The following is a 72,089-nucleotide window of genomic DNA, read 5'->3' on the forward strand; positions in this document are numbered from 1 at the left end:
TAGCTTATCTAACATTGGCACATAATTCATAGAAAAGTGGTGTCCTTATATCTTCTTCTTCTTTTGGCATTTAGGGGTCATCATAGTGGATCTTCCGTCTCCATTTATCCCTGTCATATTGTAAGTCTCTACAGATGATAAGGTCAGATGGCCAGGAGGACAGAAAAAAGAATCCAGTTAAGCAAAATCTGCAGGGGTTCCAAGGCCAAAAAGACTTCCCAGCCTGCACTGAGCTTTCTGCATAACAAATATATTCTCAAGTCATTCCTCGTTGTTTTCAAACTTCATCTAAGAGGATTTGATGCATTCGTTATCATGGACAGCTGGGGCACACACCTTCGTTCCAGCAAGTTGCTGCCCAGTGCTTTGCACTGCTTATTTGACTTCAGAGGTAACAGCATCTCTGTTCATTTTCCCAAAATCAGTTAGCTGATCCAAGTCAGGATCCTTTGGGAGGCTAACCTGCAGCCATGCAGCCAAGCCAAAGGATTTTAGCAATGAACAAGCTCCCCAGAGATGTGTGCAGGTATGTGCTCCCGTGTCTGCATTTCCCTTTCCACCCTTTGCACTAGAATACATTTTCACCCCGCTCTTGCACATTGAAAAAAAGATTTTAAATGAGATGAAAATATATATGTGTCACTTGTAATGTTAAGAAACAGCAATGGAGTGGTGTGAGTGACAATCTGAATGCAGTTCTACAGAGATACCACTATCAAACAGGATGAGATCAAAAGTCTCACACATTCAAAGAAAAACTCAAGATTAAACGCAAAATTTTACAAAATAAGCTTCCTAAGATTCATTATTAGCTGTGTGCAGTTATTTGTGATTGTTTTTGTAAAAAATGTGTAATTTATAGCTGAAAGCATATTAAAAAAGTAAGCAAGTCCAAAATAAATATAATTTCTTTAAAATATTTTGGTTATTATTAGTGAGCTAACCCTGCTGAGTTTGCAGCCCCAGGAGTTTGGCAAAACCACATAAATGTTCAGAAACTTCGACGAACTCTGCAAAATGCATTGAACTCAATGGGGAAAGAGGAACTGAAGTACTTTTGAGAGGCCTATAATAGCATGATGGTCTTTTATGTGTCCCCAAGTGCTAGAAAAGTAAGTCTGCCAATGGTGTTGGGACTGATTATTGTGGCCAAAAATGTGACGTGAGCTGTGAGACAGCAGTTCTAACCACTGTGCCTCAAACACAAGACACAAATGGAATGTTAACCACAAACAAAATACAACAAATGGCCACAAACTAGAAATAAAAAAAAAAATATATACATTAAATATACTGTATACCATTGTGCTCACAGAGTTCCAATCTTGGGGCACATGTAAGCCATGAGACTGGCTCATTCCATTATAAGTCACGGCACTGGTTGCAAGTGCTCATCTTTTTTGTTTCCGATATCTGTGCAGATGCTTTGCTCTTTTTTATGCAATGCAGAAGACATAAACACCTTGTAAACAGTAATAATTATTTTTCATTAATATTTTGATTTCACAGGATTGTATGTGTTTTGTTTGTCGTGGGAGGGAAAAGGGGAGGGCTCTTTAAAGGCTAATTTTGAGATCATAGCTGGTCGCATGGCTGATTATCCATGCAAAGGCGACCCTTAGCCAGTCACAGGGTGAATTTCCAGGAAAATATTCTGTGAAAAAGGACAGAAGATTTGCCCTTCATTACTGGGAGGCAAACATACAAGCTACTGTATAAGTGTCCAGATTTTTATACAGTAGCTTGTATGTTTGCCTCCCAGTAATGAAGGGCAAATCTTCTGTCCTTTTTCACAGAATACTGAAAAAAACAGATGAACACATGCCAGCTTGGTCTGCAATAGAAAAGAAATCTTGTAGTATCTCTTTATATTCCTTGCTTTGTACAGCAGTAAATACAAGGTATTGTCAATATACTAACAACCCAATTGTCCTTCATTCACTCAGAATATGGGACCAATGTAGGAAGCACTTCAAGTTAGAGAATATTCTGTCTGTGGCACCTCTACATGATAACCACCTTTTCCAACCCTCTCAAACTTCCACTCTCTAAACACAGTTTTGAATGTATGGAAAATGTATGGGATTAAATAAAATAGAGATTTCTATATAAATAAAGCCTTTGCATTCTATGAACACTTACACTCTAAATTTAGTTTCCCATCAACACATTTTTCCACTCTCTCCAAATTAGACTTCGTTAAACAAATTTTCCTCACCTCCCACCTATTTCTGTTACAGAAGAGATATTGATCAGTCTTGAAGACTCACACAGCATTTCTATAATATATAAAAACATTTTAAAGTCCCTTCCTTTTAAAGATCCCAGAGTACAATGGGAAAAAAATTCTTACTTAACATTTCAGAAAAGGAGTGGAAGGCAGCCATGCAGAGAATTGACTCGAGCTCCATATGCGCAAAGCAGTCAATTATTCAACTTAAAAATTTTTATCGAGCACATCTGTCTCAAAAAGTTTCCAGGGCAAGATCCAACCTGTGAACGCCGCAATCAAGCTCCAGCCACACTGGGTCACATGTTTTGGGCCTGCGCCAAATTAACATCATTTTGGAACAAAATCTTCAAATGCCTTTATGACTTTAAATGACTTTGTGACTTGGATGTCACAATCCCTCCTAATCCATTAACTGCTGTGTTTTGTGGACTCCCAGATTGGCTTAAAGTGGAGAAGGACAAACAAACTATAATTGCCTTTACTACATTACTGGCATGTAGACTTATCTTGGTCAACTGGAAGAATCCTAGCCCACCTTTTAAGTCAGTGGGTAACTGATGTTATATACTATTTGAAATTGGAAAAAATCAAATTCTCTCTTAGAGGATCTGTGCAGAACTTTTTTAAAACCTGGCAGGATTTAATCAATAACATTGTACTGTAGATTAAGCATTTGTATTGGGAAGAAAGACACCTTTTCCTCAAAACTACTCTCAAAGGTTTTACTCTGGCTGTTGGTCTTTCTCTCTTTCTCGTGAGTGGGGGTTGAATTGAATTTAGTTTTGTTAAGTTTGACTTGATTGTATGGTATGTTAAAAATGCTTTAAATAAATTCAATTAAAAAAAGACAAAAAAAGAAAAAAGGACAGCATATTAGCTGTTAAAAAACACTTTAACAAACTTCACCAGTCAACACTACTTATTATTTACAAATTTTAATTTATTTAACTTATTTTTTATAATATATTTCATTAATACAGTAGTAATAGTCTTGCATACAATAATTTAATTGTAGACCCACTTGCACTTTGTTTTGTATGAACTGGGTATTCTCGTGTGAATGGCTTGATTAATTGAACCAACCTTGGTCCCAATTAGTTTAAACAACCGAGGTTCTCCATAGCTTCTTTACAAAAATGTGGGTATATGAAAAAGGTGTGTTAAATCTCTTTAATAGCCATCTTATTAATCACAATTAAGTAAAATTGTCGTTGTTATAAAGACTTGGTCTAGGACAGGGGTCCTCAATCACGGTCCTGGAGAGCCGCAGTGGCTGCAGGTTTTTGCTCCAACCCAGTTGCTTAATAAAAAGCACTTATTGCTAAAGTAACAGTTCTGCTTCAGTTTAGTGATTTTGAGCCCTTATTGCTTAATTTTGTCTTAAACAGCTATTTTAATTGCTCCTTATTATCAATAACATGCAAATGACAAGAGAGAGCAGCATTTCTCCATTTATCTTATTTACATTTACACCTGTGTGTATTTATCTGCACTATTGGGTTTAATTAAATACTTGGAAGAAAAATGAAGAGAAAAAAGTGAAGGACTGAGAATTACTCGTCCATTTTAGCCTTCAAATCATTTGCATGATAGAAAGGAAAAGAAAATCTAGGATATGAGAATGACCGGACATAGCAGAGTTAATTTAATTTCATAGCTTGTTAGTGCTTTATTGGCAAGAATTGCTTTCTAATTAAGCAACCAGGTCAGAACAAAAACCTGCAGCCACTGCGGTTCTCCAGGACTGGGATTGAGGACCCCTGAGCTAGGATGATTTTGAAACACTGTTCCATTTTGACTCTCATTATAAATACTCCTCACTGCAACCGTGTAACAGAATGGAGCAGGATGTCTGAGGCACAGCTGGATATTTGGAAATGCACAATTCCAGTCTCAATAATACTAGTAGTAGGTGTTGAGTTTGCATGTTGTGCTTCGCTCACATGTCTTCTCACATTATCTTGAGCATAGACATTAGAAAAAACATTTATGAAAGAGTTTATAAAGCAAAAGGGAGATTGAAAGGTCATTTGTTAGAATGTGAATTTGCAAGTGAAAAAGCACAGGTAAACAGCCTTATTAGACTGTATTAATTGAAAGGGAAAATGTCTTATTAGGGTTTGTTTTGATAACTAATGTTATTAAAACCGATTCTGTTCAATTGTCACGTGCATTACCGTTATTTGAACAGAAATTGGGGGCATTTTTAGAGCCAATAATCATATATATATTTTTCCTCTATTTACATTAATGGTTATTATGCAGTCACATTAGGAAAAGGAGTTTTCAGGAATGGATTTACTTCACAAACCAGGGACAACCTGGATATACAGAGTCACACATGAGTGTCAGGCTCATCTAAGATATGTACAATCATCCCGGGTCAAAAGGGGATGCTGGTGCTAACCTTATCCAATTCTTTTCCCTCCACAGTTCCGAGAAGACACCCAGAGTGGGCAACTCTTCTGGTTCCTCTGCTGCATATCCCATGGTTCCTGGAAGGAGACCTCATTTGTTATGAGAACACACCACAGGACAGAGCTCCTTCTCAAATACAATACAATTTATTTTTGTATAGCCCAAAATCACACAAGAAATGCCGCAATGGGCTTTAACAGGCCCTACCTCTTGACAGCCCCCCCAGCCTTGACTCTCTAAGAAGACAAAAAACTCCCAAAAAAAAAACCCTTGTAGGGAAAAAATGGAAGAAACCTTGTGAAAGGCAGTTCAAAGAGAGACCCCTTTCCAGGTAGGTTGGGTGTGCAGTGGGTACCAAAAAGAAGGGGGCCAATACAATACAATACACAGAACAAATCCTCAATACAGTATAAAATTAAAAATTTTAGAAGTACGGAGTAGAATTTAACAGTAGATGATATCACATAATATGATTTGGATATTTTTAGAGTCCTGGCGACCTCATCCATCAAGTTGCCATTTGGCCATTCCACAGCTGAAACAGCGCTGGCCCAGCCAATCCGATGAAAGAACCCCTCTACCCCATGATTCCTGCGATCCTCCATTTAGGCAGGCAAAACAACTTGGCAGGTGGGCCGTGGCACCGAGTGCCACATTTGAGTACCAAGAAGAGAGGCAGAATAGGTGAGGGTTGGTAACAAATTATAACTATCATGTTACTTTATAACTATCATGTTACTTATGTTTTAGTGCTAATGACTAACAACAGAGATGCAGTCTATACAGTTAATCAGCAGCTCTAGTCAGGATATGCTAAACTGAAGTAGTGAGCCTTCAGCCGGGATTTAAAGGCTGGGACCGAAGGGGCATCTCTTATAGAAGCAGGAAGACCATTCCACAGTTTAGGGGCCCTGTAACTAAAAGCTCGACCTCCCACTGTTATTTTATTAATCCTTGGAATCATAAGCAGACCGGTACCTTTAGATCTTAATGTGCGCTCTGGTTTGTAAGTCATGATTAGTTCAGAGGGGCATCACGGTAGCACAGTGGGTAGCGCTGCTGCCTCGCAGTTAGGAGACCTGGGATCGCTTCCTGGGTCCTCCCTGCGTGGAGTTTGCATTTTCTCCCTGTGTCTTCGTGGGTCTCTTCCGGGTGCTCCGGTTTCCTCCCACAGTCCAAAGACATGCAGGTTAGGTGCATTGGCGATCCTAAATTGTCCCTAGTGTGTGCCCTTCAGTGGGCTGGCACCCTGCCCGGGATTTGTTTCCTGCCTTGCACCCTGTGTTGGTTGGGATTGGCTCCAGCAGACCCCCCCATGACCCTGTAGTTAGGATATAGTGGGTTGGATAATGGATGGATTAGTTCAGACAAGTAAGCCAGACCTTGGCCATTTAATGCTTTATATGTTAAAAGGAGGATTTTGAAATCTGCTCTATACTTAACCGGGAGCCAGTGTAAGGATTTAAGAACTGGAGTTATGTGTTTGTATTTTCTTGTTCTTGTAATAATTTTTGTAGCAGCATTTTGGATTAACTAGAGGCTGTATAAAAAAACAATTTGAACACCCAGTGAACACAGCATTGCAGTAGTCAATCCTACTAGAAATAAATGTATGAATTCTCAAAGTGACTACAGCAGGCTTGGTAGCCAAGAAAGGGTCCTGAGACAAGGACCCTTATTTTTGTTTGTTTTGATGACATTGAGCACACTTTTTGTTTATTCCTTTGACGGGGACAACTGGATTGTCATCCCAACATTTCAGCTTGATGGTACATTCAGAAAACTATAAAAGACAACAGTGGCACCCAAAGGTGCTGTCCATTTGCGACCTGAATTTAAGACTTGAAGAAGCTCATGAGTGAGGCTAAGGAAGTGCAGAGAACTCTATAATGGATGACTTACTTAACAGCATGTTTTGTGCTGTGCCCTTTTACATCCAGTTGTCAATATTAAAACAGGGATTACTGGGTTGGTACCCCATTCTGGCAGTTCTAAACTGGTTCCTTACTACTGGGCACAGGATGTGTTTAACTAAGTAGAAGTGGCAGTCGACTCATGCTTTGTCCATGTTACTTTGAAGAAGAAAAGGTGGTTTCAGAAAATGAAATCCATTCTTTAAGAACTGCAGTCTATGCTGTTTGTACATTCTCCACTCGTCAAAGTCAGCATTCCACAGTAATCTCTTTTTTCCATCCACATCAAGTGACTGGGCCCTGTGATGGACTACACGTTTATGGTTAATTCTTGCAAAGGGCCCAATATTGATGGCTGGCCAACATGCTACAAATGGAAAAATGCCTAAATGAAGACAAATATTGATTAATGTACAGGGTGGGACATTGTGATCTGTAACAAGAGTAGGGAGCAGGTTGAGGAGACCCTGGAGAGGTGGAGATATGCTCTAGAGAGGAGAGGAATGATGGTCAGTAGGAACAAGACAGAATACATGTGTGTAAATGAGAGGGAGGTCAGTGGAATGGTGAGGATGAAGGGAGTAGAGTTGGCGAAGGTGGATGAGTTTAAATACTTGGGATCAACAGTACAGAGTAATGGGGATTGTGGAAGAGAGGTGAAAAAGAGAGTGCAGGCAGGGTGGAATGGGTGGAGAAGAGTGTCAATAATGATTTGTGACAGACGGGTATCAGCAATAGTGAAAGGGAAGGTCTACAGGACGGTACCAGCTATATTATATGGGTTGCAGACGGTGACACTGACCAGAAAGAAGGAGGCAGAGCTGGAGCCGGAAGAGTTAAAGATGCTAAGATTTGCATTGAATGTGACGAGGATAGACAGGATTAGGAGTGAGTATATGAGAGGGTCAGCTCAGGTTGGATGGTTGGGAGACAAAGTCAGAGAGGTGAGATTGCGTTGGTTTGGACATGTGCAGAGTATATTGGGAGAAGGATGTTAACGATAGAGCTGCCAGGGAAGAGGGAAAAAGGAAGGCCTAAGAGAAGGTTTATGGATATGGCGAGAGAGGACATGCAGGTGACGGGTGTAACAGATAAAGATGCAGAGGACAGAAAAATATGGAAAAAGATGATCAGCTGTGGCAACCCCTAATGGGTGCAGCCGAAACAAGAAGATTCATTAATGTACAGGGTGGGTGGCAGGATTGGCACTCCAGCCACCATAACAAACCTCACACTGTCCCAGTGTGGTTCTGAGGTATAACACTCTGCACTCAGATCCCAAACCAGGTGGTTCGTCGTGTGGTGGAAGCAGCAATGCACTACCACCGCAACCTGTGGTACATCTTTTAACTATAAAATCTACACATTATATGCAAGGGACCCTTTTTTCTTCAGCACCAACAGTTTTTCTCCCTTAAGCTCTGTGCTTGTGATGTGAGCACTTAATTAAGTGGCCATTAAGGAATAATAAGCCTGCAAACCAGTCAACCTGTCAGACAGGCAGCACAAACATTATTTCTTATGTTTAATTCCTGCAATTTATTTACTGTGTAGCAAAATAAAATTAGATTGATATAAGCAAAATAATATAAACAGGTAAAATTTCAAATTTTTTTTTTCTTTAAATGTTTAGAATTCTTTTAAATTCTTTTGTATTTTTAAACATGGCCAGCTTTTTTTTTTTTATTGGCCCCAATACATCAATGTTTAAGTGGTACTTATTATTACACTAACAATGTTTCCTGTCTTTGCTTGACACTTTTTTCCCCAACCTCATTGTGAATTTTACTTTACACTCCTCTGAACAAGCAGCATAAAGTTAGTTGCCCACAAGAGAAGCAGAGGTGTCTGGCTGCAAAACAGAAACTTTCTGGGAACTGCAGCTATTGGCAAAGGAACGGGTTAATTTGATGGAATTAGAGAAACTTGGGGTATAAATACACCCCATTTATCATATTCCAATCAGATCATGGTCACTTATTCTGCCCCTATGCCCCTACTGTCATCAACGAATCATCTTTAACTTTAGCTTTTGACATAAAAGAAAGGGATTCAATGTTCAAAAAAGAACAATAGAAACTTAAGAGACATCAGATTCATTAAGCTCTCCCCACCACAGCATCACACATTTTTTATTCTAAGTTGGGCTGCTCCTCTGTTATCCTTCTATTTTCAAGACAATATGTCCAGCTGTTTTTGAATAATGCCAGACTAAACATACACCGGATACAAAGTGCCATCAACTCAGGTTTATTTATGTAGATATAGATGTGTTTCCTAACTTTTACTGGATATTATTTCAAAACTCCAACTTTTAGTGTTTAGACATTGGGCCCTTAAACTATAATTGCATCAGGGACACTGTAGAAATAGTTGACCCTGTATTCTGACCTCACGCTTCTTTGTGTGTCTCTAGAGAGTAAACTGGGGTGTGTGAAAAATGACAAATTCCTAATGCAAGAAATTGAATATGCCAAATAAAGTGAATTATCATTTGATTATCATTCAGTGATCTCAATTTGTTGATGCAGCTATGGGGTTATGGCTACTTGTTACCAGAGTACAGTTTAAAACATGACTGAAAGACAGTGCCATAACAGTATGTTTTCAGCCACAAACTGCAATAATAACTCCAAAGACAATATGGCCCAACCAAGTATACTGAGAATGCTTGATTAAGTGACAAGTTTCATTATAATCTGCAGAAATCAAACTCTGAAGCAATGCTTAAAGGACAAGTACACTTAACATCACAATACAGGGGTGGACAAATTGTAAATGCATGTGGTGGTCTGCTTTGCAAACCTGACAGTCCAGGTAAGCTTTCTGGTTGCCCATCTTTATATATGGTGTAGGTAGTTACCTGCAACTTTACACAGCAATGTTTATTTGTAAACTTTTTTTGCACACAAGTGTATAGCATTCCTCTACCACAGTATAAACACAATCAGCATCTCAGAAGGGAATATTTTTGTAAATAGATCATTTTAAAAGGATTATGTCATGCTGATGCATTTTCCTTTGCATACAAAAATACTTCATCGAAAATGAACTGAAATATTGCGTTAATTGTGTATTCTCAAATTTTGTTTTCAGACCTAATTTAGACCCCAAAAATGTGTTTCACAGTTTGAACTTCATAGATATTCTAAGGTGCAATATGTGCTTTACAGTGTCAGATATCTTTAGTTGAATACAGCCAGTGATCTAAAGTGGGTATAGAAAAGAATTCCCCCCTTCAAAATATTCCCATTGTTTTGCTTTACAGCCTTAAATGAAAACACACACAGAAAATATGTATTTCCAGCTTTACTTACTCAATTCAATCAATAACATCCAAGTGAAAGATATCACAGCTACAGTTCAGAAATGATTCTTTTCTATACCCACTGTATGTATACTGCTGCATTAAATTTTTTTATTGTCATGCTTGGACCATGAATTATGAAAGATTATTTGTGCTAAAATTAAATGTAATCCAATGCATAAATTAAGTTGAAATGCAATACATTCATAAGTTCATTTTGGCACAGTTTCATTGTGACATAATTAAAAACATATAGATCAAACAACCGATTGCTTTTAACCATGGGCTACAATTCACATGTCAGTTTAAAATGCAATACAATAGCACATTGCAATTTAATTCACAGATCGAGTGTCATAACTGAAAGCAAAGCAGATGTATTGGATTTCACTAAGCGGCAGTTTTGTGTTTATTGCATTTTGATTCAAACACACAAAAAACACTATGGTACCAATCTTCTACATGTTTACAACAATCTGTATGAACAAAATACAAAACAGTTTATTTAATTTAACTGATTTTATAAGCCAGACTTTTATGATATAATACTATATTTTCTTATTTTGGAATTACTCCACTGTCCAAAGATCAAGAAAAGGAAAATAATAAACAACAATGAATTTCATAACTTTACATGTAGAAGTTAGTTTGCAAAGGATATCATTTTTGGTTAACATTGACCAACACCAATACGTTTTTTAGAACTGATTGGCTTCATTTTGCAGGAAGAAAAGAAGATTGGGTATATTTAATAAATATGAACATACTATTTAAAACAGCATGGAATCTCATCATTGAACATAAGGGTAGAAAAATGACTTATCTGCATCACAATTATAAGTCAAGCTCATTCCATAACAAGTTCCTGAAGGAATGAATGAGCTTACACTGCTTCAGTTTAATATAGCCATACATTAGAAATTAAAGCAACAGTAACTGGAATTTATACAAGAACTTCATAATGTTGGCCTAACCTAGACTGTCATTTATTATTATAACCCAATTTTTCCTTTATAAAGTCATGGAGAGTTTTAGCATCTCCTGGCAGTGTCAGGTGCAAAGCAAATAACAACAATGGATGGGGACAACCTCATGTAGTTGGGAACAAAGCAATATCATCAACTAAACTCATATTAAAGTGTCATAATATGTGAGAAACCCAGGGAAATCTGTAGTGGAAGAACATGCAAGGAGAAAGACAGCAATTAAACCCAAATGACTGAAGCTATGAGGAAGTCGCACAAACCCACAATACCACCCAGCAACATAAAACAGCTAATCCAGGACCCCAAAGTGGAATAAGAAAATATGGAGAGACTAGCAAAATCAGAATACTCAATATCCTACCAAACCACTGCACATGATTCAAAATTCAGCAGTATGTCTTTTCATGTCACTACACTGGCCCCTGTTGCAGAATACATTAAATTCAATTTCTTGATGCTTGCCTACAGAGTAGCCATTGGTTTAGCACCTATGTACATGGAGGCACAACTATGCTCCTTCTTGTCCACTCACATCTGCCAGTAAACTCCTGCCATCAAATCTTAGCCTGTGTGGCTTTGAGTCAGTGGAATGAGCTGCCCACCTCAATCATTCTGTTTAAGAAGTGTTTATAGACTCTTGTTACATGAATATATCTATAATTGATAATGGTTTCATGCTAGTTTTTTAGAGTACTAGTCTGTTTTTTTTCTCTGTGGTTTGGAGCTCTTGTGATAGTCAATTCTGCAAGCTTGTTTTTTGACCACTTGCTGCAAAACAGTCCCCAGACTGACGTTTACTCAGTTATACTGACTTCTTTTGTAAGCCGCTTTGAATAAATGTATCTTCCAAGTAAATAAATGTAAATGTCAATATAGCAGTCTGTGATATAATACAAATCAACACTGATGTCCAGTTTTACATCTGACTTTTTAAAATGTAAATCACATTCTCTGTAAAAGTAAATATTGTAAAAAATACAAAAATTAGGCTAAGGACCATGCGTTTTCCAACATATTATACTTGCAAAACAGAAAAAGTACAACTTGGCTAATAATTAAGTATACTTGTGAATCAGGAGCAGAAATTAAAAGGCAGAGGATTTCAAAAGTTTACTACACCATTCAAAGTTTGTGAAGGTACATTGTTCTGCTTGCTCTCTTTTTGAAATTACAGCAAACCACTTGAGAAGTGGTGTTCCACACTACTGCATCATAAAAAGTTCTCTACAAATTCAAACAACCATTATGAAAATATACTCTCTTTTTTACATGAATTATAGTATTATTAATTTAATATTACAACCAAAAATCATAATTACTATATAAAACCTTGAACTTGAACCATTGGTGTATTTTGTATGCCTTCTTTTCATTGAACCTTACCTTTATTTATATACAAATCTTGAATTTATAGTGTGTGCACAAAACACAGAAAACATGATATTCTTTCTTGGCACAAAGGCAACACTTTTGCTACACAAAGCATATTCCAGTTACCAATTCAAGCAGAAGCAAAATACAAATAAGCAAAATATTTGCTCAGATTTGAACTTGGTTTTCAGTAAATCAAGTATTACTTGTTGAGTATAATTTTAAAACTGTCCAATATACACTTGAACTGCGCTATTCACATCCTACAAGTGTTTCTATAATAAAATTGGCCAACAAAAATCTTCACAGAACAGGTGTTTCAAAAGTACTTTTTCATGCTGATTTCTAAAATGTACTCAGAATATTTCTGTCATCAACACTGTTAAGTTCTTTATGGACAGTGTACTTAGTATATAAGCCCTTATTAAGGTGCACAGGTTTTTAAAGCTAAATTCAAAATTAGCATGTTTTTATTGCCATTTCTGAACATGTTTCCATGTTCTTTTCAACTAGAGTGTGCAGCCTGTAACACATTTGGACATGTGGAGAGAGTTCCATGACAATAGGTAATCAGATGTCAAAGTGTAAACATCTAAGTGTTTACATCTTAAAAAATAATTTATTGGATTCTCTTCATGAGCTTTCCCCAGGAAATCTCACAATGGAAAGGGATGAGCACGGTGAACGGTTTCATCAGAACATTTCTGAAATGGAACAGCAATTCCAAAGCAACTGGAGTCCTAATACGCTTGCTGACTACTGCTGGGTCCTTAAGAGGGATATTCCTGAAGCCAGGTACAGTAGAAAATTTTACCATTTTAGGCAACACTTTCAGCATGTATAGATTGTATAAATATATGTTGATGTAAATTATAAGCATATGTCACTTAAAATCTTTGTGATAAAGAAAGTCTGATTAGATCCATATTTATTGATTCATGTGATAAAAAACTCTATTTTGTTACCCAGTGTAGAAGTAGTAGTAATAATAATAACAACAACAGCTTGAACCTGGATTCCTATTATTTATAAAGTGTGAATTATGTCGCACTGAATCACTTTTTCTCTGACTTTAAAAGAACAATTTGAGAAATTTATAAATTATAAGGAGACTTTAAATGAACTGCTTTTTATCATTGACAGAAATATTTACCAATATAACCTATTGTTTGTATAAAACGGACTGGTTAAGAATGAATGTCGGCTATATAAATATACTGCCTGTTACCAATATGAATACAGGTTTACGATGTGATCAAATATTATGAGCACATAACAGAAAATTATATTTACTTAACATTTACTTGACATTTAAACTTAATTGCAGACATATGCATTCCTCAAGATATGCTTAAGTTTTTCAATCACCATTTTCATTTTGGTAATTTCCTAACAGTCACAAAGATACTTTATGCTCATTGACATTGTCATTGTTAATGCATACTACATAGCACATCTTATACACATTTTCTTTTCTATCATGAGGTTTTAAATTATTGTACTTGTGTTAAACAAAACTCCATAAGTCAGTTATTTAAAACCAGTTACTTGCAAATCCAAAATGGTTTTCTTCATCCCATTATTCAAGAATAGTATTAATATTTATTTATTTTTATGCGCTTTGGAATTTTCAGATTTATGGTCCCAATGTGTATTGAGTTCATCTATCTGTTTACTCTGTCTAACACAGAGATGAGGACCCTTTCCTTGGAGAGCTGAAGGGAATCTATATGAGCCTCCAATGTGGTCCCACAGTGTGAAATATTGGCCATAATTATAGTCAAAGAAGAGGTGGTGGTCAGTGTGGTGTGCTGAACCATTTATAATGGACTGGAGAAATTTAGGAACACGATAATCTCCATCATGGATAGACACTGTCCATACATTGACAAATACGTACAAACCAAGGTAAACCACTTTGTGCAAGGGAAACAAGAAGGGATAGATGTGATATGGTAAGCCCTGCAGGAAGCCATCCACTGGATGAAAAGCATGGCTGGCAAAGGGTGTAGGAATCTTCCAGACATGGTGTGGTTTGTGGAAATACTGAAAATACAAAAAAGAAATAAGTAAAATTGGGTAGAAGATTCCGGAATATTTCAAACTGTTTATGTTAAATAAATTAAATCATTTGTGGAAACTACTTTCAAGTTTACCTGAAAATGACTGCAAATATTAACCAAATAAAAACAACGATTCCATCATTTTAATATTTAGGTGTAAAAACAAATGGGGAAAAAAAACATTTAAGATGCAATTTAATTGAAAACGTAAGAAAGGAAAAAAAACAACATTAGCATAGGAAACAACTTAATATTTTAATTTACTTTTTGCTACTTTTTCCCCCCACAGCATTTTTGATTTGTCGACGTTTTTATTTTGAAACACTTATTAAATCAGATTCTCACATCAGAATACTTTCCCCACTGAAAATTAACAAACATGTCATCTATTATTTATAGCAGAAGAGTGAATGAATTGTTGATTCTTAAGACTATGCTTATTTAAATCTTTTTTTTTTTTTTTTAAACATTCTTAGATCTTATCAGTGACACCAACACTAAATCCACAACATAGTAAGAGGTCTATAAATACCTCCTGGTTATCTTATTGCCCTTTTAAAGTAATAACTCTGGCTGTAGGCTGTTTAACCAAAGGTCTGTTATTCTGAAACATTCACAAGAGGTTGTAAAAGTTACCTTATAGATGAGCTTATGATGAAGAAAACGGTGAATCCAGTAGATACACATGTCAGTAAAGAGCAGGAAAGACAACATACTTAGAAAAACGCCAAACCAGCCTGGCAATAAAAAAGTAAATGAAAGAAATTACTCCATCTGGCAAACTTCTGGTTAAGTTAAAAAAGCAAGTATATTAAAAATAAAGAATACAAACACAACAGTGATATATCATGTAATATACAGAATATTACATTGTAAATTGGTTCATGAAATACATATGGTACAATATAAGGTTTAACAACTGAGTGGCCATTTCCAGTCTCCAGAAATAACTGAAGTACTGCATGATATATTTTTAAAAGAATAAGCCATCCTGAGACCTTTGCCTTTCTGTTAAAACAAGAAATGCTAAAAACAATTAATGTTTTCACCCAACACAAAGCAAAAGAGTATATATTATTTTCAAAGGCAGAAAATATGAAACCTATGACAAATTGCTCTTATAAAGATCACATAAATGTTACAATATCTACACATAACTACAGTTATGTAACATAAAAAACACATTTTCAAGTAAGAGTACAACATATGCTTATCATTTTTTGAGAATCAGGAGATAAAAAAAAAAAACTGGATGTCAGAATTGGAAAATAATTTATCAGACGATAAACCTGAATCAAAAATGTTTAATGGAGCATACAATAAGACTGCTGGTTAATGATTATAGCTTTTATTCATTATCATAATATTCCCTGTGATGGAGTAAGATCTCAATTTGCTCCAATTGCTGCAATCATTTCTGTTGACACTTTTGTGAGCACAGCACTAAAATATTGGTATAAGAAATCACTGATGGATGACAGGATTGAAATTTATGTTTGAAAAGGAAAAAAGCATCTTTATTAAACAGGTAGAAACATTAAGTCATTAAGATGACTGCACGGTTAGATAAGTATAATTTTAGGTACCTAACCTGTTGATTTGGAAGAAAGGCAACAATGTTAAACAAGGAAAACAATTTTCCATTTTTTAAATACTTAAGCTGCTTCCATTAGAAAGGCTCCCAAGTTGCCAGAATTGCAACAAAACTGTTAGTGCCTATTGCTTTTGTGGTATTTTCTTAGTTTTAACTTTTCTTCCACTGACTATAAACCATAAAATGGCAATAAAGTGATCTGCAATTTGTTAAAAAATAAAACAGGATTAGGCTGCTGACTGCAATAGCTTTAGTCTTCCTGAATGCGTTATGCAATCCATTTCTAAGCAGTCTTTAACTCCACTGCTTCCTAACTCTTTTTTTAATAAAACTAGTAAAAACTTGGTTAACCGAATATACAATTTAAAGAGATTGTTATTTTCATGGGAATTGTTACAAATTCATTATTTTCACTTTTACTTTAAAACAGTAAAAACAATATTTGGAATTAATCAAGGTCGCATTGAATTTTGATTCTGTGTTTGGACTTACATCGTGACAACACAGTGTTTAACTGCCCATGAGTTAATATTGTTTCTTTCTCTCTAATAAATAAACCGACTTTTTCAAATGTTTGTTCCTGAGATTTGTTAATTGTCATAGCAAAAGCTATTCTCGCGGGAAACCATAAACGTTTTAATACGAATGGCATATCAAGATCTCCTTTTGTGTCTAATGTTATTTGTGGCATATGTGCTACATTACCTTTCTTGTCGCCTGTTAAAATGAAGTTCTACTTTGTCTTTTATTTCTGACCCTGATTGAACCGGAGAGGTTTTTAATTCCACTTGGTCCTGGCTGATTATTACTCTCCATATTTTCAGAATTTGCACATTTGCATTCTTTTCTCTCCAATGCTTTTGGGTCTCTTTTCTACATGCTGCTCTTTCTTCTTCTCTTAGTCATTGACGTGTCATCCAGTGTATAAAATTAGTGTCCTGATAAAATGTATAAGAGCTGAGAGTGCAGGAAGTGTGTCTGACAAAAGTATTCACAAGACTGAGAGGTTAGACGAACGTGGTCTTGTTTGAAAATGGTTGTAAGTAGGTTGTGACTTGAAAGAATCTAATGGCAAAAGTCACCGTCTTGCGGGACTTGCTTCCAAAAGTAGTAAGCATGATGTGACTTCAAAGAATCTCATGTTAAAAGTCTCCATCTCGCGGGACTTTATTCCAAAAAGTCCCTTCAAAATGTCATGTTTCGTCCCAAGATTTTTTATTTTATTATAATAGAGAGATATTAATCAGTTCTATTTCTTTGTTTTTATGCTGGATTACTGTTAACTAAAAGGATCTGAACAATGAATATTCTCGCAATATTTCTAGCTCTTATATGTGCAAGCTGCAAACCCATTTGTGATTTCATATGCCACCTCTATTCTTATTGATCACAATTTGTTTTTTCTTCTTTCAACTCATTCTGCAGTGCAGTATAATATACCTAATTTAATACTGTATTTCCATTTTTTCTAAACAGATAACCATTGATGGTATATCTACTTAGGATGTAATGCTTTACAAGTCCATTAGAATTGTGTACATTGTTCACTCTGCAACTGTAGAAAGTCAAATTAATCAAAAATTAAGGTACGAATATTCATATTAAAAATAATTATATATTCAAACACATTCAAGCATAACTTAAATTTTGGTGCTATATGTACTTTGTATTTCATGTGCTTTTTTTAATATTTATAGTGCTACTAATATTTTAGTTTCCTTTTTGTGGTTTATTTCTACAGTATGAAGTGCTGATGACTTGTGAAATGTTGCTTAAAATATTCACATGAAAACTCAAATGAATGTGCCACTTGAAAATATAGCTTTTCACAAACACAGGACACCCCCAAATGTGAAAGAAGAACTAATGCAAATTTCACATTGCTTATACTGTACACAAGATACTCAAGAGAAAAACACTCATGATTGCTTAAATGTGTCCAGCTATGCATCTTTTAGCTCCTAAAAGAAGCATCCATCTCCTATCTAAATTGAAGCACAGTAAATCTGTACATGTTTCTCAAATGAAATGACTAAATGTACTGAATGTTGCATTATAATGGCCTTTAAGCACCTCCTCCACAAATATAATTATTTATGTAGGAAATCTGTATTCACAGTTCTTAATCATTTTGAGTGTTTACCACAAAATGATTATGTTAACAATCAATAAACAGCAAAATTTTAAAGCGAAGTGCAATAAAGCAGTGGATAGGGTGTGCAAGATCCATCTTTATTCTTTGCAGCATAGCACACCAATTGAGTGTTATAGCAGGAGAAGGCATTTAAGGAATTGCATATGGGATTAAACTAAAACTAAGTGTGTTAACAGCTGCAGGAAGAATGTGACACAAGCAATCTGATTTTTTTAATTAGGTCTCGTTGTTTTAGCTGTGTCAATTCAATAAAGAACTAATATGCAGACAATGTGCTATGTAAATTAGGTAGAAGGCATTGTTGACACTGAAAAGGTTTTTTAAAATAATGATTTTAAAGGCACTGTTATGACAGTCAGACAGATAAATATATAGATTGTGTCTCAAAAGGAAATTTACCTTTTAGAGGAGCTCAAGAAATATATAAATATTATGGCAAACAACAACCCCTCTCACCACGTACACAATCATTACAAAAAAAAAAAAAAACAAGGGAAAAAATCCAACAACTTCTGATTTGGCTAATCATGAAAGAACAGTCATAGTGAAGCATTCTAATGCCATACTGCCCTAGAGAAGAAGGAATCCAGTAGTGTTTCTTGGCGCACTTCTGCTGAATATTAATTAATTAAAAGAACATAATGACAATATATCAGAAAGAGGATGTGCAGTATTGTTTATGATGGCTCCAGTTTTGTCCTTATTTTCTCCTCTGCTACTACTTCCAGCAGGTCAAGTGTGTGTACCATAACTGAATCAGAAACAGGACAATTTTTTTCCATTGTCAGAAATTATAAAATAAGCCACGTTTTGCTTGCTGCGATGGATGCATAACAGGTGTAGCATAAAACAACAAGTCAGGAATCTCAGACTTAAGCATAGCATGCTACAGAAAAATTAAGGGGAAAAAATTGTTAAAAAATGAATGCATTATGATATGTTTATGAAATAGAAGGCTGTCCTTGTTACTAAATTTCAAGTGAACCAATCAGAATGATAGAAAAGTGGATTGTAGAAATGGTGTGCAAAAACAAATCTGTATAATTGCATAGGATGTCTGGAGTAAAAATATGCTGAAATTAGCGCAAGGTAAAACATAACGATTCTTTACATTTAAATGTCAGATTCTGCCTTTGGAAAAAGTCCTTCTATACTGTATATAAATATATTAGGACAGTTACATTTAATCCAACATCCTTAATAAAGATATATAGGTTTAAAAGTATTGAATGTTTACCTTGGTACAAAGAGCTGGCCATTCAACAGTTTCTTCTACACAGTACAGATAATATTGGGATAATGGCTGTTTTAAGAGCATTAATTCCACAGACAGTGGGCAAGAGGAATATGCTTTTGGATGCCATGTGTCATGGGGAAAAGGAATCATTTAATCTGCATTGTTTAAAAATCATACTGCCACGAAAGTAAAAGTAATTTTTTTTATAATTAATCCAAGTTTCTTATTAGCACAACCTGTCAATGTCAACAGCACTCATTAGTACCTCAATATTTATGCAAATGTATTATTGTGGAAATATAGCATATGTATACAATTTTAATTATGAGGGGGAGTCAAGCTAAAGTTAGAAAATGGGATTTATTAGAAAATGGAACTAACCTTAACAGAAGTGATAATGTCATTTCTCAATGTAGTCTCCACTCTTCTCAGTGCACTGGTGCCACCTGCTCGGAGGTGCCTGAATTCCAGCAGAATAAAAGGTTTTGTCTTGTCCTCGCAACCACTTGTGCACCCGAGTTATTGTCAAACACTACATGCTGAGGGGTACTACAGTCAGTAATGCAAGTTAATGTGACTTGCCGGAGACCAATGTGAAGACTGCTATTTGATCCAAGTGGTGGGGACTGCTGTCTCAAGGAGTCCTTTTGCTGTAAGACAATGCTCCAATGCCCACATACTGCTAAGAACACCAAGGCTTGTCTGGAGAAACTGGAGTTTGAGGTATTGCCACATCCTCCTTATTCGCCAGATTTGGCACCATGTGATTTCTACTATTTTGGACCAGTAAAACAACATCTTGTTGATTAAAGACAGATAACAACATGAAGAAAGAGGTGCACGAGTTGTTGCAAGGACAAGACCAAACCTTTTATTCTGCAGGAATCCAGGCACTTTTAGGCAATTGGTGCAAATGCATTGAGAAGGGTTGTGAATACACTGAGAAATGACATTATCAGTTTTGTTAAGATTCATTCCATTTTCTGGTAAATCCAATTTTCTAACTTTAGCTTGACTGCCCTCTTATTTCATATATGACTTTAACTTATTATAGCTGGTTCTTCACTTGAGCCTAATTTGTATAAATTCACTTGCATGATGCATGCATTTGTTGTTTCTCTGACGCATGTAAAGAAAGATGTAGTAGAAACTCAATCTGAAAACCAGCCGTTGCCAAAGATAGACAAAGAGAGGCAGAAACACATAATGGCAAATAAAAATACTTTACATTAGTTTTACAATCATGAGTATAAATATACTTTACAAAATGTCCACACTTGTCCCATAAGTAATAATTTCAGGTAAATGAATGGGCTAAATATATCATCTAACCTACTTGGCATAATCATGCATACTAATACAGAATTTTCTTTACTTCGTACAAGATATAACTGTGATCACACACTAACAATAAGGTTTAAACCCAGTGAACATCTTTGACAAAAAATGATAGCCACACCACCAACACTTTGGGTCTGCATTAAACTCTACTGGTAGCATTTCAATTTAACAGGCACATATATATATATATATATATATATATATATATATATATATATATATATATATATATATATATATATATATATATATATATATAGACTAGCTGTGCTCACTTATTTGTGTATTTGTTTTTGTCAAAACAGAACATCACATACAATTATGCATTTTTATTTAGTTAAGGATGTATCTCCGGATCAAATGATAAAAACTTTCTAAGACTATGATCAAAATCCCTTACCATAAGGTGAGTCTTCAATATTGTCATACAGCTTGCTATACCCTCTGACCTCTGCAAAAAACAAGGCTACTGTGGGAAGGCTAATCCACGGCACTGACCACAAGGCATACTTTATTTCCCGTTTGACTTGATTCTAAAGAAAAGACATGAAGTTAAAAATTATATACATTTTGTGCTTAGGCAGTTGTCCAACCTAAGTAGGTTCTACAGGTGCCGGTCATAAAATTAGAATATCATGACAAAGTAGATTTATTTCCGTAATTCCATTTAAAAAGTGAAAATTGTATATTAGATTCATTCATTACACACAGACTGATGTATTTCAAATGTTTATTTCTTTTAATTTTGATGATTATAACTGACAACTAATGAAAGTCCCAAATTCAGTATCTCGAAAAATTAAAATATCAATTAAGACCAATGCAAAAAAAGGATTTTTAGAAATGTTGGCCAACTGAAAGGTATGAACATGAAAGGTATGAGCATGTACAGCACTCAATATTTAGTTGGGGCTCCTTTGGCCTGGATTACTGCAGCAATTCGGCGTGGCATGGAGTCGATCAGTCTGTGGCACTGCTCAGGTGTTATGAGTGCCCATGTTGCTCTGATAGTGACCTTCAGCTCTTCTGAATTGTTGGGTCTGGTGTATTGCATCTTCCTCTTCACAATACCCCATAGATTTTCTATGAGGTTAAGGTCAGGCGAGTTTGCTGGCCAATCAAGAACAGGGATACCATAGTCCTTAAACCAGGTACTGCTAGCTTTGGCACTGTGTGCAGGTGCCAAGTCCTGTTGGAAAATGAAATCTGCATCTCCATAAAGTTTGTTAGCAGCAGGAAGCATGAAGTGCTCTAAAACTTCCTGGTAGACGGCTGAGTTGACCTTGGACCTCAGAAAACACAATGGACCAACACCAGCAGATGACATGGCACCCCAAACCATCACTGACTGTGGAAACTTTACACTGGACCTCAAGCAACATGGATTTTGTGCCTCTCCTCTCTTCCTCCAGACTCTGGGACCTTGATTTCCAAAGGAAATGCAAAATTTACTTTCATCAGAGAACATAACTTTGGACCACTCAGCAGCAGTTTTGTCTTTAGCCCAGGCGAGACGCTTCTGATGCTGTCTCTTGTTCAAGAGTGGCTTGACACAAGGAATGCGACAGCTGAAACCCATGTCTTGCATACGTCTGTGCGTGGTGGTTCTTGAAGCACTGACTCCAGCTGCAGTCCACTCTTTGTGAATCTCCCCCACAGTTTTCAATGGGTTTTGTTTCACAATCCTCTCCAGGGTGCGATTATCCCTATTGCTTGTACACTTTTTTCTACCACATCTTGTCTTTCCCTTTGCATCTCTATTAATGTGCTTGGACACAGAGCTCCGTGAACAGCCAGCCTCTTTAGCAATGACCTTTTGTGTCTTGCCTTCCTTGTGCAAGGTGTCAATGGTCGTCTTTTGGACAACTGTCAAGTCAGCAGTCTTCCCCATGATTGTGTAGCCTACAGAACTAGACTGAGAGACCATTTAAAGGCTTTTGCAGGTGTTTTGAGTTCATTAGCTGATTAGAGTGTGGCACCAGGTGTCTTCAATATTGAACCTTTTCACAATATTCTAATTTTCTGAGATACTGAATTTGGAACTTTCATTAGTTGTCAGTTATAATCATCAAAATTAAAAGAAATAAACATTTGAAATACATCAGTCTGTGTGAAATGAATGAATCTAATATACAAGCTTCACTTTTTGAATGGAATTACTAAAATAAATCAACTTTGCCATGATATTCTAATTTTATGACCGGCACCTGTATATATACATAAAGGGCATATCATTTAACTTTCCTGGATTTTGAACTTTACAAAAAAAGGAATAAGATGCATTTTAGGTAACAAAACAATCAAAATCTATAGTTAAGGACTGTGTTTTTATAGATATACAGTTATAGCCCTGATGGCAAGTGTTTAGCTCTTAGTCACACAGTGGTGGAATTCAAGTCTGATTCAGCAATGGTCATTAGGTTACATCACTGCATTCTAATATGCTTCTCCAGAGTAACCTTTAAAGACAATATTCTGTACAAATAATACACAGGCAAGCAAGTCACCCGTTTTTGACTAATAAAGACAATTTTCTATTTAATGATACTTCATACATGTCATAAAATTTATTCTACATCAAAATCACATACTCAAAAAAGTGCAGAACACCTACCCTATATTCAAAGCATATCATTAAACATTTTGGAAAACTTAAATATAGATCAAATGCATAACTAATGTTGGAATCGTAAAGTGCTTACAATATAAATTCAAACACAGCATGTACCAAAATTGGAAAAAAGATAAGTATGTCACAGAATTTTTTCATAAATGAAAAACTCCACACAACAGATTGTTTAATTGATTAGAACTACAAATGACCTTCTGAATACTATCATTAAAAAAAATGACCAAAATTTCAGATAGACTAAACAGTTGAAAACATAAAATCATAGTTTAAAAAATGCACTATGTGACAATAGTGACCAGTGGAACTTCCTTCACAAGACCTAGCACTGATCAGGGTTAAAAAGAAATCTGTTTTGCAGCCTTCAAGTTTTGTGTGGCATAGGAAATAAAACTTAATTAAATATAAATTCAGTACTTAAAACTAACCTCCAGAAACTGAGGGTGCTTCATAAGAGAGTGATCAAAAATGAAATAGTAACTAACAGATCCAAGCATAAGATAGAGCATCACAGCTGCTAAGTTGGTAATAAACAGCAGGCTGATGATCTGACGAAAGGCACCATTCTCTGGCCAGGTAGATGGATAGACATATGGTGTGAGAATATAATAGTCAGCGATATTCAGTATGAGATCCATCTCTACACAATGAAAAAATAAAAAGGTAAGTTTTTTTTGTGATCACATTTTTATTCAAAAATGAACACAGTAAAATACACATTTCCCAATGTGCAGAACTGCACAAGTCCAATTTAAAGTCACCACATTTCTGGCACATGCAAGCCACTCAAACATGTGAACAGCAATATTTACATTACATTGTCAGACGGAGTGTTATTCATAGAAGGTCAATGCATCTATTTATTTTCCCTAAAGTATTACCTTTTTAAAAAAAAAAAAAAGTAGTTCATGAATGTCTTGATAAGCCACACGATTTGCTAATAATGGATCTAACCATGCTTGTAATGATAATGTTACTTATATCAATAACTTTTTGATATTTGTTTCTGAATTTCGGCTTGAACTTTGACACCTTAAGCTTAGTTTATGATAGCGTATAATTCTCCTATCATGATTTATTATGAAGTGTGTGCTAATATCGTTCCAAAGACGGCGTGATATACAAGATAATTTCTCGAATTCGTTTATTTCAGGAAGACGAGCTTATTCAAGCAGCAATCAAGTCGTTATTCTATCTAAAGCACAGCTGAATCAAAACAAATGTAATCAATTTCGAGAGGAAGCGTCTGCAGCCCAAAATCAGATTCACTGCATTTTACAGTGTAAATGCTCAGGTTAGTAGTATTTTTTGTCAAACGTAACGTTGTTCTCTATTATCACTACGTTTTACATTTTCTATTATTAAACATTGCACTAACGCGTTTTACCAACTCACCCCTTTTTACTAAGGTCTTAAAGACAGTTGTTAAATCTGCATGTTTCCCTTCAACGACCGACAGTAAACGTCAAAGTGCCCGAAACCTTTCACGCACTGAATACCTGCGGGTTACTGTACCTGTACCTGCAGAACGTCTGTTCAACACTGTCAAAACATGATCAGGAAACAGTAACCAATAGGCACTTTGGGCCAGATCACAATGTTCAGGAAACCAGGTATTTCACATCCAATTAAAACGCAGTTCACAATCAGCGATATACACGAGCCAATAAGAAACAAAATAGTGATCTATTGAAGTTTAACTCTCCCGCCCACAAGCGACTACGTCAAGTCAGCCGCTCACACCTGATTGGCCCCATCTCTGGTCTGACTGCTGATGTAAAGTAGTTTCAGCACGGAGCGAGAGGGCTGTCATTTAAAGACGTAGCTCATTTGTGTTTGAGTATTTAGGAAAGAATGTATATATATTTACATTTTATAACGCTATTATTTCCATTTTAATGTGGTATAAAAAACCCTTGTTTAGAAAGCGGACGATTAGGTACCTTTACACTATTTTAAGATTAAGCACCTACTCTAAATTTTTAAGATTAGGGACCCTGGTGTACCTGGCCTTCCCCCCACGAACCTTAAGTTTAGGGTTTGTAGTAGGGGTAGGGCAGTCTAAAACAAACAAGAAAGGAGATGGCGTCCGTTTTTTGAACAAGACCCCCAAAAATATAGATTGACTTTGTTATCACTAAAGAATCGTGCACAAGGCAGGCGCAGGCCATTCACAGGATGCATACATATACACACACACACACACACACACACACACACGAGTCAATTCACCTATAACTTAGCATGTTTTTGGACTGTTTGAGGAAACCGAGGCACCCACAAGGAACCAAGGCGCACACATGGAAAATATAAAAAGTTCATACAGAAAGCACTCGGGGCATAAACCCATGTGGTGAGACTGTAGCACAACAATAAATAAATAATGATGCTGTTCATGCATGTGCAATTTTCATATGCAATAAATAGATTGTCGATAAGTTATTTTAATATAAAATATTCTAAACGCTTTAAGATTTGGCTTGCTTATGTAAGATGAATGAGTGAATGACGACGGCTGAGCACTATTTATGTGTTACGTTTTTGACTCTTACTTATCCCAGCGTGTTTTTGTAAAGGAAATGGACCTCATTTTATACATATGTTACGTTGTCCTACGGTGATATGATTTGAAGCGCAAAGCTATACATAATAATATTTATTACCATTGCGTCTTTCTCAAAACAAGGGTTGCTTCACATAGCATAATAGGAAAACAATGAAAACCTAGTAACTAAAAATGAAACTACAGTACAATAACAGAATCAAAGAAACAAAAAATATAAAAAAGAGAAAGCGCAAGATAACTGCACAGAACGCACAAGACCAAACAAAACAAAAAAGAGCTACAGATTCTTAGAATTAAGAGACAGGAAAAACACTGGTAGAAACGTTTTCAGTTCAATTTTGGAGATCCAAGAACGGTTTGTATTGCGCTAAAGCTCCAGAGTTGGGGGTTCTTGACATAGAATGACCTGAGGGACCATAAGCATCCCACTGCCAGATGACCTGAGTGCACGTGTTGGACTGAAACTGATGAGGAGAAGACAGACCATACAGGATACTAAAGGTGGTAAGCTGAGGTTCATGTTTTATAAAACAGTAGGTCCCAAGTTTGCCTTATTGCATCCCTGTGTTGATATAACTAAATACGCAATCCATCGACACAAAATAAAAAAAAATGAGGCACAATAATCAGCAAAAGAGGTACTTAGCAAAAAGTACACACATAACACACACACACACAGCAAAAGTCACATATTTCCAATTTTAAAAGATCGTTCAGATATCAATAGTAGACTACTAGTGAGGCTGCGCGTCTCAAACTTCAATCACGTGACAGGGTCTCCTCGGCGACGGCTGTGTTGACGCTACCATGGAAACGAGCGCGCGAAGGGGTGACTGGAGGCCGCTACACGCGCTGAGACTCTCATAACTTTATTATTGCGCAGATTTACAAGAGACAACTCGACTTTAAATCTGTCGTCTTCGGTTGCTCGAAGGTAAGTGTAAAGGAATAGAAAACACCTTTATATGTGAAAGTTGATTTTTTTTCTTACAACACTATTGTAAAGGGTTTGCATTTTTTAACTCCCTATAAGCTTAAAGAATAATGATGTTTTCCACTATCATTTGACACTATCTTTCTCTCTATATATATCTATATATATGCTTAGAGGAAATTCACACTGTATATACTTTTAATAATACATTTGTCTGTATATCACATATTTTTAATATTATTTAGATTAGTGACATTTCTGCAGTTCTAAATAAAGCAGGTCCTCACTGTTAATTTTTGATAGTGTTTGTAATAGAAACCAAAATACACCTTTAAACTATTAAGTACGTGTATATCAAGTAAACTGTATGTAAGCATTAAACACATTAGGACATTTAAGGGGGCGTCAGTGCATTTCTAATTAGAGACAAAATTATAACTTCCTGAGACTTTTTTTTATATAAAGCATAATAAAACACCTGGATGCAGAAACTACAGGATAAGCATTTCAAGTTTAATGTCCAGACATATGCTAGTTATAAAATGAAACTAATACGCTAACAAAAATAATAATTCATAAATATTTAGCACAGTGATTAGCACCTGGTTATGGTCTGTGTGGAATTTGCACACTCCACCTTTCACTGCATGGATTTTTCTCTCACATCCCATGGATATTCAGATCAAATTAAGATGCACCCCTAAATTTACCTTATGTGAGTGTACCCTCCAATAGACTAACATGTCTCCCACATCTTCTTAGAGTTAGGGTAATGGGTTGATAAATGTCTATATCTTTTTATGCTACACTCTTTAAAATACTGGTTCTTTATTTCACCAGTTTTATGATCTTTTCATGGTTATTTACTGTATGGAACCTGTCACAGGGCTGAAAAATAAATGTTCTTTCTGGAAACTTAATGTGGATGGGTCTTTTGGGAACCAACAATCTCTCCCCAATCTTACGAATCACTCTGGCACCTTTATTTTTAAGAACTTCGAGTAGTTAATTATCCTAATGTGTGGTTTGCTTTTGGGATATGAAAGGAAATTGTATGGAAGGAATACTTGCAGAAATCTATTACAAACAGCTGGAAAAAATGCAGTAACTAAGCTGTGAATCAAATCCAGGATTGTGGAGCTCCAGCAATCCCAGTCACTGTACCATTATGCCAGTTTGCATATATTTAGCTATCACTGTTATCCTATTTGATTTACAGATTATATTGATATAATTCAGTTAGTTGTTCAGGGTGACACAGTGAGTTATTGGTGTCAATGTAACCTCCAGACACTGCAGTCCAGAGTTTTAGACACTAGAGCACATTTAAAAATAGGCATCAACACATAATATGAATGGACAGTTTATTATACAGAAATACCTAATGAAGTGCTGGGTCCCTCATTTGCCCTCAGAACAGCCTGAATTCATTAGGACACAAAACAGACTCCGGGGGTGCTGGCCATTATCATGTACAACTTGTCCCACAGTTGCTGGAAATTGCCTGATCAATGTCTAGAATAGCTCTTTCTATTGCATCCCTTGAATGCTCAACAGGGTTGTGATCTGGTGTCTAGGTAGGTCACAGCATTATCACAATTTCATTTGCAATTCTTTTGCAACCAGGGCAAAACTCTCCTAGCCTGAAAAATCTTATTTACAGATTGATGCACTTTTTCCATGAAGAGAGATACATGATGAACAAAAACGCTTTAAAATATCACATTATTCATAGTAAGGTACCTAATATGTGACACAAATACCCTTCAGAGCATGACTGTACATTGCCACTACCAGCCTGAATTGTATGGTAGATCTAAGGAATTATTTTGCTATTTCCTGGTCCTGCTATTTACATAAATCTGCAGGACTTGGATTTGAACAGACCAGGTTATGTTTTTCCGGTATTTCAGTGACTTGTGTTGATGTCCCCAGAACCCACTGTGTTTGTTCCTTCTTGTTTTCTTGTTTTTCACTGACTGGAATACAACTCATTTGGGTTGTCACATTCCCAACCACATATTTGACAAGGTATGAAGAACTGTGTTTTCAGGCACGCCTTTTTCAGAAATAAATATTTTTGAGTGGTGGTTTATTTCGACACACCTGTTTTGCCCTTTCTGATCAACACCTTCTAGTGCATCTGTCTCCTATTACTGAGACACAAAACTTTAGTCTTTCTCTTTGACTCTTTGGATTGCATGTGCACACACAATCCACTGGTACCTGTCTACTCACTTTAAATCATATTGTCTGCACTTATAGTGATATAACTGATTGTATACTTAATCATGTGGGGAGTGCAGTTTGACCTAATAAAGTGGGCACTTTACTGTATTACTAATGTAGTTAGTATATTCAATCTACTCATGGATTACAGCATATGTTTAAAAAGGTATCCAAAAAAGGGCATGCTTGCCTCTGTTGTGCAAATGAATATGTTTTCACCTTCTGTTCTTTTGTCCTGATGAGACCATGGTGAAAAACACATTGAGCAGGACAGACCAACTTACCCTATCTGTTGTATTAGTTCCAGATAGTTCTGGGTTACTTTCAGGCATTTCCTGGTCACTTGAGAAATATACTTCTTCTGGCCTTTCCTACGTATGCCTTTGGGTCTATTCCCAGTTGGTAAGGTCTGGTATACCATAATCTGTAAATTAACATGCAGCATATGTGCAATCCTTAGTGAAACACACAAGACAAAAACAAAACACTTAAGAATAATGCATATTGTGAAGAGAGACATGATTAAGGTTACACATTTATGGAGTCTTCTTTCACATTTGGTGATATCCTTATGTGCCAAAATTATAGGTACACATGTGAATGGTAAAATGGAGGATAACAACATTAAAAAATCAAAGTGAAACCTGTTTCATTGTGATTGTTAGTTATTGCATATACAGTTCAACAAAACCCTTTTTTATATGCCATTACATTTAATCTTCCATCCTGAAGAGTGAGTTTATAAATGTAAATAAGAATACAATATATGCACTATGGTGGGTGAATACATACTGCATGATAAATTATGTTTCAGTACAGATCAACCTAACCTACGAGCCCAGCATGTTAAATAATAGCTAGAAATATTTTGTGAAAAATTAAATACAAAATAAACACAGAACATGCCGAAACCTAAAATGAGAATGTTTCTGTCAATATACAGTATATACAAATATATAGTACATTTATATAGATATAATTGTATATTCAGATATAAATGGTGGTTTTAAGCCCAAATTACAACTGTATAGGTCAGTTGCACTCTGGAAAGGGTAATTCAATAGACAAACCGCCAAAATTTAATTCAAATGCAAGATGTCCAAATGTGTCAGTGCACCTACTCCAAGGCAGACCAGGTAGGTACCATAAATCATTCTGTAGGCCTGTGCTTCTATCATACAAGAATTACAGTCTTTAAAAAAAATGTTTTTTCTTTGTTTCAGAAATTAAGACAACTCAGAATATAAGCTTTAGTTAATTTTCTTTGCGTATAGATCTACCACTGAAGTGATCAGAATATATATTGATAATGTACAAAGGGACACAAAGTTGTAAAAAATCTTTTTTGTATTAATGAGAATGAACATAATTATCTAAAAATGTAGCTTAAGGTTGCATTAATACACAATAGAGGAAGACAAAGGAAATTAATAATTACGGTAATTCTTTTATGTGAATATGTAACCAAAACAGGAGTGAATGTGGGGAGGGGAACCAGACAAAGGATACTAGTAAATTTTGTATCCACTGCACTGTTTTCTAAATAAGCTTAATTTAGGCTTAGGATCATTGAGGTCAGACCCTTTCCGTACAAGATAAGGTGCATGGTAGGAACCAACCCTGAATGTGAAGCCAGTATACCACAGCACTTATACAACACACACACACACACACACACACACCCACATCTTCTCAGAACTAAGAATTGCCAGTTAACCTAGCACACATGCTAGAGAAACGTAAAGAGAAAACTGAAAACCTTGACAACAACCACTGCAAATAGGCAGAGAACATGTAGGCTCCTGAAAATACACCTGCAGACATATTGGCATAGGTCATTAAACATTGAACCCCAAAGTTATGGGTTCAGCTCCACATTTAACTCACTGTACCTGTGCAGATCTTTCAAGTTACAGAGAGTTAATTAATTCCTCTAAGAAAGTAGTAGAAGTTTGTATTACATTTTATACAAAATGAATGGCCTGAATTAGTCAGTCAGTGTAATGCAGACAGCAGCTCAAGGATGAAGAAGGGAATATAGCAGCACAATGACTGTTATATAAAGAATGTAATTTCTTTGTTTGAATCACGGTAAGAAAAATAGGTGATAAATAAAATTAAAAATGGTTATCCATCTCTCATTTTTTAATGCCCAATTATTCAGGTCAGAATTGCGGGAGCAGAGCCTGTTCCAGCAACATCAGGCACAACATAGAGATCAATCTATTATTAGGTACAATCACATACATAACTCAATTCTCTCACACTCAGCTAATTTAAGGCTGATAATTAATCTAATAAACACATTTTTAGAACGTAGAAAAAAAAACATGCAGTCCTGGGAAGAACATATAAACTCCACTCAACTAATGTCTAGGCAGTAATTTAAACTTACACTCTGTGGCTATAACGTAGCATCATTACATCATTAAAGTTCTGCACCACCTTTTCATAAACATTGTTCTTCGTTTCTCAGATTGCATTCTATTTATCAACAGGAATGTTTCAAAGCTTAAAGGGCTAAGTCATTTTAATGCGTAGTGTGTGTGTGTGTGTTTATTTTTTTGCTTGTTCCTTACAAATTTCCATACCACAGAACCTAGCTCATCTTAATATGACAAGTGCGCCCAGATGAAGTTCATAGATTTCTTGGTGGCATTCAGAGGTACTAAATCCAAAAATCCAAAAAATGTACATTTGGTGATAATTACCGTATGTCAGATGTTTGCAAACATAGGGCTGAGGAAAAATTAATTTGATTGACATATGTTGACACATTCCTTGCCTTATACAGGTGCATACAATGCTCCTGTGCAGAACTTCCTGAATGAATGAGTTACTCATTTACAAAAACTGGCCGGGCTACTTTCAGTGCTGCACTTTGCATGTCTATGTATCTAGCATTGCTAATAACACTTGTGTTTGTTTTTGCAGACAATGAGCATCAACTCCTCCTGCCAGTCAGGGGGCTCACGTTCCCGTCGTTACAGGACTCGAGCTCACACCTCCCACGTTGATGAGACACTATTTGGAACTCCTAAGAAAGTATGGAGCCAATTATCTGCCTTTTTGTAATGTTTCTCACAACCGTAATATAAGTGGACTGGATGGATAGAGGGTGGTTGGCAAAGTGGTTAGCTTTGCTTCTTCACAACTCCATTGTCCAAATATTTAATTTTGTGTTCAGTTGCTTTTTGTGTGGAGTTTGTGTGTTCTTCCAGTGTTTGCTTGTCCTTTTTTCAGGTACTCCAGCTTTTCTGCTGTTTCCCAAAGATATGAACAGTAGGTTAATTGGCAACTCCAAACTTACCCAGTATTATGGAGTTTGATGCCTGTGGTCCCACTTAGAATCATATGGCTGCAATGATTTATTGCTACACCTAGATTACCTTGTCATTTGTCAGTCCTCCTATATAGTAGTATACTAGTATACAGTAGTAGTATCCTATACAGTATACTACCTTTCATGTTGAATGTTACCATGGAATGTTTTCCATGCACAATTTCTACACAAAATATATTTAGACTATCTTCAGACTTACTTAGGGCTGCCTACTGAGTCAGTAGCTAGGTGTATGACTATTCATGAAGTTACCAGCACTGCTTTTTCCAGACATATTCTGTTCAATTACTCCATCCAGCCACAATATTATTAAACTTTATTTACTTTCAGGTATGGGGGACTTTCTTAAAGATTAAGGTAGGAGGCAACCCTGGATAAAGACCCAGTTTATTTCAAGGCACACTAACATCCACACCTATAGAAAACTTACCCCTTCTGAGCCAGGGTATAGAAGAAAACCAGAGTATCCAGAGGCAGCTATACTAACCACTGCGCCACTGGTGCACTCACACAAAAATAAAATACAATATATACTTATATAAGATGAGAAGTATATAGAGTAGCATGATAGTGCCCTGGGTAGTACTTCTGTCTTATGGATCCAGTGTCCTGGGTTTGAATCATGCAACTGGGTGTTATGTGTGTAGTGTTTGCATGTTTTATCCTTGTCTGCGTATGCCTTCTTCTGTGTACCTCAGTTTTTTTTCAGATATGCTGGTTAGATTAACCAGTGATTCCACATTCCTTATATGAATATAGGTTTTGGAGTATGTTTAAGTGGGTTTGTGAGGACTAGTGGCCTATAATTTTCACTTTCTTTTTTTTTTAAAGCTTTCGGATTCTGAGAAGATTTTTTCCCAAGATCATGGAGGATCCCAGTCTCATGGAATGTCTCATTCTGCCCCAAGTCGTCGCCGGAACACTCCTAAACAAGAGACCATAAAAATTGTCACTAAAGACCTTATTCGAGACCTTAAGTTAGTGAATGCTTCACACTTTTTTTTATTAGTCTTGAAAATGTTACTATTATTGCTGTCAGCTTAAAAAAAATTCCATAAAATAACCATTGATGGTTTCCAAAATATGAACTGAACACCCAAATGTGGGGTGGTGTAGTGGTTAGCACTACTGTGACTCAAATCCAGTGTCTTAGCTCTGAATGCCACACCTTATTGCTTTTTGCATGGAGTTTTCTTTTTCCCTGTGACTATGCAGGGTTTTCTACTGGAAAAATGGTTTTCCTCATAAATCCCAAAAACATACGTTAGAATAATTGGTGATTCTAAATTGTTTCCTTCTGTGTGTGCATAAGTTTCTCTGTGACTGACATATTGTCCAGGTCTGATTTCTGTCTTCTACCCATTGCCACTGGAATAGGCTAGTGCCTCCCATGATTCCAAATTGAATTAGGTATGTCTGAGAATATGATATTGCAAGTTAATGCTATGATAATGAAGTGACTCATAAGAATGTTTTATTCATGTGTTATGATATAGCTGTTATGTTTATTGTACACTAATTCTATTAGTTCAGTTTCACTTGTTACTCTACTACATACTATGGATTTACTTTGACAAACCTCCCATTCAAAGTGAATTTTATATTATTGTGGTTTCCTTCCTAGAGTGCCACGCAAGGACCCTTCTGGCATGTCAATCATCTTGTCACCTCTGGAGTTCAAGCGAATTACATCAGCTTCCCGAATTCGATCTGCTGAGGAGAGAGAAGCAGAAATGTCAGCTATACGAAGGGAGAAAGAAGCAGCAATAGTAATGGCATTTTGTTGCTGTGGTTTCTTATAGAAAACATAGAAAACAAATAAGAGAATGAAATTTAAAATGATTCTGGCATTACTTGCACAATCGCAAGGGGACTCTGTTAAGGAAGCTTTAGTGTATAATATATGGCAGCAAGCTAAGAAATGAAAAATTATTACGAATGACACCACTATGAACTGCTTCAAAAGCACAGGGCCTTAATAAAAATGGTCATTAATGACATGTTAACTTATTATTAGAAATATCCAATCCATATGGATACATATCTAAATATCTCACATTTAAATTAAATGTTTCCAAAGGTGTACATTTTGTACAAGTGTTAGTACATGCTTCCATTCACAAGTGGGATCCACTTATCTTTAGCTTGACTGTGGGGAGTTGAAGCATTACCTTGCAGAAATTATCCCTGGATGAGATGAATAATGGTACATTCAGATGAAATATAAAAACACAAAGTAGGCATTAATACTTACCACTAAGCCACATTTCTTTATGCTCATTGACATTTTTTGTATTGCTTCCCTTTCATCATCAATGTCAATTGATTTCCTTTTCAGCATTCTGAAAATATCAAAAGCAGGGCATTTTTCAGAAATTTTGTTAAAGACCAGCAACATGTACATGCAATTACACAATTATTGGAATGTGATCAATACCCCTGAGAAATGTACATGGTGCTTAGTGTACAGTTCTACATTAGGTAGCATACCAATGGCTCAAACCTGGAGGGCTACATAAGTCGATTGACAACATATTGGCTTGCAGTCAATATATCATATGTGAATATGACACAATGTAAAAATTAGTCTATTTGTAACTGACCACATTTTACTAGTAAGCTGGTGTATATTATAAAAATATAACTGTATATGATTGACTACATCACCTAAAAGGTTGAATATGGCTATGTATAAAGTATAAAAATATAACCATATACTGCAGACACTGATTTGCTGTTTATGTGCGTGACGTTAAAATATCACAAAGTTCTACCGACCAAGTTAAAATAACAAACATGTGCTTCTTATGTGCACATTGTAAAACTATGGCCATGTATGACTGACCACATTCCAATAACAGGAACTTACTGTATATGCAAAGTTAAAATATGACCATATGCTATTGACTGCCATGTATGTGCACAATGTAAAAATCTCAATATATTTTTGACAACATTCCCATACCTTATGTGCTTGATGTCAAATCAAGCTATTAGATTAATGGTAAATGCTCTTTAAATGCTTAATTTAAAAATTAGACTGTATGAAACCAATCCTGTTCTACTACCTGGTTTATGCACTAAATAAAATATGGCTCTACTTGATAGACCACTTTATCCTAATGGGAAAATGCTGCTTATTTATATAGCATAAAAATGTAACCATAAACGATTGATTGCTTTCCAGCATGTGCTAATTATGCAGACAACGTAAAAATTGGACTGCATGAAATGAATCCTGTTTTACCAAATGATTTATGTTTCTTATGAACAAAATGTTTTAATTATTTTACATAATTGAGCAAGTGTTGCTAATGTAGGTAGCATACAGCTACGTTTGTAGGTGATTGACCATATTGGCAACAGGCATGCACCAATTACGTGCACACTGTAAAAATATGATTATATGCAATTGGCCACATTCCATTAAAATACTTTTAATGATTGCATGCATGATGTAAAAGTAAGACTATGCATATAACTGAATTTGTTCTGCTAAAGGAAGTGCCACACTATAAAACTGTGGCACTGTGTAATTGACTGCATTGCACTATTAGGCTCATAAGTTCTAGGTTTGGTATTCTAGAAAACAAAAATGCGTATGGAAAAGAATGGATGGACCTAAGTATTGTGTTAAGGACTGTGTACATGAAATGTCTGCAGTGATATTAAAATTGCCTCATAATTTTATATACTATATTTAATGCTAATAAAATATCCAGCATATCTTTGGTCCAAGCATGCTTAGATCTAAAAATCACTTTGTCACAACTAAATGAGGCTTAGTATCATGGGGGAAAAAAAATACCAGCTGACAATGACCAGAAGAAATCTGAACTGGCCATTTGTCCTTCCAATGCTTTGCTTTTTGATGTTGGGGCCAACTAGACTGAACTACATTGGCAAAATATCTAACAATGCTCTACTATTTTGTGCCTTCAGGAAGCTTCTGAAGATAGGAAAGCTTTGCTACGACAGGCTGATTTCTCTCGAAGGAAGAATGAAGGGCCAAGTGACTTAGAAGCAGAAGCCAGAGAACGCGCTCAGTATTTGCTTGAGAAAGCCAATACTCAGAGATTAGAACAAGAAGATGAAATCAAAAAGATGAATGAGGTACTGACATGAAAGAAAAAAACAAGATTCTCTTGAAAGAAGGGGAGACACAATTTGTATGAACTAGAGCATGCATTGGTAGTACTGTACTGCGATGATATCTCTGAGAAATGGGTAACAAGTATTTACAGTTGTTTATACTTCTTCTTTACATTTCTTAATTTAAAACCACATAATTCACTTTTTTCAGCTGATTCTTGGGGCTCAGTGCCATGCAGTGCAAGATGCTCAGATCTTAGAAAAGCAGCAGATCCTAAATGAACTGCAAGAGGAAGAAAGAAGGCTTGATGCCATGATGGAGGTTGAAAGACGGAAAGCTATTGAGAGACAAGAGCAAATTGAAGCTTTAAGAAAAGAGCAAAGAATAATGTACAGCATTTTATATTTTTTCTTGATAATTTGTACTATATACAGATATAGTATAATATAATAGATATAGAAAGGCAGCAAATAACACCAAAACATAATGATTCTTCATTTTCTGTATTACTGATCGTAAGGCCCATTATAAAGCAAATAAAATTACTATATAGTTGACACAACAAAAATCACACTATAGAATTTACAGTACACCAAGTTAGTGCAGCATAGGAATATTAATAAATATTAATTAACCAGGCCCTCACTTCTAACATACATGTTCATTAAAATATTTGCAAGAACATTCAACATACCAGACCATTTTTTTATGTTGCTTCAATTTTTATAATTTGTATTATTCCTCCAACATGTTCATTTTTAATTTATCTTAACCAATGACACCAAATTATCCTACAAATGGCAATAGTACTTTAAAAAAATTCAGATGTGAGCGTTAGTAGGCTTTGTGCCCTTGGAACCAAGTTACTTGAACTATTCTATAACATTTCAGTAGTTATTTACCGCTCTGATGCTGATCTTTCTGATCATAAAATAGGTCATAACGATAGCAATTTACAAGAAGAATTCATAATTAATTGCTGAATTATGCTATTTGAGGGCTCCTGTTGAGTGCCTCTTCCTCTTGCCCAATTTGGCTCAATCAGCACATCGTCATCTCATAACAGGCTTAAGTTTCGAGTTTGGTATTTTTTCATCCAGCTGCTTTAGCTCTAGACCGTCCTCAAGAAACTGACACACAGACACACACACGCACAGACAGACAGAAACACACCCATCATCGAGATATCTGAGTTTTTGGTATCAGGGCACCCTAAAACATTGAGATCTGTTAAAACTGGAGATCAAAATTTTTGACGAATTTAAAGCTTTCCCTACTCCCCCACAAACGATCGGTTATGGTGGGGAGGGCGCAAAGCGAAAATATATATATTTGAATTGTTAACTATTTAAAAGAAACAAAAAAATGTGTCATGCCAGCTGATCATATCTCATTAGCAATAATATTTTAATATCATCTTTTCCACAATGGATTTTCTCTTAATATTCTATTTGGTCACATTTCCAATGTAGTAAGTACAGTACATTAAAAGTTAACTGTTGGATCTAACCTGGCCCAGTATGAGTAAGTATGATATTGTGTGAGTTGAAGATGAAGCAGAATAACTTCCAAGGGTATTTGCTGCCTAAAGCATTAGTCTTTAACTTCCTGCCATCCTATGATGGGTAGATGAACTTCCAAATAATATGCCCATACTAGAAGTCATGCATCAGAATATTGTTATTTACACTCAATGAAAGCAGAAGAACATTGAACCATGAAAACAGACTGGAAAATAAAAATACTCTTTAGGATTTCTATTACATTAGCAATATTCTCATAGTTTACACAGTGATTCATATTTTCATCCCTTGAGGATTAATGAAATGCTTGAATAAGCCATTTTAAATTTTGTAATTATTACAAAAAATTACTTTCAATTTTGTTTCTTCATTATCACTTTGCCAAAGCTGCTGTGTTATGCAGTGTTACATGCCTATCCCAGAATACTGCCATCTTTTTTCAAACTGAAAGAAAAGTGCATGAGCTACACTGCTTGTTAGCCAATCAGTTCAGCTTTATTTCACTTTCATTCTTCTCATTTATGTTTCTTGTTTTGCACTGTAGTGTGACACTTTCTAACAGAGCCATTGACTAGCAGTGTGTTCAATACATTTCAAGCCAACATGTGAAGACAGCTAAGAGGAACTTTTCATGGATAGTGTTAATAAACACAAATACATTTTTAAAAATTGGAACAATTATATTTAGCTAGTCTGTATTTGTTTACATAACATTCTCTTAACAAAAATCAGTCCAATTCTAGCTCATGACAATCCAGAATCAATTTTAGCAGCATAAAGTGTAAAGGAGAACATCTTGTGCCAGCCCTTTCACAGGACCTATTCATGCACATAATCACATTAATGATTATAAAGGGCTGTTGTAGAATCATTACTCGACCTCACTGTGCTCTGCACATGTTACCATAATGATTCTATAAACCTTTTATATACATCATAAGCTGGTGGAAAGATAACTTTAGCTGCCAGAGGAAAACCATCACTGACAGGAGGAGAATGTGCAAAATATGCACAGGCAGTAATTACGGTAAGTGTGGAATTATAACTTACAGTGGCAGATATGTAAGGCAGCAGAGTTAACCACAAAAAGACATATAGGTTCATTATGTATCACTGGAATACTGGACATTTTTACATTTAAAACGTGTGTGACTTACAATGTTATCTTCGGTAACATTTTACATACAAATATTTACATCTTGGGTGTGCCTTTAATTGGAGTCCTGTCCTCTATCATGCTCATCTTTACAGTGATATTTGCTAATCATTGTGTTATTATTAATCTATGTTAGCTCAATATATCATTAACAGCACATTTTAATAATATTTGTGAATATTACATAAAAAAATCTTTTTTTGTTAATTAATATTTTATTCAGCATATTCAATGGAAATACGAGTATAATTATGAACACATTTTTAACACATTTAGCAGAAGTTGAAGCTGGAAGTTCTAAGAGAGAGCAGCAGAGGTTTCCATGGGCACATTTATGACTGATACATTGAAGTAAAATTTTGTACAGAATCTCCAACAAGACCTTATTTTGAAACTTGTCAATTGTATTTATTTTAATAATGCGTACTTTAAGTATGAAAATTTGCAAACTTAAGAAATGCTTATGCAGTTAGAAAAAATAAAAGGCTTTAATTAAACAACAATCAGGTGAGAATAGGAAGCTCTTGGTCTGAAATTGTTTTATATAAAAGTGAGAAGAAACCTACCCTAAATTTTGTCTCATAGACCCTTGTAACATTCACTTATTAATTTTCTTTATCCAGAGCATGGTCACAACAGGCCATCCCAGCAATCATTGGGCACAAGGCATGATAGCACATGGACAGGATGTAAGCCCATTGCAGGGTTAACACTCAGACTCACTCCAGTTTAGCAACACCCATCCACCTAACCTGCATGTCTTTGGTATTGTGGAAGGAAACAGGAACACCTAGAAAACAACCCATGTAGACATGCAGAGAACATGCAAAATCCACACAGGAAACAGCTGGGATGTGAAACCTGGCCTCTTTACTCCAGGGCAGCAGCACTACCCCAAAACATTATGTCAAAACTAAATATTCGAGACAAGTTAATCCATTTGGGTCTAATGTTGAGTAAATAGCATAGGTTAAAATCATAGATAAGCTAAAGTATACAGTCACTTAAGTAGTTTCATTGCTTTCTCAGTCTTAAAGATCACTTGGACCAAATTCTGAACGTTGTTTTCGCTTTCTGCTCATGACAGTGGAAAGCGGCAGATCATCGATCAGATAAAAGACAGAGACGAACAACGACTACTGGAAGAGGAATTGAAGGAGCAAGAGGGACAGGAAGTGTTGGAAAACCTTGAAAAACTCCAGATGGAAGAACTTCAGGTATCAACTGTGTAAAATAAACCAGAAACAAAATGCAGATATTGTTGACAAATCTAGTGTCTGTCAGGGTAGTTACCTGCATTAAATGTGCACACTTATCTCATTATTTTACTTACTACCTTCTCTAGGCTCTAGAAGTCAAGAAACGGGAGCAACGTAGACTGCAGTTAGAAATCCTGCAAATCAATGAGGAGAGTTTGAGAGCAAAAGCCAGGAAGAAAGAGGAAGAAAGGATAGCTGACTTGATGGCTCTAGAATTTACTCGCAAAAAGATGGTAAGAAAAGACATTCAGGATTTTAAAGGGTAGGATGCATTTGTGCAATTTGGTACGGACTAGGCTGTTAGCTGTGGTTCAAATCATGGTGTCTGCTGTGCACACTTTATCACTGTGGACATACCTATTCCCTGTTTTTAAGGGAAAACATACAGTATTTCCAATTGATTGTGATCTTGAAAGAAGAAAAAGTGTCCACCCATACATTTACTGAATTCACACAATTCAGTTTTGGGGAGGGCGACAAAGTGAACAAGTGGTTATCACTGCTTCCACAAGAATCAAATGTCCGGAGTTCAAGTCTGACGCTAGGTTGCTGTTTCATGTGAAATTTACACATTCTTATCGTATAGGCAGATGTTTTTCTCAGAGTACTTTAGCATTTCTTCTCACATGCCAAAGATGTCCATGTCTAGATGCACTGAGGATTCTAAACTGGATCTTCGTAAGTGTGTGTTGTCTAGATATACACCAGAATTGGCAACCCAGAACTGGATTAAATAAATTTGAGGGTATTGTTTCAATTTTAAGGGAAAAAATCTAACCAAATATAATTTTAGGAGTCTTTAAATTGCTGGACTGGCAAAGTTTTTGAAAAGAAATTCTTAGACTTAAATACACATAGACATAACAGACATAAATAATTGCACTAAGACTTAAGCGATAAATGTAGCATTACACAGATTACCCTCATATGTTTTCATAACTTTTTTCTCTTGATTCTTGATTTTATAATTTGTTATACTCTATTATTTACCACTAGCCAACCCGTGGCGTAGCATACGCCGCATATAATTATTTATTCATGAGTGAACACTTCCTGAAAGACACAGTTGTCCAAATGGGGAGGGTTTGAGGATACAACTGTCAGTGAATGAAAAGATGGAACTCTGAAGAGAGCAACATACAATTGTCTGTGAACGAAAACAGGTTTTGGCAGATACAGGCATATTTTTTTGAAAGTTTGTCCTTGTGCCTTATTAATAGTCATTGCAAACGCCAATCTAACAGGAAATTGTCTGCGTGTAAAAGTAAAAGGCAAATTGGAATCTGATGGGGTCAGGGAAATCGAGGGAATAAGGACAGTTTGTGAGGCAGCAGATGTGATAGTCTTACACTCCAGTACATTGCGGTGAATGCTGGTAACAGAAAGTCTTGTGCCATTACAGAGACCTTTTGCTGGCATGAGGCTCCTGAGAAGCATGATAACTGAACCAATTTTAATTTTGAGTTTATGCGGAGGCATTCCAGTGGGAGTAAGACTATTAAGAAATTCTTCGGGGAATGCAAGTTGATCTGCATGATTGTCTGTGACGATGGAATCAACGCTGGTGGAAGTTACTTCGTTGTTAAGTTTCAGCACCTGTTCATTAAGGTGTAGTGAGTCTTCATTGGTGACGCTTAATATAGCTCGCATGCCTCAAGAGCGATGTTGGAAGCCTGCGGAGGGTGAGAGTTGGCGGGCGGGTCCTTGTCGTGCGTTCCCCATGACGTGGGAGGAGGGTTAGAGTGGGCGTTCGTGGCTCTTTCGTGCATAACCCATGGGCGGGGCTCTGTTAAAATTGGCGGGCAGGGCTCTGTGATTTGGCAGTCGTGGCTCTCTCTCTTGCGTGCGGTGAAAAGTCAACGTGGCTCAGAGGTGCATTTGGACTTTTGCACAGACGAAAGCGACTAAGGCTGTGTTTGGTGAGTTGTTGCGTGCGGGCACATGAGCAGACAGTGTACATGCCTCGAGAGCGACGCTGGACGCGGAAGGATGGTTACAGTTGGCATGTGTGGCTCTGTCGTGCGTATCCCATGACATGGTAGGAGGGTTAGAGTTGGCGGGCGGGGCTCTGTTAAGCGTATCCCATGGTCTTCAGAGTTAGCGGGCGGGGCTCTGTGATTTGGCGGGCATGGCTCTGTGTTTTGCTTGCGCTCACTGTCTTGCGTGCCCTTAGCAAATTATTATTTACCATTTTTCCAGTTATGAGTAAGAATTATGACTTGCTTTGACAAAGAGAGCAAGATCTAAATTCACTAACCGTAACACAAACATATAATTGAGGATAACACCCGTGCCAGCATGTTATCTAAGATATTATGGACCTTTTTTTGACTTCCATGGTCTTGTCCCACTAGCAAAGAATCTCCTCTGCCCCAGGAAACTGAGAAAAAGTAGGGTAGGATTTCATACTGAAATAAACTTTGCTGCAGGTACACAGTATCCCCAAGGGCAGTAGTTCATTTTTGCCTCCAAGATGAATGGCTGTCTCATTTCCAGGCTGTAATGGTCCACAAATGTCTAGAGAGGTTGTATACGTATTTGGGAAGGGTGCTTGTTGGGAATCTGTCTAGGCTTTACAAGATGTTAAAGTTCATATGCACCCAGATTACTATGTGGAGACTGTGGCTTTGGGCATCAGTGCAGCAGAAATTCTAGTTGCAACTGAAATGAACGTTTCTCCTTAAGCTCTTTTTGCCGAGGTCAGTGTGGTTTGCAAGTGCCCTTCTGACAAGTGTCTGTTGTTTTTTTTTTTTCCTGAGGCCGGTAATGATGAATAATACAAAGGGCATACATTATTTTCGAAAACTTAAGCTCTGTTGTCAAATACAATAGCCCAAAATATACAGAAAGTCCAACCCCGATTTTTGGTTATATAATTTTTTATATATTAATCTTAATTATAGACATCTTTATTTATTAATTGATTTTATGCATTTGTATTAATGTTAGGATGTTTGTGTGCATGCTACAACACAGTAATGCAATTCTTGGGACCAATAAAATATTTCATATTTTGCCTTTCACATCAATCTGTTCATTCAAATACACATTGAATTAATTACATTTTTTGTTGATCATAACCATGGAAAGTACAGTGCCTCTGAGACAATTGTCACATATCTGCTTCAATTGCATTAACTAAATTACAAGTAATGAAATAAAACAATGTGCACCCTGAAAATCCTTATATTGTTTGTGTTTAGGAGCGTGACGCTGAATATGAGGCAGAGCAGGAACGCATAAAAAAGGAAAAGGAGAAAGAAGTGGCCCGTCTGAGAGCATTGCAAGAGCGAGAGCGGGATCATCGGGCAGAACAGGTGAAATAGTAAAATAATTTATGCTAAAAAGGAGATTTCCATGATGCACATTTTGATCATTTGAAAACTGCTTTTAATGGTATTTGATAGCATAATAAAATTGTTAAGATTTATTTAAATATAATTCAGTGAGCTAACATGGCAAGTAAAACTTATTTAAAGTAGATTGCCTTTATTTTGCCTGTTATAAATGGCTGTGGCATCATGCTACCCCTAAAAATCCCTCAGAGACACCAGTATCCATGAATACAAACTTTAAAAAGGCCCCTTCCTCCTTACCTGTGAGCCATTATGCTCTTGTTACCAGATCCTAGGTTGGTATTCCTTGGCCAATACCTGGCCATTTATACTCCTCTAGATTCCATTTTGATCAATGGCAAATTAACATTTGAGATCAGGATATACTGTACATCAGAACTACTTACATAATCAGACCCCATTGCTCTCTGGACACTTCTGGGCATGATGTTGGGCACTAACTAACAAAATTGTTTGGCCGGTCCACATTTTTGACCACTGTGTGAACTTGAGCAAGTCACTTACGTTTGACATGCTTCAACTGAAAATATATGAAGTATATAACTCAAAAAAACTCAGAATTGCCAGCCATCAGCTTTTCTAGTACCAGTACTGCCTCCTTCATGCTTGCCAAAACCTTATTATCAATGCCTGCGTTTCTCCTCCTGGTGACACCTGGAGACAAGGATTCTGGGACATCATTCACTCATATCAGGTGATACCCTGCATGGACAGTGGTTTGCCCTTGCCTAAGGTAGAATATGTAGTGATATAACATTCAGAGTGTGACCTCCCACTGATCATAGTCCATGGAGTTTGCACGCTGTTCCCATGTGTGCACTGTGTTTTCTGCAGGTACACAAGTTTTCTCTCCACATCATCAAAAATATGCAGGTTAGATTAACTGGCAGCTTGAAACTGACCCTGTGCAAGTGGAAATTTGTGTGTGTGCACGCCCTTCAATGGATTGACACCTTGTGTGAGGCTGGTTCTTACCTTGTGCCAATTAATACTTCAGCCTATATGTCCTATACAACATACAATTTGAATTAAGCAGGATTGATAGCATATGCACATATAATGATCTTGTAAACTACCTTAGGTAATGGTGTTGAAAAATTTTATAAATATATGTACCCCATAGTTCTGTTTTGGCATCTTTAAATCCACCTTGCTGCAGTTAAAGCTAAATTCTCTTCTTTATGGATTGTTAGATCCATCCAGACTTCCGTAAACAAGATTTTAAGCAGAGTCCAAGGTCTGCTTACCATACATTGTGTTGAAATAAACACTCTGGTGTCTGAGGCCAGTTACTGTGGCCACATACTGTCCTGATACTTTTGGCACCACATTCAGTGTTAGTTCCTGCCTTGCAGTCTCTGCTTCTAGCATAGGTACTGGCCTCCCATGACTCTTGAGTAAATTAAACAAGTTTGGGAATGAGTGCTAAAATAAAGCAACAGACTCACCTTGGACTTCATCAAAAGGGAACTATACAATGTGAAAATGATTGATGAAACATTAAGCATTAACACTTTGAAATAACAGATCTCATCATCTTGCCCAGGATGCACTTCGAGCTCGCAGAAGCCAGGAGGCAGCAGAAAGAGAGTGGCGCCGAAAAGAAAAAGAGCAGGCACTGAAAAAAGCCGAGGAGGATGAAAGGTTGAGACTAGCACGGCTGGAACAGGTGGCTCACAAAGAACATGTCCATGCTATTCTGGCAGCGAGAGAGAGGGCCGAGTTTGAGAGAGTGATCAAGTATGTATCTGATATAAATATTAAACTATGGCTTGTTGATTTATTTTCTTTATCCATTCTTTAGTTGCTGATCTAGTTCAAATAAAAGTTATAGAGGTGCATAACTAATTAACTACGCAGCCCCAGGATACTTCATCACACTTCATATAAAACATGCATTCTGACACCCTAGGCAGAGTTCGTTTCTGCCATGGGCCTTAAGCTGCTGGCCTGACCTTGACTAAGCGTGGATGTATAAATGATTCCTGGATATATCACCCTATGAGGTATATTAGTATGTACAGTATTTTTCAAGCAGAGATACTATACTGTTTCTACCAACCGATGACTGAGGCTTAGTGCTCCCGGCAATTGATTCCTAGATATTTTGAGGACAAGGCAGGCAGTGTGGGGTCGTGGTTAAGGCTTTGGACTTCATATTTCAAACCCTGAGGCTGTGGGCTCGAATCATACTACTGACACTGTGTGGCCATAACCAGGTTGCTTCATCCGTCTGTGCTCCTACTGGAAAAACAAATGAAATGTAACCAAATTGGAACTCAAATGTCGGATAAAGGCATTTGACAAATAATAAGAAATAATTCATATAAAATGTGAAAAGCACCCATTGCCATCATGATGTCCGTGTGTCTGTTTGTTTCCACAAAACAGCTTTTCTTCCAGTGAGCCAATTGCATTGAAATTTAGCACACATACTCTTCAGAGAAATAACTGGGACAGCTCAGTTTTCATTGAGTTATCTAAAATAGGGTGCACTGTACACATTTCTTCAATTTGAAAATCATTTAAAAAGTACTGGTAAAATTGTGAATTTAAAGAATTAAAGAATTTAGTGTTTCAAATCTACCTTTAGAAGGGCTATTTCAACTTGTATGTTTTTTAAATGTTCCATTTTTACATGTCCAATAGCCGTTCCAGATGGCAAAAAAGACCATATCTCCAAATACACCATCACATCACTGGCTTGTATGTATTGGTGCAACATAAGTTTACTATTACTGCTGCTGGAAGTTGCTCCATGTAAAATATATTATCTTTGTAACCATAAAAGTAAAAAATGCATGCAAGGAAAGCAAAAAGAAACTTATCATACCTAGAATTGAATTGAAGAGAAATGGATCTTCTTAAGTCTGGCTCTGTCAGTCATTATACATACAGTGAATAAACATGATGGTACACTAAAAAAAACTCATAATGATTCAGCCTTTAACTGACACTTTAATTGATCCATCTTGCTCAGTTGCAACTAACAATATTAGCCTGGGACTAAATCTTCATTGAGTAATACTTTTTAAATTTTGATTTTTAAGAAATATGAACAACAGTTAACCATACATCTTCATTAACCAACAACTTAGAACAGTAAATGCAATTTTTACATCCTTATCATAAGAATCTGTAGTCAGTGAAAGCTATTCCAATCATCTCATTTGGGCTCAACAAATGAAGTTTTAACATGCTATTAGACAACGTGTATTTTTATGTACTCTCCTAATACTGGTAACTACATTCTTTTATTACTGTAATTTTTGCATATGACTCATTGGTACAAAAAAGTAATAATAGTCTGCCTCTCTAATGAAGTAAATAAACAAAAATTTTAAATGTTTCAACTTTCAAAGCAGTTACATACGTCCAAGATATGCCTGAATGTTACATCATATATTTTTATTAATTTGCTTAGCATGCAGTGACACTGGGTAGTGTCAACTTTATTGGCCCCTTAACTAGGATACTGTATGCCTCATTGTACCACAGGACCAGAGTTACTTTCTGTTGGAAGATTCCCTGTCCAAGGTTGGGTGCTGCCTTGTTACTAACGCAAACTCTGGGTGCCCGAAACCTAAAATTTGATTTGGTTGGTTTAAAGAAAGGATAGACACACATAATAAAAAGAGTTTTGCATGAAAATCTGGAATTGTATTTTTTTCTGAATGCATGGGATTTATACTCTGATACTTTCATACCTACAGAGCTCAACAAGAAGAAATTGCTCGGGGAAGAGAAAAAGAAGAGAGATTGAAGAAAGAACAACTGACATATTCAGATATGGTGAGGCAGCAGATCAGAGAGAAAGAAGCTCGGACAGTAAAGAATCGGATTGAGGTCTTTCAAGAGGTAGAGAAAATGAGAGAAGAAGCCAGGAACAGGCAGGCACGCCTCAATGAGATAAAGATCAAGAAACTCAGTGAGCTCAGGTGTGAAAAATGGAGATAACATTGTGTACCTTAAAGTGAACAAGTGGAATATACATTTTCAAAAATGATTTAACTTATTTTTATTTTTTATTTTTTAGAAATGCTGGTCTCCCTGAAAAATACTGCAATGAAGTTGAAAGAAAGGTCCACTTTGTACCTCCCATTGGCAACTAAGAATGGAAAAACAGAGAGTAATACATCAAGCTATTTGTAGATTATATTTGTAGATTACCTGGCCTAAAGAAGGCTAATCAAAAAGTTTTTAAGTATTTTAAATCTAAGGCAAAGTAAATTAAATTTTACATAAGTAATTCATTCATTTACTTCTCTTTAACTTGCTATGACCATGAGTTGAATTAAGCAACTTTGAAGATGTTGTGCTATATTGTGCACTTTCACCATACAGAATGACAGCTTTGATGTCAGTTTAAGGAAAAGAATTATTATTTTACTGTTCTTCATAAACTAACCTTAAGAACACAAACAAATACACATTTTAAGCATTTGTGTATTATAATAATGGCATAAACAACAAATAAACACAAATTTTACATGCACCAGTCTCAATAAATCACATATGATGAAATTTTGCTTAAATGTACCCTTTTGAGTACTTAAAACAGAGAGGATGGGTTGTTGGATAGTTTCCATATCCCCATAGCACTTTAATAAATCAGTGTGTGGTTAAATACTGCTGCAAAACCATTTGGTTTTGGTCTTTTTTATAGTCATAGAACTGGATGTCCACAAGAGGGTGCCATTTGCACACTTTTTACAGCTGATATGCCAGAATCATGAATATCACTGGAATCGTACAATTTTTGTTATAGATAGAATCAGAAGCCCAACACAACTTTAATTTTAATTTATAAAAACACACTAATAAATATGTATATATACATTATATATATATGTGTGTTTGTGTGTGTATGTGGGTTGATGTTTCCTAAAACATCTACTTTTGAAATGTGTTAGTGAACCAGAATGAGTTGGAATTCAGCACATATTCAATTTAGACCAAAGATATTCTCTTCCCTTACCTCTCACAAATGCCATTACTCTTCATCTTGTGTTACCTTGTTGAGATGTGCAGACAAACATATCTTGTGACTAGAAGATCCCTGGAAGAGGCCCTTAAGTCCTATTTTACACCAGACCACTCCATTTTGAATGTTTTAACAGTGGTCTTGTAACAACCTTCATACCAATGAGCATGTTGAACACTCTTACATCTGAGGTCCCTGGGTCACTGTATGGCATATTACACGAGTCTGTATAGGGAAGATCAATAATAATAATAATACATTTTATTTATATAGCACCTTTCTCATGCTCAGTGACTTGGTTTCCTTAATTTAAATATTGTAGCTATGAGTTTCTCAAACTTGTTCCTGTTATTTGTCTGTTTGATTGGTTAAATTAATAAATAAACTTTAGCATTGGGTTTAATTTAATTTATTGTGTGAGCAATTAAGCCATCTAACTCAGTTTCATTACCATAGAGTTATTTTCTTTAGGAGTTGTTTTCTTTTTTAATTTCAGGTATCAGTTTTTCTACACAATACAAATGATAATTAGGACTATTTTTAGATATTTAATTGCAAAAATATACCTACATCGGGAATTCACAACCTTTCAGGTTGGTCGGGGGTGTGTGTTGGGTGGGGTTGACTTCAGCGCCAGGCAACCCTGCCCCTCAAGGTGAGCCATCATTTCTTATGATGAGCAACTACTTTGCAAACCTTCCTGAAAACAATTTAATTTTGTCATTATGGGTTATTGAGTGTACATTGAAGGACAAAAATGGCCAATGTGTCCATTCAAAATTAAATTTACAACAATAAAGAGTGCAGAGAGTGAAGGGTCTAAATACTTCCTGAATCCACTAGTTTTTGTACTGGAGTTATCCCACTTTTGCATTCCTTTGTGGACAGCTGTTTGTGCTTTTCTTTTTTAGATTGTTTCATCAGCTGTTAGTTGGTTGATTCCTACTGCAGTGTCCAATTTTCTCAATAACTGAGTAGCAGTTGTTGTGACAGCAAGATCATGTTGGGAATGAACTGTACATATCTGTGAAATTGGCAAGTTTTAAGTTTAACATGAAAGGAGAAGTAAAGGAGCCCACAGAGGCATGGAAATAAAAATAGTGTACAAAATCATGTACAATTTCAAGAAAAATAGTCAAAAATGAAAAGGCACACCCAATTTTTCCCCCACTAATGATGGACTTAAGTAATAGCCCATTTGCCCTGCTCTTACCCACACTTAAGCCTTACCCCCATCACTCATTCACTATGAGGTACGTCTGCTGCTTACCCTTAGAAAGGTCCAAACCCTTTGTCAGGGTGAAATGCTTATCTTGGAGATCAGAAACATGAGGCTAATTCAAATTGCCACATTCTACTGTATTTGAAAATTATACTAATGAATAACCAGTCTGCCTAACTACACTCTTAAAAATAAAAGTGCCAGAGTGGTCCTTCAAAGTGATGTCATAATGGAACCATTTTTGGTTGCCTAAAGACCCATCCATGTGAAGGCTCCAGAGAGAACCTTTATATATTTAGATAAGTAACTGGCCCCTTGCAGTAATAAATGATGAACAGATTGTAAGAGATTTATGAAATACCAATGGGTCATGGTTTTTAAAAGGACTACTGGTGAATGCAATAACACCAGCCAAGTCCAGGTTTTCTTAGTTTGTTAGTGTCCTACAAGGTAGTCTACCATACATTAGAGACTTCAATTTTTTAAACATAATACAGGGAGATTCACTCGAAAGAGGTCTCGAATATTCTGTTGTAACTCCAGTAAGGACGAAGCAATTTGAACCACTAAAATATGCTATATACCTTGACGTATATGTACTCGATTGCATTACACCCGATGCTGGAAGTGGTTTCCATTTTCTGGCAGACACATTTCGATGTGACACTCCATGTTCCTGAACTTATCGGCAAGCGTGTCAGGAGGAATAGCAGCAATTTCAAGTTGGATGGTTTCCTTCAAATCTTCCACAGTGTGAGGTTTGTTCTGATAGACTTTTCCTTTGAGCATACCCCCAAAGGAAGAAGTCTGGTGGTGTCAGATCCAGTGACAGTGGTGGCCCTTTGAAATGACCCTGTTGCTGAAGAAGGACTCAATGACTGCCATGCTTCATGGCGATGTGTGACACTTTGCTCCATCTTGCTGGAAGTAACCTTCTGTTAACTCACGATCATCCAGTTGATTCTGACATGGCTTAAACGAATTGGTGACCCAATAAGTTCACACCATGAAGACGCGCTGCTCAATACTGTACACCACCATCCTGATCAGAAGTTGACTGAGTGAAGGGGTATGGCCGATATGTACCCAGAAGCTGCAAATCGAGGTTAAATGTTGCGACGGTTGTCCAGTGCCTACCTCATCACTCAGACGCAGGGGTATCCCAGCTTGTTCGAAGCTCCGTATACTGAGGAGCACATTGCATGTTGCTTCGTTCAGATTGCTTCGTCCTAGCGAGAGTTATTGCAGAATAATTGGGGCCTCTTTCGAGTGAATCGGTTTCAAAGCACAAAGAATATATGGAAAGCATACTTCCCAGAATGAAATACTTCTTAGTCAAGCAATAGTTCTAGGAAGAACTACACAACCCAGTAAAGAACCACAAAGTGCCATAAATTTTTTAAGAGTGTAATTCAACGTAAGAAATGCCGGTTGGTGAGGACTGCAGTCAAAATCTGTATCTAAAAAACTCAATCTTTTATTATAGCTTTTAATAGCTGACATGATCAATAAACGTTGTTTTGAAAAACGAAACAGTATTGTACATTATTAAAAATAACGAAATGGGCGAAGTTGACATTTAGGCTTGAGAGGCCGGACAAATCATAAAAAATGAGCATTTTAGAGTCCCAGCTCTAGTTCTGTGTATTTATATCGCATTTCATGACAAATACAGTAACTTTTTTGGAACATGAATTTACAATATGACATAACTCTCAGATCAACACTTTTAAAACTTCTAAATTAAGAAAGAGTACACAAATGCCTTTAAATGACAGAAAACGTTGGCTTTTCCAATGTACTTGTCATCATATTTAACTGTGATAAAATAATAATACATCATATTTTGATTTTAACAAGTTGCAAAACGTACACATATCCGTAGTGTAATATTAGGGTGAGACTTATTGTAACTGTTTTGAAAGGTGGAGCGTTTCCTGCTATTAATTTGCTTCATCAAGGGGACAGATGACACTTTTTTTGTATTTTGTCAAAATATGTGTTAAGTGATTGCAATTTGCCCAGTCTGCCATACTTATGCTTGTACAGACAGGCTGAATTACCAGATGTTTGGGTTTTACGTCAAACTGGACTACTTTTCAAAGTGCTGTTCAGATAAAAAGAACGATTTGGTGGTGTGTGGAGTTCTGCGCCATATTTAAAGTGCAACGGGCAACCCGTTCTGTTACCTTTAGTTCTCCAAACCCCACAGTTAAGGAGAATCTGGCGTAGATGTGGATGCCCGCAGCCCCCGCGAAGCAGTGGGTTTCACATCTCCTCACTAGATCTCAACAAAGTTAGACACACAAATATACTCAACTTTTGGAAAAGGAAAAAAATGTGTATTTAATAAGTTAAAGTAAACAGTGAAAAAACGGTTGTGTTGCGTTGCGTTACAGGCAAAGGACAGGCGAACGCGAGGAAATCTGAAAATACTGTAGTTGACAACGAAGAGATCCATCATGATAAGAAAGAAAATAACCAAGTGATGTCCAAATCAAGCAACTGGCACAGCTGGTGTATTGCTAAACTACCAAAGATAACATCTAGTATCAGTAGAAGAGGGGATTGGCGAAATGCTGACCATGTTATAAACGGAGAAGTAATGTACGTCAAGCGAAAAAAGCGTCATAGCAAGTGTGATAGAAGAGGCATCTGCTTGACCTCCTTGTCTGCTTCTTCCCATTGCAGACATCCTCGAGCTCACTTATGTGCGGAGCAACCTGACTGTCCCAGACCAGATAGAAATAAGGATTATGCAGAATTTGAATAAAAAGTCAGTAAATAATAAAACTGTGGTCTAAAAATGTTTCATTATTATATGGTAAAGCCGCAGCAGAACCCGCTGTACTGCAAAAAATTGCACAGGCACGGCACAGGTTCAATTTAGACTTTAAACTTTTCTTTAATTAGTTTTTACTTCAGCGGAGATACAAGCTAGTCTGAAATACAGGACAGCACCCATGTCCGTTCAGAATTTCCCAGGGACCAATAGGAAAAAGTAAACGCCTGTCAAAATCGTCAATCTGTTTTTCTAGTGAAGTAGCCAAAAAAAACAAACAAACAAACAAAAAAAAAACAATGAAATCAAACATTTTCAGAAGTAATTGCACTTCTCTCGTAGCGACTGTTTTGCATCCAAACTGCCCACGTCCATCTCACCATTCCTGTTTCCCGTCCTTTGAGCCTTTATGTACAGTGAATAAATGCGCTCATACCAGCAGCTCAGATCTTTAGTTGGTTTGGCTCTCTTTCCTGTCGAATCCGAAACCGTCCTGCACTGACATGGTGCGAGGTAAAGCAACAACCAGCATGTATGAGTTTGCCTTCTGTCTGACAAATTTGTTTTATTCATTGTGTGCATTGTGGACGTATTCCAGATAAAAGAATTTGATCATTCGCAACAATTATTCAAAATAAATATACTTCTATCATATATACATAATAATACATAGGAGGAAAACAGAACAGAAAAAACATCAGGATCGAGTCAATTTTAGCTTTTTATGTCAACAGCAGCATCCAAAAGACATTCAATTTGTGAAAATAGTATGGAAACGTTAGATCGGAGTTCTGTAGGTGCTTTTTTTTTAGGGAGGGGTCATCAATTCCGCTATTGCGAGGGTGGCGGCCGCACTATTCCACTACCCCATGCCGCTCGTCATCGCTCTCAAAGCTCTTCGATTTTACACTCACCTAAAGGATTATTAGGAACACCTGTTCAATTTCTCATTAATGCAATTATCTAATCAACCAATCACACGGCAGTTGCTTCAATGCATTTAGGGGTGTGGTCCTGGTCAAGACAATCTCCTGAACTCTGAACTGAATGTCAGAATGGGAAAGAAAGGTGATTTAAGCAATTTTGAGCGTGGCATGGTTGTTGGTGCCAGACGGGCCGGTCTGAGTATTTCACAATCTGCTCAGTTACTGGGATTTTCACGCACAACCATTTCTAGGGTTTACAAAGAATGGTGTGAAAAGGGAAGACCATCCAGTATGCGTCAGTCCTGTGGGCGAAAATGCCTTGTTGATGCTAGAGGTCAGAGGAGAATGGGCCGACTGATCCAAGCTGATAGAAGAGCAACTTTGACTGAAATAACCACTCGTTACAACCGAGGGATGCAGCAAAGCATTTGTGAAGCCACAACATGCACAACCTTGAGGCGGATGGGCTACAACAGCAGAAGACCCCACCGGGTACCACTCATCCCCACTACAAAAAGGAAAAAGAGGCTACAATTTGCACGAGCTCACCAAAATTGGACACTTGAAGACTGAAGAATCGTTTAAATGCCACGGGCTACCTGAGCATTGTTTCTGACCATGTCCATCCCTTCATGACCACCATGTACCCATCCTCTGATAGCTACTTCCAGCAGGATAATGCACCATGTCACAAAGCTCGAATCATTTCAAATTGGTTTCTTGAACATGACAATGAGTTCACTGTACTAAAATGGCCCCCACAGTCACCAGATCTCAACCCAATAGAGCATCTTTGGGATGTGGTGGAACGGGAGCTTCGTGCCCTGTATGTGCATCCCACAAATCTCCATCAACTGCAAGATGCTATCTTATCAATATGGGCTAACATTTCTAAAGAATGCTTTCAGCACCTTGTTGAATCAATGCCACGTAGAATTAAGGCAGTTCTGAAGGCGAAAGGGGGTCAAACACCGTATTAGTATGGTGTTCCTAATAATCTTTTAGGTGAGTGTATATTGTGGTCTAAAGGGGTGCATACGTTAATTCATTCAGCACCATTTAGACGGGGTTTCAGCTGTTTAAAGGCTGGAAATTTTTGAAAGACGTGGGAACACTGCAAGCGCACACAACTGTCTCAGTCGCTCCTATTGAATTCTGGCAATTTATTTGCCAAACGAGGCGGCTATTAGACTGTATGTTATATCTACAGTACAGTATTGACTATTTTACAAATTGAAATAAGAGGTGCGTTGGAAAGTACTGCTTATATTATTCGTTGATCTACCCATCCTCTAAAACCACTTATCCTGGGCAGAGGGCAGCTGGAGCACACACCCCAGTAAGCAACGGGCATATGCACGAGCAATCTGGACAAGCTGGCAGCCTATAGCGGGGTGAATCAACACACACCTATCCGGGGGCGATTTAGCATCGCCAGTTCACTTAACCTACATGTCTTTGGCCTGGGAGGAAACCTCAGCAAACCTGTGCGAGCACGAATGCAAAGTCCATGTAGGGAGCACCTGGGGTGAGTCCCCAGACCCTTCACCACGATGCAGTTTATACGCACTAACAGCTAACTGCATCAACACGTGTCATATTCGTTAATAATAAATAGATTTACATTAACTTTGGTCTTTGAAATTAAAATATGTATTAGGGCGGAGTGGTGGCCCTAAGGCTACGGATCTGCGTTGGTATCCCAAAGGTTACCCGTTCGAATCCCCGTCACTGCCAAAAGAGATCCTTCTAAGCTTGGTACTTTCAGCAAGGCCCTTAACCTTCAATTGCTCCATGGGCGCTGTACAATGGCTGACCATGCACTCTGACCGCAAGGGGTATGCGAAAACTAACAAATCCCTAATACCATCATTAAGGCGAAAGAAAGAACAAACAAAAAATCATATCAAACTGATTTGCATCTGTTTTTTATACCCCCTCCCGTGCCCATGAAGAAAAGACTTGTCATGTGCTCCGATTATGTTTTACTTTAAAGTTTCTGATTTCAGTGTGCACCTTCTGCAAAAGAATGCCATGCAATTGCACAACTGTATGATGGATCTTCACAAATGATATGAGTGTCTTTTATCCAAAAGTGGTTAAAATATCTTACTTGATAAACAAATTACACTAAAAAAAAATTCATTGAACGTATTCTGTAGTTACATGTAAGTTTAATGAACTTGAGCCTTATATAAATAAAATGTATTATTATTATTAACTTACTACATACAAATCCATACTAGAAAACACCCCTCTAAAGATGTAAAGGCTGCATTCTGTGCTCCTTTATAAGAACAGTATAATTTTTAAAATGGAACAACTGAAAATGGTGAGTAACCAAAAATAACATTTAATCACAGTTTCAGTTACAAACCAAAACATTTTAGAACAACAAAAATGAATAATTTAAATAATAAGTAATAAATAAGACATTTAAAATATAATTGGTCTGTACTCCACTTACTGCTGAATTTCTGCCTGTAATGTGATGCTTTGGGTGTTGTCATTACAAACAGCAATTGCCGAAATCACCAAAATATACTAAAAAGATTCGATTCTGATCTTGTAAAGCTAAGCCCACAGCTTCGTGGAACCCTGGAAACTGACAGCAGCTCTCCTTCGGTTGTTAATGCTTTACCGGAGAACTGAATTTTGTTAATAAAGCTGGCCAAACCACTTGGACTCCTAACCAATTAATTATACACGAGCTTTGAGATCAGTGGGCGGAGCAAAGGCCGGGGCTGCTGCAATGTGTTTACTATGTTGGTTATTGCTGCAGCTATATTACTATTTTATCAAGCATTTGGATAATCCATAGTAAGGCAGTCCACATAAAAAAATACCCGTTATATTTGAGAAATCCCTCACCCCCATGTTTTATGTTTGTCTCCTTAAATTACTTCTCATGAAACTTCTCCCCAAATGGACCTGATTCCCCAATACCCCCCAACCCCCAAATGTGGGGATTCCTCCTGACTTGGCAGCTCTGCTAATATGGTGTGTGCAGACAGTTGGTACCAAAGCGGTGACGTTTAAAACTACTCTATTTCAAGGGCGAAATCTTCAGTGGAACTACTTATGTGACGGCCAATGGAGCAGCGGACTCGTTTTTTCGCTGAACAGACTACTGGATGCTGCGATAAGTTTCAGTGGAAAAGGTAACAGTACGTGCCTTTCTGTTTTTTCATATGTGGCTTGCATTTTTATCTTATTCACACGCACGCATTTCGAATGGTTTTAGAAAGACTTTTAACTGTAATGGGTTTTAAAGATCTTTAAGCGGGATAAGGAAGAGCCGACGCGGTGAACGTGCTTTTAAATATTATTACATTTACATATTTGGCTGATGTCTTTATCCAGTGCGACTAATAACATTTATGAAACAATTGGTTACATTTTTGTTTTTTTCCAGTTGGAGCCCAGGCAGGTCAAGTGACCCGGGGGTCACACAGTGTCTGTAGTCGGATTTGAACATCCAACCTCAGGGTTTGAAGTCCAGAGCCTTAGGCTGTAGACATTTTTTGTTGTTGCATGGGATAGTTTGTAAATTACTTTATTGCTAACAGATTAGCTCCCGAATGTTGGCTTCTAATAGACAACACTATACATTTAATCATCCGACCTCGCGGGGAAAGCGGTGAACGATCGTGCCGGTTACAGGGACGCCTGGGAAGTGAAGTCTTTTAGTGCGTCACTTAATAGACGCAGGCTCGTTTTGAAAGAGTTTTGTTGGAGGTGTGTGTGTGTGTGTTTTTAAGCTCACTCGAATTTTCTGACCGTTTTAACAGCGGGGCTGCATAATATACCCTTGGAGGGTTAGGGTGCTTGCACCTTTGCAACATAAATGCTGTTATTATGAAATGAAAGAAACATAATGTTGACATAATGTGCTGACCAGGCGGATTTCATGGGCCCAAACATATCTTGAACCAAACAAAACAACATTCAATATCAAGCAGAATCGGCACATGTAAAGTTTCAAATGAAGCCAGAGGACTGTAGCCATGGAAATAATATTGCGTGGACGAGTCTGCGCATGCGGAAGATTGCAACCGAGTCAAGTGCGCATGCCGCACTTCGCTTTTAGTCGGGACGGAGAATACACTCACAGTATCATTTTTAAAAGTAATATAAGGTGACCATCCGTCCCCGTTTTCCGGACAACTGTCCCCACTCTGAAACATGTCCCTGTCTTGTCCCCGGTTTCAGCTGGTTCACTCTTTTGAATGTATCTCATCACCACGATAATTTGAACCCGGCGCGCGTGCACGGTGTTTTGACGGAGGTTATGCTTTACCACATCCTGCAACTTTGGCGAGAAATCACGTGATAAGCTTTCGCTTTGTACTCGTGTTTTAAGTCCCTACTCGTGATCTGTAGATTTTACGCTCCTCTAGCGCCAACCCCACGCCCCCCCATAGCCCAAAAAATTCTGGTCGCCTTAATTAATACCAATACAAGTTTTTTTTTTTTTTTAAATGAATCACAATTTCCAATACCATTACTAAGCGTTTTTTTAACCAGAATATGTATTTTATTCTGTTCAAACGATAGCATTCTGAAATTAATATTATTTGGTCAGTCTAAATTTAAGTCCATCACGCAATTGTATGGATTGTATGGACACCATAAAAGAATTATTACAAAATAATTATTTTAGACAAAACACAGTAAAGATATACTACATTTTCATAGGATTTAATCTGCTTGATATATATGGAAAATGTATAATTTTACCAATGAGCTTAAACTGAGCCTATGAAAACGGTCCTATTAGAAAACCGAAAAGTATTTGCATATTTTCATTTTCTGCGTCTGACATTTGTTTTATAAAGAGATATTGACATGACAGCTTTATATTTACAGTACTTAGGTTTCTGATTAGTGTTTAGGAAAAGTGGCATTAAAATATTTTCTGGCTCAATTTAATTTCACGTCTGCCTTAAAGTTTTGTGCAAGAAGTGAGGTTATCTGTTGAGCTCCTCGTGCGATTTTAATAGTGTAAAGTTAAGCAAAAAATATTTAAGAAGGTATCGTTGAAGGGATACACTGGGCAGAATTTTTTTTATGTTACTTGCCCCCATGTTCGTTAAGTGATGGTCAAGAAAAAAATTTAATGTCTTGTTTTAATGCAGGATGGAGGTAAAGTTTGATATAATAGGCATCCATGATGACCAGGGGCCTCATGTATAAACGGTGCGTACGCACAGAAATGTTGCGTAAGAACTTTTCCACGTTCAAATCGCGATGTATAAAACCTACACTTGGCGTAAAGCCACGCACTTTTCCACGGTACCTCATACCTTTTAGCACGCAAGTTCTCCGCTCGGTTTTGCAGACTGGCGGCACCCAGCGTCAAAGCAATGGTACTGTTCCTGTGTGATTACTCCTTATTTTCATGACGCGGCTTTATAAATACACCGAAACTAACTGCATATTGTTTATTAGTGTAACGCATCTGATTGTAATTAACTTGTAACAATATAATGGTCCAGGGAACAGCCATAGTATTCCAAATACCATAACTGATTTACCGTTGTTACTCTCACTGCACCTTCCTCTTCTTATTTTTCTTCTTCTTCTTTCAGCTCCTCCCGTTAGGAGTTGCCACAGTGGATCATCTTTTTCCATATTACTCTGACTACACGACTCGGAGTATTTATATCACTGTATCAGAGTGTGAATCACAGCAGCAGCTGATCGGAAAGAGAATTATCGGTATACAGTTTCATGGACACGCTGTCTCAGCCACTGCAAAACGTTTTAAAGCCTTTCCTGTACAGACCTCGCGGTTCAGAAACAGTTTCATCCCAAGAACTTTAAATGCAGTCAATCAATTGCACCTTGTAGAACTGTTTGTACCTATAAGTACAATCACCCCACTGTAAACTTGCACTACAGTTATAATATCGCAAAACCTGAGCCACTTTATAAAGCGCGTATTTACATATGATGACGATATCATTTTTAAGGTGAAATGCAGCAAAATATGTTTAAATTATACAGATAAAACTTTAACTTCATTTAAATAATCTATTTTTCACTGGGAGTGTCGTTAAGGATAGAATAATTAAACATGTACTACAAAGATATTTCAATGTTCTTTAAACACTAAGCTTACAGGTGGCTTAACGTCTATTACAGAGCTGATTGTAGGCCTATGGCGATCGGTTACTTGGGGAATGAAAAGCACTGACTGCAGTGACGGCTACGCCAATATATATTGAATATAAAACAAAGAGAAAATAACAACTCAGCTAAAAACGCAGCGACAAATTTCAGTAAAAGTTAAATGCTTATGTCACGAGCACGAGGCGGCTATGCAGTGTCTGCAACGGACGTGGCCATCCGCCGTGCATAAGCTACCTTACTGACATTGGCGGTGAAGGAGCCACCGATTCTTCCTCTGCCCAGTGCCACCACAAGCCTATAGCCACCCCTGAGTACTGCTGCAATAAATTATTTCATCGAAGTGAAACACATGTTTAATAACGTGCTTTAACTCCTATCATCATGAAAATGATATCACGTATACATCTCAGTATTTTAGTTATTCAGAGAACTGTAATATCACGAATGTAATGGATTCTGTGTCCAGTTGGAGGAAGAGAGCCGGTTTAAAAAGCAAGTAGTGATTCACACACATAGAGCACATAGAAGATCAAATACAAAACAAAGCATTTAACGTGCTACTTTAATTACGATGTGATTTGAGAAACTGGTTAATTAAACGATTTTAAGATGAAGTTTATGATGTTCTACTTTAATGACAAAATAAACTACGTGATTAAAGTGGAAATGTCGAGATTGAAGTTGACATTTTGCACTTTTTGCCTTTTTTGTCTCTGTACCCTAATAAGCTTTCATATGACACTCAGACAGTGGGCTTACAACTCGGCTTTTCACGGCGACTTTGATATGTGACTTCTTTTTTATTTCCGGCACTGTGCGATTTTGTGAATGTGAGCTTTCAAGTTTCTCCAACACGCTATGTCACTCGATCAACTTCCTTTTGTTGATTATACCACGGTTTATTTGAACAAATAGTATGTTTTTCCTTTGCCTCCACTTGGTATTCACTGAAATTCTTATATTTCCCCTGTGCTTTTCCCATTGTCTTTTGACAGAAGGCTGCACTTAAGGGCGATTTATATTGATTTGCATATTCAAAGAGGCGTAATTCTGAGAGGAGTTGGGGCGTTACATAAAGCGCGTGCACGAGTGTTAGTTTTCACGCTGATCGGGATTTATGTAACGAAAGAACGAGGAAGTTGGAGTACGCACAGATTCCTGCATCTGGATTTTTCTGTGCGTAAGCACATTTCCGCTTTTGTGCTTACGCCATGTTATAGTGAGAGTTCTACGCACGGCGTTATACATGAGGCCCCAGGGCTGTAGCAAATGATGCAAAAAGAAGAAAATATCATGTTAAATGTGCCACAGAATCCACATGTCAGTGCACTTCATAAACTGGAAAATCAAGTCTTGGTAGATAGAAGGAAAAGAATCTTGACCATTGAGTGAGGGGGAGAAGCAGATCTTTTAATTCAAAAAGACAATCCCACGTTACTTACTTCCAGAAAATGTCAGCATATATTACCAACAGGAAATATCTATTTAACAACATTTTACCAAAAAATGCACATTTTGAGCACATGACACTTGCGGCACAAGTAATGCAAGTTTTTTTTTTTCCATGTACGTTTTGTTTTCCATTGTACATCATTGGTCACCATAGATGCCTATTATAATAAAACTTTTATTAAATCTCCATTCTGCATTAAAACATGAGATTAAAATTTTTTCCCTGCCATCACTACCAACTACACTGGGTAAGTAACATATACTTTTTGGCTGGAGTATTCCTTTAATGCTGTTATAACACTATTAAACCTATTAAAAGTTGATCTGATTATATTTTTTATTAGCAAAATACCCGTGCTTTGCAGCACAAAAATAGTGTGTTAAAGAAGTTATGAAAAAAGAAAAGGAAACATTTTAAAAATAACGTAACATGATTGTCAATGTAATTGTTTTGTCACTGTTTTGAGTGTTGCTGCCATCAAGGATTTGATTATCATTACTTCTTTCAATCAGGTTCGCATTTGGAGGACGTGTTGTGTTCAAGTTACATTCCTTGTTTGTCAACCGTTGTAAAGATAACAGGTTTCATTCATCGAAGTGTTCACTACCCAAATCGCTACTCGTGAATCTAAGATGTTTAACAGACATTCCCGGTATTAAGTTGTGGATTTGCCTGCGAATATTTAGCAACAGCATCTCTATGAACTTGTGGATTTTTCTGTGAGTATTTGGCGGCAGCGTCACGACGTTGTTTCCGTCTAGCTGCATCAGAAAATGTACCACAACGTCTGACACGCCTCCATTTTACTGTTTTCTCACAGCTTGGATTGCTGCTGTCATAATCGGTTTGAGTTTCATGGTTTGTTTCAATTACGACAGTATTTGCAGGACTTGTGTTGAAGTGACATTCGGCATCTGTCAAGCATTGTAAGCATACAACCGGCTTCATCGATAACTTCGCATCCAGCTTTTGAGAGTTTAAACATTCATAAACATTAAAGTGTCCACTACTGAAATCGTCACCTGTGAATCTAAGATGTTTAAGAGGCATTGGCGGTTCTCCAAAGGTGTAAAATATTTGGCCATTTTGGTACACTTGAAAGCGACAACCGAACAATTCAGCGGCAGCCATCAACTCGCATGCAGAACCATAGGTGAAGGGCTTAAGCATTTCACTCTTATAGTGCTCCTGTGTAGTATAATTATCTCCTGTCCCGTCATCAGTCCACACCTTGAACCTGTCCCAGTCATTCAATACATAAGACAGAATGTTCCTCCGGATATCAAGAGTGAGCCTACAATATGTAACAAAGAGAATGGAAAAGGCAAGTGCCATCTCCGGGCATGGAAACTACTCGGTGACAGTTCTTTGATTGATGGTGATCACCTCGATAGACATCTAACCACCCAAATTGCTACTCGTGAATCTAAGATGTTTAACAGGCATTCCCAGTATTAACTTGTGGATTTTTCTGCGAGTATTTGGCGGCAGCGTCACAAAGTTATTTTCGTCTAGCTGCATCAGAAAATGTACCACAACGTCTGACACGCCTCCTTTTTACTGTTTTCTCACAGCTTGGATTGCTGCTGACGGACAGCCTTATATGGGCAGGCAGTCAATTACGTGGGAGGTGTGGGGATAGGGGACACAATATAGGCAGGCAGCCAACTACGTGGGAGGCGTGGTGCTGGGAGACGCAACTCCGCCTCACACGGTGACCAAGCTGCAGGCTATGGACGTATAAATGTACGTAAGTAGGATTCAGTTATGACCATTACGTGTAGAATTTCTAAATGAAACCTGCTTAACTTTTTAAAGTAACCTGTAAGGAATGAGCTTGCCAAATTTCAGCCTTCTACCTACACGGGAAGTTGGAGAATTTGTGATGAGTGAGTCAGTCAGTCAGGGCTTTGCCTTTTATTAGTATAGATTAACATTTACTGGTCACTTTGTTTTTAGGAAGAAAACAAGTTAGTTTCATCATTAAACTATGCAATTTTTTACACATTTTTGCATAATGGTAGTCACAAACCTCTGTGTGCAAATCTTCTTATATAATACACTACCATGGCTGTTTGTTTGTCTGTCCAGGATTTTAAATCACCTGTAGCTTGCAAACCATTTTGCCTATTGACTTGAAATTTGGTACACATATACTACGTGACATCTGCTATCCACTTTCAGGGTGATGATTTTTATTATTCTTTTTATTTTTATTTCATTTTATTGTAGAATCAACTCTCGGCAGCGCACAGTAGGGCGGCCGTGCAGTGCATGCGTATTCATTCTCATTCCCTACCACCTTCGCTAATCATTCTTGAGGCAGATTGAAGACTTAAGTGCCAGCTTAAGTGTTAAATGAAAGAAAATATACTAAATAATTGCAACACAAACACTGACTTAATCAGTTTTAACACAAAAAGATGCCGACGAAAGAAGAGAAGCAGCAGGCTACTAGGGTGAAGAAAAGAAGAGCTGCTCAGGAAGCAGCAAGCACATCAACCTCTGAGCAAACAAACACTAAACGTATATTGAAAGAAAGGATGAGAACCAGGAATGCTCAAGTCAAGTGTATTCACTGCACGTTATCATGCAGTATGCAATTACTGGTCATCAATAAGAGTATCAGACTGTACTGTGATGCAATATATATTGATTGAATGACAATTTATTTTTTTGATTTGTTTTGCCAGAGAATTAATAGTTTGTTTTTATTCGTAGTAATAGCTGAATGTAACAAGATGGATAGTGAAGTCCAGAGAGACGGGAGGATTTTGGATCTTATTGACGATGCCTGGAAAGAAGATCGTTTACCTTATGAACATGTTACAATCCCTTTAGTAAGAGAACTGGTCACTCTGTTGTAGTGTTAATCTGGTAACTAGTGACTTACAGCATAGGTGTACCTGAACCTCACTGCCAGAATCAAATGGCAGAAATGCACCTCCGCTACGGCAATGCAACCAATCCATAGTGTATTATGGTAGTATAGATGGTACTATTCCACAAGATTCTGGGAGTGAAGTTTAATGCACCTATATTTTATATTATTCAGCTTTAACAGTCAATTACAATGGTAGTTTACAATCTTGCATGCTGATAGATTTGTAATTAAAACAAATAACAAGTGCTTCTTTTCTATACCTTCAAACTTGTCCATTTATTCCACCGTGACACTAAGGTATTCTTCAGTGTTAAGGTGCAGTATCCAGGCTGTTACAGTGAGCGTTTCATCAACAGCGTATGCACATTACTTAATAATCGGCACTAAAGACTATGTGTAAGGTGGGTGCTACTTTGTATGGAGATCCTTTCTCAGCAACTCTTGATCACTGCACTATTGTCCAGCCTTGGCTTTGCTGCAGGGGTTGCTGGGAGAAAAAAGGTAACAATGTACTACTTTTACAAAAGAGTCACAGGATGCAGACTTTCTTTTTTTGTTACAATATTTTACCAAAACTGGATTATATATACTGTACCTTCATCAGATTACAGTTTTCCTGGATGTATATTCTTGTCCAGTGCTAACAGAACAGCTAATTAAATAATGGCATTGAGTAGGGAGAAAATGAACTCGCTGATTGTGAAACTGGTTAAAACAAAAACCTGCAGGCACAGGGGTCAGTCACCAAGACTTGAGAACGACCGATTGTGATATTCCTCAATAGTAGAGGAATGGCATACTTGCGCTGCACACAGATTATAGCCTGATCCCCCAAGCACCCCAGCCTCCATTAAGACCCCCACCTTGTGTCAAGCCCACCTTGTTTGGTGACACTGCTTTGAATATGTTTAAGCTGGTGGGTGGTGCCACAAACGGACAAGGCATGTAGTAAAATAGCACTACGGTGAAAATATCTCATGAACTGCTTCCAAGTATATGAGGCTCAGCTTTTAAATATGAAAACATGAAGAAAAACAAAGTGCCTTAACTTTTTTTGTTTTACTAATGCCCGATGGTTTGTATGCAATCTGACTTTTCCCATCCTCTGTTTTGTCATTTGTAGAATGAACTTCCAGAGCCAGAGCAGGACAATGGAGGATCAACTGAATCTGTCAAAGAACAGGAAATGAAATGGTCTGATCTTGCTCTTCAGAGCTTACACGAAAATACTCCAAACCCTGGGAGTTAAGCCTACCATGGCTGAACTGTACATTGACCATTTATGTTCCTCCAAAGTGCCTCACCCAGGGCTTTCTTTTAAAGCTGCTGCTGTAACAGCTAGTGTGCCCACCAATCCCACCTTGCACTGCTCATCGACTTTGTGTGAATTGCACAAAAATAACACATTTGGCCTAAGAGCGAGGGAGAGAACTTTTTGTTTTCCAGTTTATATTCTAGACTGTCCCCTATAAAAGTATTTGCACGTGGCTGATCTCCAAGTGGCTTGTTTTTTTTCTGCAGACTTACATGCTCAAAGAAATAAAAAATTTACTAGTCAACAGATTTCTTGAAGTGAGCTATCTTTTGTTACCGTGAAGCCAGGCTCCTCAATATCACCCTGGAGGACTGCAGTGACTCAAGTTTTCGGTTTAACCAATTTCTTAAGTAAAACTTGTTTATTACTAAACCAGTTTTGTTTTAGTTACCTCGCCTGTTAGGCAGTTAAGGGATCTGAATCCTATTTTAGCTTTAAACAGCCGCATTATTAAGGTTTTGTTGCTCGTTTCCTTAACCAGCCATCAGTTAAAAATGACATGCAGATGACAACACAGCTAATACCTTTCCATTTAAGCCCATGTACAGAGGCGGCCTTAGGGTTGTATGTGGCCTAGGGCTGACCAACCCCACGCTCAAACGCTGTTACCGGTATGAGTGGACTATGTAAACTTGCATGTGAATTTAATAAAAAATAATGTTAACATACACCGGATTTTCTCATTACAGAATTCAGCTATCCCGTTTCTGCGTGTGCTCCGGTTTCCTCCCACAGTCCAAAGGCATGCAGGTGAGGAGCATTGCCGATCCTAAATTGTGCTTGGTGTGCCCTGTGGTGGGGTGGTACCCTGCCTGGGATTTGTTCCTGCTGTGCGCCCTGTGGTGGCTTGGATTGGCTCCAGCAGACCCCCCATGACCCTGTGTTAGGATATAGCAAGTTGGACAATAACTGACTTGAGTATTCAGCTAAATTTTTGCAAGATAACACAGATTTGATCAAAATATAACTGGAGAATATAACTTGACAAATCTGCTCAAACGAGACATGCTGACCTCAAAAGCAAAGCCCCCTTAGGTGTGGTGCCTGGGGTGATCACCCCCAAGTGCCGCTCTTGCGTGTGCATATGCATCAAGTATCTTTGCTAATAAAATGTTTTGAAATAAATGAAAGAGAAGGGAAGGAACAAGAGATTCAACTCATTTCCAGAAAACAAAACATATGGATAACATGCTCCAAACACAAAAAAAAAATCAACAATGTGATAAAGATTTATCTTGGAAGAACTAACAAGCCATTTAATTAAATACCAAGATTCATTATCTGCTAGGCCTGACTTGGAATGAAAGCCTGCAGCCACTATGATTAAGGACCCTGCAGTAAAGTGTGAAGTATTTTGGAGCAGGTGGATTTTGACACCAGTTCTGTGATTTTTGCTGTTCCTCTTGCTGATCATTTTATGTTTCTTGAAGACTGTATTGTCCATATCTTTCTGCTCATGCTTTATATTCTTAGGGTTTCTTAGATCTGTACGTGGTCTTTATCCAGTCACACACGCACACCACTTTCAATTTTGGTATCCTCTGACCACAAAAACCTTTTCTGTAAATATGGCTACTTTAGTGTCGTATCCTATTTTTAATGATGGTCTCTTTGTTCCACCCTGGATTTTGTTATTCAGATCTTTTAGGTGTTATTTAATGATGCCCCTTCACTCCATTCTCACTCACCGACCAGAGTTGAGAATTTCTGCACGTGCCATGGCCTGGTGTTATATTTACAGTCTGATGTGTACAGAGCGAAGAGAAAAGGAGATGGGACTGTTCCTTGTGGTGCTCACATCTACATCAGAGACACAGTACTTGAGTCTCACAAAGTGCAGTCTAGTCGAGATAGTCCATTATCCTGGACAGGATAGGCTTATCCACCTCCATAACAGACCTTACACCTTAAGAGAGATGACTGAATGGGACTGTAGGCACTGGAGAACTCGAAAATTATCCTTGCAGTGCTCGCAGATTTTCTGAGATGAGAACAAATAAGCGTTATGGAGCCGACAGACAATTGCATCCTCCACTCCAGTGTTTGTCAGACAGGCAAACTGCAGTTGGTCCGGGTGACCTACCACAAGAGGACTCCTACAGTCCACGACCGGCTTGTCAGAGGTCTTCAAGTGTGAGACATAAGGGCCACTGGCCTGTAGTCATTAGCTGAAGACCACCTTTGGAACAATGCATTATAGCTTTAATGAGAGAGACTGAACAGGTGACCAAGGACCCCGCAAAGCTGGCACTCGGATAAAGGGGCCATTTGAAGCTTACAAAAAAAAAAATAACCCAGATTATTTGTATTATTGTTGGGATTGAAACTATACACAACCAGAATTTATCAGTTCTCTTTAAAGGTCTACCAGCACACCCCCGTCCACACGATAGAAATTCACTCAAACACTTTTTTTTTTATCCCAAATTTACTTTTATATTTCTTCCACTCTTTATATTGTCTCTAGAGAACAACAACATTACAGTCGTACCTCAAATGTTTTCACTGCTTTCAGCCAAAATAAGAGAGATCCTGCAATGAAACCCAATCAGTCTTTATTTCATAAAGCGCCTTTCATAGTTAATCACTGTCTTGAAGAGCATCTGAAAGCAAAATACAGAATTCAACACCCCCTTGAAATAAAAAAAGGCTACATGTAAAAAAAGAAAAGAAAAAAAAAACACAGAACCCAATTTTTGAACGGCAAAGACCATTATTTACACAGAAACAAAATTCATTGGCACCATAAGTCACAAAGTGTTTTGAAATTCCAGCTACAGCAACGACAGAATATTTGTATACAAAAGGCTCACAGTTTCCAGTTTACGTAGCCTGCTTCATTTTCTGTGATGTTAACAAGTTGGAAGAAAATGAAGTTAATACTGATGTAAGCAGTACTGGTATACACAGTTGCTTTTCTTACACAGAAGGAACTATATAGAATTCTTCCTCTTTTTTCAGCAGTTTTGTTTTTAACATATTCAGATAATAAATGGCAAAGTAAAAAAAAAAACAAAACATAAAAGCACATGAAACTGCTTACCCACGGTGTACAGTTGGAAGCAGTTCTCTAAGGTGAAATTATAGACAAGATCTTAACCTGAGAACTCCCACACTCCATTTATTGTTAAAATATAGTGCAAAAGGTTTAATGTGCAAATGGAATCTCATACCAGCGTCCCCAAAAGGAAGCCAACGCTCAAAAAGTGGATGTCAGTCAGACACACAGACCAGAATGAAATAGTTCACATCTACATGGTTTTCCTTCACAGTTCCTTCCCTCTTGTCGAATGCACCGGCCCACCCCGTCTGCTCATTTTCTGCTTTGAAATGACCATGAAGCGACATCAAATGCAACTTCCCAGAAGTTTTAAGCTTTAACACTGACTGCCAAAGTGTACCTTCTGTACTTGAAATGCATACTTCTTGGTTTGAAATTTCAGACAAATGATGATTTTTGCTTTGTACCATGTTTTATTTTCTCAGGCATATGCTTATCACACCTTCTAAGAACGATACCATTTTATGACAAATAAGCTTAAAAGGAGGAATCCTACAGCATCCATCCTAGTCATTTTTACATTTGATAAAGCAATCTTGCATTAAAATACAAACAAATGTTACCCAATATAAAGGACAGTTCTCATGTTTTTAAATACAAATCTCCTTCTATGCGAATAAAATGTACTCACACGTAGAGCAGCTGTGGTCTATGTAGTCCATCTTGCAGTGTTTTGTTATTTTGGTGAGTGTTGTCAATGATTATAAAATGACAAACATGAAATGTATCATCCAAAACTCGTGCCATCTTCTAAGTTAAATAAATAAGTCAAACATTTTTGATCTAAATCATACTAGAGTGCCCAATGTTACACAATGTTTGCAACCGATACAGACTGCCTAATCAAATCATCTGAATATAAAAAATAAATAAAAAAAAGAATATTTAACCCATTAAAAATCTGCCCACCTGGATGTGGAGGATTGTACAACACACACACACACAGTAGTCTAGTCATGCCAATCAGTCAAAATCAAATTTCTCCTTATTTAATGGTCTTAATTATGAGAACAACATTTTTAATAATCCACAACCTGAAACATTATGACACAGAAGATACTGAGCACTTGTGGGCGCCTACAATCCACAATGGCGATGAATGGTTTCCACGTTGCCTTTTCTGCTGCTGATGGGTACCTTTGGTGTAGTCCTGTCTTTCCATGATGTTCTTGGTTTTAACGGATGAGCAGTCGTGCGCGGCTCTTAAATGGCTAACATCAACTGACGATTCCTCGGGTGACACTTCTTTAATCCCGAAGTTAAGCCGATGAATGCTGCCGTCTTCACGTAGTACTTACAATGTGTCTGTCACACAATAGGAAGCTACAATAATCATACACACAGAATCACAATCACACACACAATCATACACACGCAACATTTCTGGCAGCGAGACAGGATGTGCATTTTTTGTTTTTTTTAGGAACACAGCCCTCCCTTCCCACTTTGAACCAAAAAGAAAGCCCCCACTAACCCCCATTACCCAACCTAGACCAGTAGTTTCTCTTCCTTTTAACCTTACTTCTTAAACAGAAACACTCGGCATTTGAATAAACCGCAGCCTTGTGGGAATAAAGATGACAAGATAACTAGTATACATTCAGTCCAGTAAAAACTTGCTGCAATTTTATACATTTTGTTAAAAAATACAAAACAAAAAAGGGTACCAGTCCACTGTCCTGCAGAGGCTGCCTTTTTCCTAATTTGTAAAATTTCTATAAAGTCTTTCATTCCACGTGTATTTCTGCTTCAGGCCTCTGCATGGACAACTCAGTCTGTAGGAAGGCCCCCTGCCCTAAGGCGGTGGAATAGTTTCGATTGTTCAGGGGGTTGGTGAAGCTCGAGACTCCGCTGCCTCCACGGGTGGGCATCGATGACGGTGCCTGAGGTACAACAGGGTGATAGTCGTCCAAGTTGTCATACTGAGATAAGACCGTCATTGTGCTGTGCCGCTTTCCGTGAGGCATGTATGGGTATTGTGAACCAGGGTCCCTGTCTAACGTTTCCGACAGATGAGGTGGGAGGTTGGAAGCATGGTGGTAGTGCTGCTGGGTAGATCCCCGAATGCTATGGGAGCGTTCTGGTTTAGGAGGGGGTGCTGACTTGCCAGAGGCCACGTGAAGATCCTCCTCGGGGAAGCTACTGGTAGTTTTGATCCTCACCATCTGCCGGCTGTTTATGGTATGTGGCTGTTCATATTCTCCTGGTCCATTCTTGGGATCTTGTTGTTGCATATGAAACCGTGCGAGAGGTTGCCCCTGCATTGGGTGGGCTGGGTTCCTGGACCCACTTGGTTTCAAAGGCAAACCTGTCTTGTCAGTCAGTCCATTTCCTTGGTACTGTCGCTCCAAAGGATCGATGTACGTGAAAACATCACTGTCAGATGGAAGATGCCTTGGGGGTACAGCCGGCACAGAGGGCCCAAATCGAAGGTCTTTCCCCTCTGAAGTCATAAGGATAGTTTTACCTGGATCTGACTTGCTACGAAGATGGACAACCTCCACACTGCTTAGGTCCCCTTGCAGCAGTGGTCCGACGTTGTCGTATTGAGACATCACAGGGCCTTTGTTCTTCTGACGTGTTCGGTTTTCACGACGAATCGATTGCATTCGGAGTTTCTCTGAATCATCAGGATCCCATGGCAGGTAAACAGTTGTTCCCTTTACATCTGGGGAGGGTGGCATGTCCCTGCTAACAAAGCTGTGCTCCTTGCCTGGCAGCAGCCCTTGTCTCGAGAGGTATTGATATGCACTGCCTTTGCTGATGGCTCTACTGAGGTGTGGTTGTTCACGGCCTGAAAATGAATGAACGTGCCGGAGCCGGATGGTCCCATAAGGGTCCACATCATAGTATGGGGCATCCAGAGGATTGGTCCCCGAGAATGGGCTATAACGGTAGTGTACTCGCCCATTCTCAAAGTAGGGCTGCAGTTGAGTCACGTGGTAATCGGACTGAGAGGGTGGCTGGTATGGCTTATACTGGTAGAGAGGTCTCTGGTAATAGAAAAGTTCATCATCTGGGGGGACCTCTGTTCGAGTGATTGGCACTGAGCGGAATGCAGTCGATGGCACATGGAGAGAGTGAACCCTACGGAGAGTGGGATACATGGCAGCAGTGTCTACTGCAGAATAGCCTTGACTATGAAGTCCAGAAGGTCCCACTGAAGAGTACTCAGTCCTAAGCAACCCGCGAGACTTGGATGAGTGGTGTGTCGATTTTGGTCCCAGGGTGCTGTAGCGGTTATCAAAGCGAGCACTGTAAATGGGCTGGGGCTCTGGTTTGGAAGTGTAAGACAAGTGTGGTGGCACACTCTCCGGCCGATAGTGAAAGGGCGCTGACGTCTGTCCCGCAGGCATGGCACGTGGATGGTAGTAAGTTTCTCCTCCAGACTCAGGCACAATGTCAGATTTCAGGTGATGAAGGTAAGCTTGCTGGCCTGATGTTTTTGGAGGAGGAGGTGGAGGTAATGTTTCCTCAATGGATGCTGGCAAGGAGGAACCTGCAAGCAGAGAGTGGAAACTGGAGGCATTGGCCGCTTCAGTGCCCGACAGTGCAGCTGCTGCCAGTTTGCTTTCCATGGTGCGTATAGGAGGTGTGGGGGGAGTTGGGCCATAGGGCTGA

General features: G+C 37.6%; 4 protein-coding genes across 9 annotated transcripts in view; 2 read left to right on the forward strand and 2 right to left on the reverse strand.

Moving 5' to 3' along the window:
• Nucleotides 1-10,249: 10,249 nt before the first annotated feature.
• sc5d (sterol-C5-desaturase) lies at nucleotides 10,250-24,869 on the reverse strand. Of its 4 annotated transcripts, none has more exons than XM_039764039.1 (5): nucleotides 24,763-24,869; nucleotides 23,676-23,887; nucleotides 21,019-21,151; nucleotides 14,928-15,028; nucleotides 10,250-14,274 (listed from the first exon to the last, which is right to left on the reverse strand). In XM_039764039.1, the coding sequence occupies exons 2-5, from the start codon at nucleotides 23,883-23,885 to the stop codon at nucleotides 13,831-13,833; spliced, it is 888 nt and encodes a 295-aa protein (XP_039619973.1). In that variant the 5' UTR covers nucleotides 23,886-23,887; nucleotides 24,763-24,869; the 3' UTR covers nucleotides 10,250-13,830. The 4 variants fall into 4 exon arrangements, with proteins under 4 accessions (XP_039619973.1, XP_039619975.1, XP_039619974.1 ...); XM_039764041.1 differs by having other exon boundaries at nucleotides 24,769-24,861; XM_039764040.1 differs by having other exon boundaries at nucleotides 24,747-24,847.
• A 1,757-nt stretch (nucleotides 24,870-26,626) lies between these two features.
• Nucleotides 26,627-47,959, forward strand: cfap45 (cilia and flagella associated protein 45). Its single transcript, XM_039764042.1, has 12 exons — nucleotides 26,627-26,747; nucleotides 31,911-32,021; nucleotides 33,151-33,296; nucleotides 33,944-34,088; nucleotides 36,262-36,432; nucleotides 36,623-36,801; nucleotides 40,179-40,308; nucleotides 40,437-40,583; nucleotides 43,554-43,667; nucleotides 45,253-45,446; nucleotides 47,420-47,644; nucleotides 47,743-47,959. The coding sequence occupies exons 2-12, from the start codon at nucleotides 31,914-31,916 to the stop codon at nucleotides 47,816-47,818; spliced, it is 1,635 nt and encodes a 544-aa protein (XP_039619976.1). The 5' UTR covers nucleotides 26,627-26,747; nucleotides 31,911-31,913; the 3' UTR covers nucleotides 47,819-47,959.
• Nucleotides 47,960-56,598: 8,639 nt separating this feature from the next.
• anapc13 (anaphase promoting complex subunit 13) lies at nucleotides 56,599-65,655 on the forward strand. 2 transcript variants are annotated; one of them, XM_039764044.1, is made up of 3 exons: nucleotides 56,599-56,787; nucleotides 63,930-64,048; nucleotides 65,216-65,655. In XM_039764044.1, the coding sequence occupies exons 2-3, from the start codon at nucleotides 63,950-63,952 to the stop codon at nucleotides 65,339-65,341; spliced, it is 225 nt and encodes a 74-aa protein (XP_039619978.1). In that variant the 5' UTR covers nucleotides 56,599-56,787; nucleotides 63,930-63,949; the 3' UTR covers nucleotides 65,342-65,655. The 2 variants fall into 2 exon arrangements, with proteins under 2 accessions (XP_039619978.1, XP_039619977.1); XM_039764043.1 differs by having other exon boundaries at nucleotides 56,601-56,781.
• Nucleotides 65,656-67,816: 2,161 nt separating this feature from the next.
• arhgap32b (Rho GTPase activating protein 32b) overlaps nucleotides 67,817-72,089 on the reverse strand; it is a 225,311-nt gene continuing 221,038 nt past the window's right edge. For both annotated transcript variants that reach the window (XM_039764045.1, XM_039764046.1), the window contains one exon: nucleotides 67,817-72,089. This exon is cut by the window's right edge and continues 185 nt beyond it. In XM_039764045.1, coding sequence (XP_039619979.1) covers nucleotides 70,196-72,089 — 1,894 coding nt within the window. In that variant the 3' untranslated portion in view covers nucleotides 67,817-70,195.

The sequence above is a fragment of the Polypterus senegalus genome, chromosome 9, assembly GCF_016835505.1.
Source record: "Polypterus senegalus isolate Bchr_013 chromosome 9, ASM1683550v1, whole genome shotgun sequence".
Taxonomy (NCBI): Eukaryota; Metazoa; Chordata; class Cladistia; order Polypteriformes; family Polypteridae; genus Polypterus; species Polypterus senegalus.

What these genes read in the sequence shown, in the direction of transcription:
- sc5d (XM_039764039.1), bottom strand. Translation starts at nt 23,885, where the DNA reads ATGGATCTCATACTGAATATCGCTGACTATTATATTCTCACACCATAT. An exon ending in AGCACCCTCAGTTTCTGGAG is followed by an intron (nt 21,152 to 23,675) that starts GTTAGTTTTAAG and finishes TCTTTTCTTTAG; the next exon opens with AATCAAGTCAAACGGGAAAT. An exon ending in ATCATAAGCTCATCTATAAG is followed by an intron (nt 14,275 to 14,927) that starts GTAACTTTTACA and finishes TTGTATTTTCAG; the next exon opens with TATTTCCACAAACCACACCA.
- cfap45 (XM_039764042.1), top strand. Translation starts at nt 31,914, where the DNA reads ATGAGCATCAACTCCTCCTGCCAGTCAGGGGGCTCACGTTCCCGTCGT. An exon ending in GACCTTATTCGAGACCTTAA is followed by an intron (nt 33,297 to 33,943) that starts GTTAGTGAATGC and finishes TTTCCTTCCTAG; the next exon opens with AGTGCCACGCAAGGACCCTT. An exon ending in GAGTTTGAGAGAGTGATCAA is followed by an intron (nt 45,447 to 47,419) that starts GTATGTATCTGA and finishes TCATACCTACAG; the next exon opens with AGCTCAACAAGAAGAAATTG.
- anapc13 (XM_039764044.1), top strand. Translation starts at nt 63,950, where the DNA reads ATGGATAGTGAAGTCCAGAGAGACGGGAGGATTTTGGATCTTATTGAC. An exon ending in AACATGTTACAATCCCTTTA is followed by an intron (nt 64,049 to 65,215) that starts GTAAGAGAACTG and finishes TGTCATTTGTAG; the next exon opens with AATGAACTTCCAGAGCCAGA.